Below are 72089 nucleotides of genomic sequence, written 5' to 3'. Positions count from 1 at the left end.
TGAAACCATTTCATGCACTTTATTTACTTATTATGCATTTATTATGTGAAGAATGATCTTGAAAGGATGTCACAAACTATAGTCTTCAGCACTTTGCTCAAACCTGTGAGCCAATAATTGTCAGCACTTTAAGCACTACCTGGTTGTTCCTTTTTTTTAAGTTTAGCAAGGTACTAGCCTAACCATTGGTAGCAATTTGCTGTTCAGTGTCTTCCCCAAAGACATTTTAACATATGGCCTTCAGCACTTCAGCTGGTTGTCTCTTAGGAGAACCTACATGTACTCATATAGCATGTGTGAGTTGTGTTTGTTTCCATGAAGAGATTTGCAAAAATGCTACAAGGGTGCTTTCACTCCTACCTTGTTGGGTCTGGAAAATAGCAGGTGTGAAAGGTGCCTCGGACCATGGTCCAGACCAAAGAACCAACATGAAACAACAGAAAAAAGAGGTGGTCTCGGTCATACTGAACTATGGTTGTATTCATTTGCAATGCAAAAACACTTTTGGATGGTTCAAACTTTCAAATCAGTTACAGAAAGTTGAAGCAGGCTTGTCACTGATTAAACTACAAACATAAATAAATAAATGAAAGGATGAATTAATGAATAAATAGATAGATATATAAATAAATAAATAACCTGAAAAGAAGTAAAAGTGAGCCATGGTAACACATGGGGAGAGGAGGAAATAAAATATTTAACAGTAATGTGGTCTGACGATGAAATCAAAAGTCAATTTGAACAAAAACACATATGATAAAGTAGCTGTGGCAGCAGTTTATAACTATGTGATGCCCTACAAAAAAACTGTATGTCTAGAAAACAACTGGTGCCAAATATGATGACAGGATGTAGGTATGTCATGTAAAGTTCATTGGTGCACTCACAAGATTACAATATGAAACCAAAACTAACCAAATCAAATGAATAATGAACAAAAACATGAACTCTCAGGTGTGAAAACTGTATCAGCTATGACGTTGCAGTGTGTAATATTCCTCTGGTTTCGGTCAGCACATGTGCTGCTGTATGAGAAAGATCTTCAGGTGGTCTAATTGAAGCTTATTTGAAGCATTTCTAAGGTAGCTGACTGTGAGATGAAAACAAAGGATTAACAGCCAGAGTTAGTCATACTGGTGCCATGTTGCCATGAACATCTGAGTCTAACCCTAACCCTGTTTACTTAAACATTCTTTCTTGTTTAGCAATAAGAATCAAAGGTGTAATTCTGTCTTCTTGTGTGTGTGTGTGTCTGTGTGTTTTTGTACTTTATGATTGGAGCAAAATAAACCACTCCATTAAAGCAAAGGCCTTTTCTTCGAAAACAGACCAATACTTATTTTTTCATGGAGGTGAAACAACAACCAACAGATTGTGTGAGCAAAATTCTGAGAGAATGACTAAAACATCTCACTTCAAAAGCAAGTGAATTAGGCTGAAAAGAACATGTGAGCATTAAGTGAGCCGCTCAGGAAATCAAAGCGGTGCTCGTTTCTTCTCATTAGCTTCTCAGATTCCTGTGACGGAGTTACCTGTACATCACAGAGACTGCAGCGGACCGAGAATGAGTGAGACGCCAATTTGTCTTGACATGTTAAGTTGTGACTCGATCAGATTACGAAACGCTGCACCATTAATGGATGGGCTGAGCGTTTGTCTTTCTGCACTGAAGGCCGAACCAGATTTAGTTACCAACAGAAGTCTCTGACCTTGCCAGTGTCCATCATGCAGTGAAATATTGACAGAACCACTGCAAGATTTCAGTCAAACATCAGTTGACATTTTGCTGAGGAATCACCCAGTCTCACCCTTGACATGGACGATGGTGTGAGCTAACTGTTAACTCAGTCACAGTAACTTCTGCAGCCTCTCTCTTTTTTCTCTTTTACTTTCCCCCAGGATTTCGTGTGCACTGTTTTATTAATAAATACGTTACAATATAAAATAATTTTAAAAGTATTGAAGAGGGAAATAAAGCTATCTGAGCTAACAATCTAGCAAGCTAACAATCAATCAATTTCTTTAGCTGTCTAGTTTAGTTAATGGGTTCACACAGCTTACTCATTAGATAAATTTGTGCCAATAAGTCTTGTCTCCCAAGTACCTGCAAACCACTGTTCTGTTGAAGGTTAAATAAAAGTGAATGGTTCAATATAGGTAATAAGCTGTGATAGATTTTTTTTTTTTTTTTTGGAGACTATCTATGATATCTATGATATCTATGATAACACCAGGTGTAAATGAGGTTCACATCTTCACCACGAAATGTAGACGTTTCCCTTGTTAGGACAAGGTTTTTGTCCAGAGATGGAAGTTGAGTCCTCACAATGTGACTGTGTTAACAGATGGCACTCCAGGCTCTGAACAGTCAAAGTCTGATGTGGAGCTGATGAATCAGCATTTTTACTCAACAAACCTTTCCTAGAATAAACACAGACAGAATTACACATTAAATTTAACATGTTTTTGTCCTTTTATTCCTAATTGCTCCTAGGGTTGACAGTACCCACATGGCTAATATATGCATTTAGTGTGTTACTGCCAGCTGTCCCTTTACGTCAGGCATCCAGCCACCCTGTGATAGTGTTGCCCCCAGTGCCCTGTTCCAGTTGTGAGAAAATCTGTTGCCTGAAGCTCGTCAAGGGCATTACTGCTCCCTGCCACACAACTCCACTTTCCTCTTTACACTTAACTTGCTTCACAAATGCCACAAGTACAAACATTAGCAGCAACATAAATGTAAGTTCCCTGCATCTGATGCTGCTGCTCAGCAAGAAAATAATCTTGTCTGCACAATAATCCAAAAACAACACGGTGGCTGGGATGAAATATTTTCCATGATGAACTGAAATTTTATTACAAATACTCAGAACAAAACTAATTATAATGATTACATGAATATGTCACCTTGTTTATCTGATTGCTGTGCAGGCCCTTCAGTAAAATCAATTTTCATGGTTTAAATTGAATCTCTTAATTAAGAGAGGTTCTTTCTGTGTTTCAGCACCCATTAAACTGCATTGATTGATGTCTGGTTTAGCGATCAGCGCAGGGAAACAGCAGCAAGACAGCTAATATTGTATGAAAAATGTAGACTGGAGCAGACAAAGTGAAACGCAAAATGAAGTTCTGCCAGGGGTAATGTTATTAAATTATGTCTGAGTGAGTGTGTGTGCACCTGTGCGTGTCTGTACCTGTGTGTGGTTGTATTTGTGCATACCCATACCATGTCTGACATGTTCAGTTATAATGATCTTAGCACTGCATCTGGTACATTTACTGCTTGATATTATTTCATGAACAACAGAGATCTTGCAGCAACTTAAAGCTGTAAGAGCATTGTGTCAGAATAAAGCAATTGGAAATGACGATGTGCTGCCACACAGAGAAGCATCTTGTCTTGTGAAACTGTAAAGTCATTCTGGTTACGTAGGTTAATCATAGAAACTGGGAGGAATTCTCCACAGAGGAAGTGATGATTTCTCTGGAATTTGGGGGCTGTAATGCAATTTCAGACCACTCCAAATAGCAGTGGGAGGAAATTGTTTGAACCTGTTAGCTTGTTTACGACCTGTATGTTGCTCCATTCTTTTTTTCCAGTGTTTCAACCTTCTAAGCTTTGAAGAATTACTTTGGTGAATACATTTTTAACAGAACTGATAGAACTGATGGCCACAGCTATGAAAATAAACCCTGTGATAAACTGTAGTTTCCTTTTAAGGCTAATACAACGGGTGTATATTTAGCTAGGCTAGCACGGTGGCTACAGGGATGGCAATGTTTGTCCAGACTGAGATATCTCTATTTCTATCTCTATCCATCTACTGTACAGACATTTGTTGCTTTCAAGGAATATATACCAGTGACTAATATATTTCATCGTCCTGTGACCTTTCCTCTAGCACCATCAGGCCAAAACTAAAGTCATTCCTTCTAGCCGAAGTTGTACTCTGTGTTCAGCATTAATTGTGTCATGTTAACACACTAATGTACGTACTATGTAAGGTATTTTTTTTCTACATTTAGTATATATAGCCCTCAATCACATGAAAAACCATGAAAAAGAATACATCTAATCTGATTTGGCAACCCATCCATCAGATCAGACTTAAAAAGTTTGTCCAGACACAAATCTTGCCTGAACAACACCAGCATAACATTAGCATGTATCAACTCTGAAAGATGAGTTATTGCACAGCTGCACAACAAGTTGTGTGTTGGAAACAAAGCAGTTGTCCTTGAATTATTCATGAGATATAATAAGAGGATAGTTGCTATACAGAGTGTTTGTCGATGAGAATAGGACTCAGGAAAGATGAGCGAACTGTATTGTATAAGGTGAACATCTTTCAGTGAGATGGAAATTGGCAGTTAAGGAGTGAGGGAAGCGTGTTTCTATGTTGCAGACAGAGCTAAAGCCTTTCAGAGTGGGGAAAGATTTTCTGAGGAAAAGCGAGACCTCGGCTCCGGTTTGCTTCAGGGAACCTGTTTGTAGCATAATGTTATTCTGGCCCATGGACACGTTGAATTCTACCACAACAAAAGGAGACTCCTTCGAGGAGGAGGAGAGAGAAGGCTTTCAAACAGCATATATTAAACATCTTCTTTTGCTGCTTACACCTTCTGTGTTGCTAGTCCTTTGAGTTTGTCTAATGTCCACAGGCTACGGCACTAACAAGGCTCCCTGCCATGGTCTCTGGTCACACTGTATTTACCTCACTGTCACTGTGGCCAGAGTGTAAATACATCATTTACAAAGAAGCAGCCCGAACTACGCCTGAACTATGAGTCTCTATTGAGTCACACTTTTTCAGAAATTTACAGCAGATATTTTGGAATACTCAAGTTCAGCCACAAACAAAGCTGTCGTAGTTTTATAAAGAGAAAAAAAGAATCAAATATCACAGCTACTCACATGAATTTCATGTCAACAATTCAGTCTGAACTAAAGCTTATTGAGGCATTATTTTACTTATTAAAAGTCAGTGTACCATTAATGTGATATTGTTAGTTTAAGCTAGAATTGTTGCATAATGTTGCTTTAAGTCTGTTTCTATCACACATTGTTGCATTTTGCTTTTTTGTAAAACATTTTCTGTGATATTTTGTGATGTTTTTCAAATTTCAAGAATTTCCACATTTAATGGTCAAATTGAAATTACACATAAAAACAGCCAAATGGAAATGCACCTATAGGCAGCAGTGGGCATCAGTGTGCTACTTTTTTGTTGCCCACTGCAACAAAAATAAATATAATTGAATATGAAATTTCTTCATTGTAACAAAACTTTTAAATAACTTATAAAACAACATGGTCCAATCCAAACCACCGTAGTCTGTGAGATAACAATGTAATAATATCTGGAAACCCTAATGCCTAATTGCCTGTCAGTAAACATATAGGCAGGTTAGCTTGATAACTGTACCACACACTTTTAGCTAAATATGACATTCAAACACAACCTTCAGACTGTGACATAACTCTGCTGGCTGCTATGACCCAATCTAATGATCAAATATGAAGGGATTAGCTAGTGGCTCTAAATGACATTTGAGTAGATTAATTTATGCCTGTAAATCAAAATATATTTTTGTTAAATGTTTTACAGGATACAAAGTTTGGTTTTGGTTTGGTTTGGTTGGCTTTACATACCAAGATAAAACAGAAGAGTTGCTGTAAAGTGTAGAAACTAATTTTACTAAGTTTAAGTTGAGGTTTTAGGCTTTGAGTTTTAAAATAACAGAGTATGATTTTGGGTTGTATCATTCAACAGAGTTTAAGATTAACACTGTGGGATCCTCCTTTAGGCAAATGCTTTTTAAGACTGACAGAAAGGAGTAATGCATGCAGTGCTATAGCTATTTTACACTCACAAATTAGCAGGTACACAACCAAATATCACCTTTATTCCCATTTCAGTGAGTTCTTCTTATATTTGGTCTTGTACTTGATAATGTTATTTGCTGATTTTTTATGTGGTTGACACTAACTGTACTCTATGCGTCTCTTTGTTGATCAGGGCTGGAGAAATTTTCTTTACCCACATTATCCCTATAAACTGATGTACCTTCAATGTATATGATTCAACAAACAGATCTTTAGTGTCAAACTATTTTTAAATGTTCTGTGAGCACTGTTTTTATCCCCTAATCTGCATTCTAACACATGTTCTGCTGCAACAGACTGCAGGTGAATACAAAGTTTTACAGTTTCCCACCTCCACTAAACTCCACAGTTGGACTCTCTGAGCTGAGCAGAGTGGGAGCAGGTCTGCAGGGAGGCCATGTTACCATCAGGCAAGCTAATGGGTGAGGAAGAGCACGTCAGATCCATAAAAGGCAGAGGTCCGGAGTAAGAGTTGGTTCTCTTCCCAGAGAGTAAACTTGAGGAGGGGAAGTCATTGATGCTACCTGACCTCCTGAAGCAGCATGCTCGCTCTGCCATTAGGACCCATGTTACTAGAAGTAGCTGGAAGATTCCGCGCAGCAGCAGAGAAAGTGCTCTATCTGTGAAGTAATTTGGGGAACACGCTGAAAGTGATTCATTTTTATGCTCTATTGTTCTTTATATAATGAGCTGAGAGGTGTTCATTACAGTGAAATGGCTTCTACTTCTGCCAATTAGGGGTAGATGATTAGCAAAGAGATATGCTGAAATTGCAAATCCAATTCTCTTTGAGACAGGAATTGTATTGATGGTTCTGCCCTCCTCACTAAATGAGTCCTGTACCAACATTTGTCCTTAATGTCATTTTTCCCAGAGGCTAAGCTAAACTGCCCTCCTTGAAGCTTCAACATTGTGGTTCTTTCTCCACTCTGGACTGCTAACTTGACACCTGGCCCAGCTTAATATTCCTACAAAATACAGTCATACTGGACTATTCCATGCCTCATAATTTACATCCAGTGCCAATGTTCAATGCTATTGCAAGAAATGGCATGCAGCAGCTCAGAATTTTGCAGTCACAAATCTGCAATTGTTCTTTTGTGTTTATTTTTTAAAGGTGCTATATGTAAGTTATGTTATTGCTACATAGCTAATGTTAGCTTTAACAGCTCTCTATTTACCAGTCTAGAAGAAATGTGGAGAGTTCAGCCAAGAGCTGTCTCCAGCAGTGGAAAGCATTGCCAGTGTTAATTGTTGTAGCTAGCCCTGGCCCATACTATCTTGTAATACCACTTGGTAGTGAGAAACTATAGCATCCTGTCTAACCTCAGTCCAACATGAGACTTGTAAATGTAATGATGGCTAAGTAAAAAACTTGCATATAGCACCTATAATCCATACACACAATCTTTCCCTTTGGAAAAACAAGGTCAAAAATAACCTTGCATTAAAACTTTCAAGAGAGATTTCAGTAATTCTTCAAACTGGAGGCAGGATGTTAGAAAATGTGACCAGTCAGGAACGCTTAAAAAAAAAAAAAAAAAAAAAATTCACCACTGATTGTTGCAAGACAACAGAATATCAAGCATGTGATGAATCACAACCTCAGAGGTCTATTAGTATCTAGTGCAGTTTCATTTCATAGAGTGAGAGAAAGGCAGTGTTTGTTTGTCCACAGTCTGACTGGGTGCCCAGACAGATGACCTTTTTACCTCATGTCATGGCATGAAAGATGCAACCTGCTGCTGTATGAATTCTGGCTAACCTTGCCCTGTATACAGGATGTGCCTAAGTATAGCCTCCTGCAGTGTGATAGGCCAGGAGGTGGACTGCTTGTCAAAAAAAGATGACTCTGTGATTAAAGCATCCCTGGGTCCTGCTTAAACCTGTGTTTGCATTTCAGGAGGACACGTAGGGAAACATCAGTAAAAAAAAACAACTTTCCGAATTCATGCAAAGAGTGTACAGTCAGGAATCACTATATGATGATGTGAAGTGACGTTAAGTGAGGCTGGATGGGTTTTAGCAAGCTGAGAGGTGGAAAGAAGCGATATGGAAAGGGGCTGGAGACGTGCTGGCACCTGAGCCTGAAGTGAACTCTTCCTGTGGATTCAAACTTCCTGTAGCGATGCTCCTGCAGGGCAGACGACTATAATTATATGAGAGACAGATCAGAATTCAGCTAAGATCTGTGCCTGCTTCAGCCTTCAATATTTGTACATCTGCCCCCAATTAATATTTTGAATAATTGCATTAATTCACATGCAAAGGACACATTGTGAGTCAAGGTTTTGCTGGATCACAGTGTCTTTTTGTGGTTATGTAAAAGAGTTGAGTAATAAATTATAGCAGAAAAAGACATTGCAAGGTGTTTGTGCAGGACTGCTGGTGAGAGAGAGATGAGTAGGAAACGTCAGAGAAACTGCTGTGACTTGCAGCATATTAGTTTGGACGTCAGCAGTTTGATTGTAATTAAATACCAAAAACTGGTGCCCTACTTTTTGCCCAACTTTGGCAGCTGAGTAAATTATCTCTGTGCAGTCGCGTTGAAGGACATGATTAATGACATCAACAGAAGAAATGCAGAAAAAAAAAAGTCTGTGTCATCTATTGTTTTAGTTTGTTTGTTGATTCCGCCACCGTCTCTGTATGTGAGACACGTGTTTTTTTTTTGTTTTGTTTTTTTTTTAAACACCATTCGTGATTTATCTCCCAGTGGTGTGTCTTTTGCATGATGGTCTGAAATTAATTTCAGGGAAGGGTTTTCAGGAAAATGCCACAGCAGCCAGTCACTATCTGGTCTTTGTGGATCAGACAGTGAAATACTGGAATAACACAACCTGAAAACAAGAAAATTCCAAGGATAGTTATGATTACTTAATTGTTTGTTTTCCTATAGTTGCTTCCTGACGTATTTAGCCTCTTTCCCTTTTGTTTCATCATAGTTGAGAGTTGTCTACAAATCGGACTCAGTAAATGTTAAATTAAATAAACAAACAAACCTCTGTGATTCAGTGTCAATTGATAATGAATTTCCACTGCCAAATCTGCAGACGTCGTTCTGTTTTCTGATGTTCTGATGTCAGCAGATACTGTAGCTTTATGCTTAATGGGGTGTTTGCAGCGTCCATGCTGTTTCTGGTCTTATTTGTTATGCTGTTTGCTCTCTACAGTTCCTGATGTGTGTCCCACCAGCTTCTGCCTGTCCCAGTTTACTGTCTCCTTCAATATTATGATTGTTTTATTATATTGTCAGCAAGTATCTTTGTCTTGTCTCCCTGATTTTTTCTGAGACATTTTGCCTTTAACTACGCCGTCATTGCATAAGCTAATTAATGAACTCTGCTGCTTGCTCTTCTGTTGTTACAGGCAAGCTTCTACTTGCGTTTTTATTCAGATATAAGGTAACAAGCTTTACTTAAAGCTGCTATATTTAATATTTTTAAATTAATAATAGATCAAATGACAGAGAATTATCACCCAACTCTGCAGTTGCCCTAGGCTCTATGGAGTGTTTCAGAGTCTTTCAGCGGATTGTTTTGGTTTTCTGGTGTGCTCCACTATGTAACAGCAGACAGACAAAGGCTACCTGTGTTCACCAACATAGCGGGTTGAGGTGGTGCTTCTTTAAACTGCAACTTAAACTGATAATGCATCAGATTTTACTTGGTGATGATCATGTACTGTAACTGTAAAATGAATGAAGGTGGAGTTTGAAATGTAGTGAATGTAGTAGAAGTACCAGGTACATAAAAACTATCCTTAAGTCCTTGGGTAGTACATAGGTATTTCCATCACTATCTAAAATAAATGCAAAACTGTGGGACATAATGAAGTTTGGCACAAAACAGCTCTTTTTACACACTGAACAAAAACACATGAAAAACATTTCATCTGATTACAAAGAAATAAAAATAACCAGCTAGTTTTTGCAAAATGACCAGAGGTCAAACTCTTTTATAATCTTAATTTCTCACAGCAAGCCAACCCCACTGACTAACAGAAATGTCTCAGACTGATGTAAAGTCTGCCTTTTAGTTATTAAACACTGTAATTTCCCTATGAAGCAGAAAAAAACAACACATGCTGAGGACAGAACAAGGACACATTGCCAGGGAAAGATATTTTTTGCAACCCATAAACATAAATTTTGGCATTTCACTGGTAGATGCTGCCAGTCTTCTTGCCTATGGCCTTGTTTGTTTCTGGTTTTGTGTTTGTGTCTTGACTTTAATGTGGAAATTTCCTCAGGAACTTTGGATGGCAGACTCTTGTCTAAATCAATAAACCAGATCAACTTGATAAAGATTATAATCAATGAATGTAAGGGGCTGCTGCAGACAGTGACATGATGACTGATGATGATTGATTCCAAGGAGTTTATTTGCTTGTTTTTGAGCTTTTACACCCAAGGCTTATTTCATAGTCAGGCTGACAGTTCTGCAGCACAAGATCTGCCCATAACCCCCCAAAAAATCACCCTCAGCACTGACAAGAGTCCACAAATTTGGCCTCCCACTCACTGTCAGTGAAGCCAGAGAAAGTCTGTGTGTGATGACGGCACATTTTAGAGTCTCTTCATCTGAACTGAACTATCCTGAAATCAAATGAGAATCCTCCTTTAGGGTGGATGTTTGCTTTGAAAGCCACTGCTGTCCCCACAGAGACTTTCCAGACCTTGTGGAGTCATCGAATTTAGCATTTGGCACTGTATAATTTTCTTTTCCTAAATGATAGAGATTAAGAAGTGCAAAGACATTCTGTAAAGATGAAGACAAAAGACACCAAGCTGTTCTTTCCATCTCACACAAAAGCAAAATCACCTCAATAAAACTTGCTCTCTCCTCCTTTGAAGCCAGCCTCTATAAATAACTTCCCAGTGGTATTACATGGTGCGACTGCAGAGAAAACCGGGCTAAGAGTGCCCTCTACGTGCAGGCTGCAGCTTCGTGTCTGCAAATGTGGCATACAGTTATACAAAAAATAAAAAATAAAAAAATGCTCAAGATACACACTGAATGTACAGGAACAGGCATGTCTCCCAGATATTGAGCTGCAGCCACTTCTGCACAGGATGGGTTGGCTCAAATTCTGATCAGTAAAAGGTTTTCCCTTATATCTGCTTCTTAAGTAGCTGATATGCTATGTTTTTTTTTTTCCATATGGCTCAATATTAACAGCATCTCAGGTAAAAGTCAGAGGGAAAGCTTTACGTTCTTGGTGCCCCCTCTAAGTGCAGTGTCATCAGAAGTTAAGTGGGAAGGCAGGCCAGATCAAAGCAGCAAAGCAGATCTTCACTGTCTGACTTTATCTCTGCTAAAGCCCGAGAAACCCTGTCACAACCTCAGATGCTCAAAAACGATTTTCCTTCCGGACTCATTATTCCCTCCAGCGCCGGATGATGCTGCACACAGCAGTCACGCTTGTGTAACCCAAATCAAAGCTCTCCGTTTGAAGACTTGTTTAGCTAATAAGTCTATTACAGAGCTATGAAAACTGCAATTAGATGGAAAATCTGGAGTCAGTGTCAAAATACCCGTCTGATTTTCTCCAGTCAGATTACACAGAGGCAGGGCTTGCCACCTGCAGTGACTCATGCCGATGTGCTAAACGAATTAACTGTCATAACAAATAAAAATATAAATATCATGGGAAAACAGCTGCATCACCAAACACTCAGGTATGAGCATTATGTGAGAGAGTTAGCAGGATAGAGGACAGTTATATAATTGAATGTTTAAGCTTATATAAAGCCATTTTAATTAATAAAGTTATATTAAAACATGAGAAAAGTGCAGCAACTACAGAGGGGAGACTGTAGCAAAAACACACCAAAAAGAAGTGATTATTAACACAGTGAAGGCTGAAAGCTTTCAAAGCCATAACAGGAATTATCTTGTTAAAATTTCTGGAGAGCCTGCGTAGATAGAAATTGTAAGGATGTTTAAAATCGTCAGTCAAAAGAGTGACACTGACTTTTCTCTGTAGATTTAAATTGATTTGTCTGAAAAGGTTTTCCTTTCAAATTTCATTTTCATGCCAAAATAGGCACATATTAGAAGGAATGCACTGTTGAATGATTCCCAGTAAAAATAAGACTCATTGCCCCTGTAAGATCAGGATTATACCTTTTGAAGCATCTTCCTGACGCTGAGTTTCAGTGAGATCCAGTCAATAAGTGGCAGAATGCTCACAGAGGAACGAACAGCCAGTTCTTCACTCCACAACCTGGTGCTGGAGCAGACAGATGTGCTGATATGCCATCTATAGCCGCGGGCCTTTTCTGACTTCTAAAGGCTTCCGCTGTCAAAATGGGGCGCCTGGGAGTGCATGACACAAAAGTTAAATGAAGGTTAAATGGAAGCACTTCAAAGTGGGAGATCTCCACAGAAAAATAACGGCGGAAAGGTTAATGTGTGTCTTGTTGAGACACTAGAGCAGCTTGTAGCTTTTGGGCATGACGGTTTGAGGTCCAGTTTGGGTCAGAATGCCTCAGGGCTGGCGTTTATTGGTTTCGTTCGGACATTTGCTGTGCGCAGCGCGATAACAGGGTTTTAAAATGATGCTTGGAGAGCTGCTTTCTTCCAGGTCAGATTTTCCTCTGTTGTGGCTTCAGTACATATTCTGTAATATTAGAGGCAGATGATTTTGGTTTTGTATACGCTGGATATTTACCAATTTGTAAGATCTGCCTCTGATATGAAGGGAGCCCATCGGTGATTGCCAATACAAAGAAATGGCCCAGTGCAAAGCAATCGTACCTAATACGAAAACACCCTCAGTCACTGCACTTGGCCAAGAAATAGTTCAGACACAGTCAGGTTAGCTGTTTCCCTGTTTCCAATCCTAATGTTCAGTTAATCTAACTGCTGCTGGCTGCAGCCTCAAATTTAACAGACAGACAGGCGAGCAGTATTAATCCTCTCATTTTACTTTCAGCAAGAAGGCAAGTCGAGACATTTAGGGTAAAAGTCTGGTCAATTTGTTGATAGTATTTCAGTGTAGCAGCCACAACAGAGATGAGATGTGACAGAAACATCTAAAACAAAGCTTCAATTTTAACAATATTAAAGGCCAGGGAAGGTCTGAAAAGTTGTACAAAGTGTTGATGTTTGTACTCAGGAAGAGAAGTGCAAGAAGAAATTCAAGCACTAATCAACTTTCTTACCTTATGAGAGGGACCAAGCTGGAAGGCATGATGAATCACTGGTGGATTTTGAAAATAAGGGCTTTATTTACCCCAAAATAAAGCAAAAGCCAATTTAAAAAACAGGCAATAAAGCTCTGGGCCAATAAAAGAGGTCAACGGAACAGATGTAAATGCAGGCTATGCTGAAAAACACATGAAATGACCTAACAAAACTCAACTGACCTTTCAAACAAAGAACAATAGGGGACATATATACTGTCTGATCAGGCCAATTACACACACTAGGGACAACATAGAACACTAACACACTAACTAACTCTAGGAAAAACAAAACAGGACAGTTAGTCTGTAAATTGAAATAACAATCCTACTAATCAAAGTCAAAAGTATCCAAATACCAAACCTGTATCTAATGGAATACACAGCATATTTAAACTAAATAACCTAAGTCACCCCCCAGTGTGGTGGAAACTTGGTACAACCTGATTGGCACTTCCTGTATTTAGGCCCACTGCTTCTTGACAGATCTTGGCCAGATGTCCTCAGCAGTGGAGGCAAGCAACCTCCCCGCCCCAGGCACAGGCAAAACAGAAAGAGAACAACTTAGGATAAATTATCGTAACATAATGTTGAATATACAGAAATCAATTAAATGTGCAGACTTCTAACAAACACTAAATAAACCAAAAGTATGATGTATGAAATTATTATGTGTCATCATATGTGTTTGGAAATGCAGTATGGGTGTGAAACGATAAGGAACTGATCATTTACAGCAAACTGTGTCCTTAAGGGAATTCTAAAAGAATATGAACAGCAACAAAGATCTTTGCAAGAAGACTTAATTACCCATAGATAGATGAACATGAAACCATAGTTAGATCAACAATACCAAAAATATAGCACATGAGGAGGAGGCTGGGGAAGAGGACAGAGTTGTGTGTACAAGCAGAGTTATAGTTTAAAGTGTGAGGTGATAATGGCTGTACACCTGTATTAACATGACTGGATGTTACTGATCAGCTGATAACCACACAGCAGAGAATGGGCTAGTGATCCAGTGAATGAATGACATGAACGTCACAGTTAACTCCAATCAGCTAATGCAGGTGTGACTTCTGCCAGAACTAACGCTGTACTCCATTTATTTTATCTAACAGGCTGAGAAACTGTTCCATAGAATTACCCAGAAATGTTAATTTGAATGTGCAGTTCCTGGAAAACATGTTCACAAATTAATCATACAGAACCTAAAAGTGAGTGTTCGCCTGGGGCCATTCATGCATACATATTCAAGTTTATCCATGTGTAAAACATGAAATACATTAACATTGATAAACAATAAATACAATCAGTAGTTTTACTTTTCCTGATTATGGCATGAACATTTGCCTGCTGCTCCCATTCACATGCACTTTTATAGCAAGTGAGGTGGAGAAAAATCAAAAAATGGTCGACAAAAAATGAAAGTAAATAGTTCTGTTTTCATGTTAGGCAGCCCATGTGAAAGACAGAGAGTGAAGAGAGGAAATTAGAGGAATAAAAGGTAATGGGAGTAGGTAGATGTAATGCAATTATCAGCTCCGTGTCACATCAAACAAATTTTAACATCTCCACAGAGCCACCTGCATCCCTTCAGTATTTAACCTATTATCATAACATTGTTAGTGAAGTGTGGTTTGCCTGTATGTCAACGCGACAGATAATTGCTAAAACCACCAGGACGCAAAGGCAGCCAACCTTAAACTCCGTGGCTTTACAGGGAATAGAGTTTGACACTGTTTTGAAGGTCAATTTCTTCTGCATTCAAACCCCAACAGGTCCCCCCCTGGGCTGCCCCGTCCTGCTGAAACGCCTATCACAGGAAACTGGAGAGGCGTATTGTTCTCCTCTCTCCTGTTGACCCTTACCGCCCCATTAAAATCTAGCCTCAAACTCTGCCTGAGGGTCTCTAGCCATCATCGGCACGTGCAGCCTCGCCAAAGCGTTGCATACTAATGAGACAGAGGAAAAGGAGGGGTCGGAGGGGGAGGTGGTGGTTGGTAGTCTGGGTTTGCATTTCTAAAAATATGGGTTGGAATTGGTCACTGAGCGGAATTAATGACAGACTGGTGCTTGATTAGTGGAGTTGATGAAGGAAGAGTGTAATGAGAGCTGCTGGTCCCATCCAGGTGATCTTGTGTGCTAACTGTTCATGGACGCATACACAGAGATATCATTATTCTTTGTGCTGACTTGGTAAATGATTATTATCTCCACTATGGAGGTTCTGTTTTTATTTGTATGCCCCTCTGTCATCAGGATGAGACCAGAAATTTAATGGGTAGATTGGCCAGATTTATTCCTTGGTGATGAAACTGTTCTTGGCTACAATAGTCTAGAGTGTATAACTATTGTAATTATTAGAGTAGAGATGTATATATTTGGGTATGGCCTTTTGGTCTGCATTCTGTGTTAAATACCTCTGTGGGAGTTAAACATAATATTAACTGTAACCTTACTCTTAATTAAATCCATTATGTGTAGAATTGGAAAATGTCTAACTTTAGTCTTCCCCCGTGGCATAAAATTAAAGAAATGTATCGTTAAATCAAATAAATAAATCAATTTACAATAAAATGAAAGCTGCACTAATCAATATTTTCCTATTTACAGTGGCTCTAATGACTATGCTAATGGCTTCACTTGTGGTGATAAACCCAGCATTGAGTGTTTTAGTGTCTTTAAGCTCATTGTTTTGGTTTTACAGCTCAAAGGAGCTACTTTTGATTCACTCTCGACAGTCTTTTCAAACTCATTTCAAGATTCAGGAGGCAGCTGTTTTCAGTAAACCCACTGATGAACCCACTTGTACACTACTGGCCCAGCACCAAACAAACAACACGCATGTACAGTTAACGACAAGCTAGCTCCACTACACTGACTAGTAATATCATTTAACAGCTAAAGAGATACATATCTTTCTTAAGTTTTGGAAGTGACAAAAACAGAATTAAAAGAAAAGTGAATAACTGGACCCAAAAACAGAAAATCTAAATGAATGCTAAAATTGCTCTGTATGTGCTTGATGTGTAAATAAGCAACTGTTAACATATTAGCAATATCAACTTAGTTGACAAACCCACATATAACCAAAAGCATAACTGATTTAAAGTGATACTTGGGAAATTGGATGTTTTGCCTCTAGCTGATAAGCAGAATCAAGCAGGATATACTGAATGTTATACTGATTATCCTACTTGGCATGGCTAAAATGCATTAAATTAACTAGGAATTGCTGATCTATATTCTCATGTTGCCCTTCAATTGAAAATAATTTATTGATCAAACATGCTCAGTTTAGTAGACACGTCCCCTTGACCACAGTAAAAGTTGGACACCCCATATTATTATTTTATTCTTCAGGCATTTTACTCGTTTAATTTTTCACTTAATCTTGTCATCACACTGATATGAGGATGACTTTAAATAACAGAGTCATGTGGCAAAGACTTATTTGGATATATATTTATACTTTATTTATTTAGCTACTGTGATAGGTGATATCTTCATATTACAATTACAAAAACATAAATCAGTTTTCTATACCCACATGGTACTTTTCCCCACTCTGACATGACTGCAGCAGAGGTAGTGGACTGACACAATCTGAAAAATTGGTTTAATGCCATTCAGTATAGTTACCCTGATGAGAAAGCACACAGTATGTCTGCTACTGGAAGGACATAATGGACTGAGTTCACTGCCGAGACAAAATACAGTATAGAGGTCCAAACATGTAAACACAACTGTCCTCAGATGTGTTCACACACAAATATTTGCATCCTTGACTATGTGTACAAGGTCGTATTAACACAATACACAGTAAATATTGCCAAAGACTTAAGTAATACTCAGACTAGATTTGGTGCATCACATCTTTACAGCTCATTTGTTCAATGCGTTAACGTGGTGTAAAGATGCAGATAGGAGTGAATTTTGGATTTGTAGCTACATAAGTTGATTATTTATATATAAATGAAAGACTGCAATGATTTGTAAACATACAGACAATATGAGCAGGGACAAAAAAATGAACTTAAATATCTGAGCAACATCATGTTTACCGTGTTCACAAAAAGCTTTTAATAATGGCCAGTATAGCATAATAAGGCACAGTTAGCTTAACAGCCAGAGATGTTATTGACAGTCCCTCAGCCTCCCAGTAGCAAACCACCTTGTATACAGTCAACACCAACAAGAGCCGATCTTCTCATCACATCGATGAGAGGAAAAGGAAGTTTCATGTACAAACTGGAAGATTTCATTCTGCAGACTGGAATTTTGTTCTACTTTAAAACATTTTATGGAAGCAGAAATGATCCCATTGGCTCAGTGGGTAGAGATTTGCATTTGCTTATTTAAAATTAATGGTTTTCAAAAGGGAGTTTTGAATGTGAAAAACCTTAATTCAAAATAAACTTCCATTTTGGAAAATTCTGATATAAAGACATTCAGTTTCATCAAAGTACATTCGGGTTCAGAGGACTTAATTCAGTGTCAAAACAAGCTGAAATTCAGACCACAATTCAGATGAATTTCTCTGGTGGCTAGACACCTCATGTTTTATACTGAGTTTACAAAAACTATGTTTTCTTGGCTCTGCCCTGTAATGACTACCACGCTGATAATGTCTCCCTCATGACTGAATGTTTGAATGTCTTTTAAGTGCTAAGAAAACTCTAAAAAACAGAAATGGTGGCACATTGCCACATTTTCACTTGACATTTGCATGAATCTAACTCCAGACTGAGTGATATCTCTTCCAGTCTCTTACAAACTTTAAAGCCTTTTGTATTCTGCATATGAATTCAACATGTCATGAAAAAAAACAAAACCCAAAACAAACAAATGAACGATCAAAAAAACAAAAAACAATCAAGCTATACATTAATTAATTAAACATTTTCAGCCAGTTTCCTTTTAAAACAGTTAGTGTGTTTACAGAAATAATAATAATAATAATAATGAATTCATTCATTCATTTAAATTATCTTCTGCTAAATTTGGTCTTGAGCAAACCTCAAAATAAAGCTCTCTCTAAATATAGCTATACACCTAAAAAGAAAAGAAACACAAAACATGTGATGCCAAGCAATAGAATTAATAAGGCTATTGGTGTGTGTCAAATCCACTCTTTATCTCTATTAATCATACTAATTATATTATTTGGTTTCAGTGATTAGAATATATCTCCTTTTGTTCTTAGAATAAACATTTTGAGCCAAAATACTTCACTTTTTAACTTTTGGTCAAATACCCTCATGGCTTTGCAGGAGAATACCACAAAACATGTTATATGTTATGTTGTGTCTCCAATGGACCAAGCTTTTGACTTATGTCCCCTTAAAATTGAACAAATTTACTTATGATGCCTTACCACAGATACAGCATACAGATTCTGAAATTTGGATATAACTTTAGAGGCCTCAGGGGATAAACTATCCACTATTTCAAAACAGCAATTATAGAAAAATAATATTTTTGTGTTGCATTTTATGCCCTTGATTCTTTCCTGTTGTGAACCTTTAAGTTTACCCCACAACACTTTTTGGGGTCCTGACCCGGAGGTTGGGAACTGCTGCTTGGAACCATAACAGATGCTGCAGTTTTTTGCTGTCTGCTTCCTGGACTACTGCTGTTTTTTCTGCTCCATCTATAAAAGAAATGACCTGCTCTTTGTTTAAACTCAGTTCTTGTTACTGATTACATGGAACAACATGGATAATCCATAAACTGAAAAAAACTGCATGTTGAAATTTAGTGGTATTCCCCTTACTTCCATTGAACCATGACAGGGTTGTGTTTTTTTCTACTTGTATACTTTTATACCAAGAAAGTATATTCATACATGACAATACCCCCACCAAAATAAACAGAAAATAAAAAGTACAGATGGATTTACATTACCTTAATTCCTTGATTTAACTGCAGGTAAGGGCTTGACAAAAAGTAGTATTTGAAAACTAGTGTGTTCTCCTGTTGAAAGGGAAGCTTAGCTTTACCTTTTGGTCTAAGTAGTTTGAAACCAGCAGGGGGCAGTGTTATTTGGTAAAAAGTGATTGTACAACGGTCTGTTTCCCACATTGAGAAGCATCTTGTACAGTGAGCATAGTGAGTGAAAGCAGTCCCTCTTTCTGCTAATTAAGTGCAAGCAGGATAAGTCAACATTCATAAGGTTTTAGTGTTATTCATTAACCACAACTATGAGGAATGTACAGATTTGGTAATATAGGAAAAATACTAATATTGGCATGAAATGCTGGTGAACAAAGTACATTTGGGAGATTGAGTTTGAGTAGCTAAATGAACAGATTAGGTGAGTGTAGGTAACCTTAACACATGTGGCCTCATAAAGTAATGACAACCTGGGTTTTCTGCATGTTGTTGGGGCTGCTTTAAAACAGACTGGCTCATCTCCATATGGAAATATAAGTGAGACCAAGTCCAGGTCCAAAAGCAAGCTCACATCAAGTGCTTCATAAAACTAAGAACACAGTGTGCAACTCTTACAAAAGGAGCGTATTTACAGTAAAAAGCAGAGCAGTTTTTCTCATCAGTGTTCCACTGATACCCTCAGAATTCATCCAGACAAACACAAAAGCAGCTTATTGATCTCATTTCACCATAAACTACAGAGGATTTCCTCTGTGACTTGGTGCTTGGTTGTAATTAGTCTTGGATAAAGATGGTACATTGTTGAGAACCACTGCTACACAGCTGGACATCTATTTTCATGAGTCTGAAAGCACATTCAACTATTCAAAAGAGGAAAAAAAAGAGACAATGACATTGTTTTTTCTGTTCGTGATTGCTTTGAAAAACTACATTTGTTATTAAAATGTGTTTGGCTTTGTTAGGACATCTGAGACAGGACACCATTTGGTCAGCTTTTAGCTTCAGGTTTTGCCACAAAAACTGATCAACAACACAGCAGGGCGACATTTACAAAAATTAACACATGGAATGGATAGAATATTGAACAATATTGACATTTATAGCAACAGACAATTAAACTGTTCCACCATATGTTCACCCAGTTCATGTGAGTGTGCACAATACCATTGTAAATACAAGTAGACGTGATTAGCATTCATTAGTTAGTAATGTCAGTAGTATTCCTTCAGATGTTTTAACATACTGGCGTGAATGTTGTTAATTGAATTAGTAAATGGAGAGACTATACAGAACATCATTTCATTGCGTTAACATTTCAGTACAGACATGTTAGAAGACAAATGGAGCAGATTATATTGATTTCTTGTTAAGTTAATAACACCAAAAAAGTGGGTCACATTTAACACAAAGGTGTATCAGCTTCGTATAATACTATCAAGTATTCACTGTACAACTGTCCTGCATTCATTACATTACATTACCTTAAAAGCAATGTGTCATAGAAATACATTTCCCTGTATATCAGCATTTAAATATGAGAAGATATTGCTCATGGGCTTTATGTGTAGAAAAACCACTATTATGCAGATGGTTTTTGGTCATTAATACCTATTTAAGGCTTGCAGAGGAAATTACATTCAACCATAATTAAATTTATTGAATTGCAGCAGTTTTATAAAGATGTTTGGGGTGAAGTATGGCCATTTTTCTTCTAGTGCAACATACTGTGTATGAGGGTAATATAGAGCATGAGACAGCTTATAGAGAGCATTTTATGACTTGATCGAAAGTATTAAAGTGGGACATTCATGCAGGTTTTACTGCACAACGTTACAGCGCTCAGGCGGGTAGCATAATACGTGGACACCAATGTCACCAGCTGTGAACACACCTGTTCTTTATTTATGGAAGTTGGAATTTTAGGGTGCCCAATTGCCAAATGAAACACAGTGCAATAAGGATTTTGCATTCTTGCTCACACATATCACCTCATGAATCAACTATTTACAGCACAGTATTCACAGCACAAGCAACACAATCAACAAGTCATATTGAGCTTTTGCTCCCTTCAAAGCTGAGCAACCAGAGAAACTCTCTAACAATCTAGGCTCAACAGCAGCCAGCACTGAGCCAGATCACAGCTTCTACTGATTATGATTTCAGAAACATTAGGCTAAAATGGTAACTGTTGATTCCAAGCAAGCTTCAAAGTTGTTGGAGAACTCTGAAGATTCATTGCAAAAGACAATCCATTATTATGGCCACTGAAATTGTGTTCATTTTCTATGCTAACGAATCAGCACCTCTGATCTGACTGTACAGTACATTCTCTAACTGCCCACAATCTATGAAAAATGTAGCACATGTTGCTTGTGGTGTGATTGTTAGGAATCAACTGTTGTTCAAAACTTCACCAAGAACAGACACTGCTTGTCGTTGGCAAAACATCCAGTGACCTTTCAGTCACAGAAAGCTCTTTCTAACCACCACAAAATCTTTCATTGTGTCCTCTTAATTTAACTTTCATTTACCAAGACTTCAGTGTGCTGTGAAGAGATCTTATTTTGAAAATGTGAATTCAGCTTGCTGGTGCTGTTGGAACATTAGCAACACACTAACGCTGCATTCACGTCATATCGGAAGACACGGGAGGAAGAACAGAATGTCACTTGTTGCTACAGCTTGGACGTGTTTGGACAGACAGAGATTACTAAAAATCAACCATTAACAAACTGCATCAGATAATACTTTTCTTAAGCAGAGCTGATTGTCTGACTGTTACTGGTTTCCTAATTATTTTATCAGTGGATTTGCTGCCACTAGGTATCTATTGTGAGGATATTTGTCGCTAAATTGCAGTTTTGTATTCACACTAAATCCGATATGAGATGAACGTGGCAAAAAAGAAAATACAGTTAGTACTACGCCGTTTTCAACAAACATTTTCTGCCTCTTCACATGCCTATGGTATTTTACACTTTTCTCTCAGGTTAATGCTTCTGTTACAGTCACAGATGATACTCTCTGACAAAACAGATACTGCTACTCACAGCTTCCCACAGCACAGTCGTTGCTTTGGCAGTTAGTTTTACAGAAGTGCAGAGGACCCCAAATAGAGCCTGGTGGAACACCTAGAGGCACCTCTTGGTGAGCTCAGTTTGATCGTAGTTGAAATTGTTGTGAGGTTGAAGGTCAGCTGTTGGCAGACCAGAAGGATCTAGATGTTGGTTTCCCGCTGCATAGGTTCCTCATCTTTCTGATCTTTGTCAACCAGCTCCTCAGAGGCCGGGGCTTCCCTGTCAGCCTCTTTCTGATCCTGAGCTTGGTCTGGATCCTCTGTCTCAGTCCGTTTGTACATCTCTGCATGTTTGCGCTCGCGCTCTAAGAGTCTGTAGTTAATGAAGTTTCCAATGAAGAGCCAAATACTGGCTACAATCACGACAGCTCCACAGCAAAAATACATGTACTTGTAGTTTTTTGTGACATCGACCAGTTTCCCTGTAAGACAGCACAAAGTTTTAAACTGTTAAAAATATCTGCACAAAGTAACTTCACGTGAACTTAAGATATATTTTATAGATACTCAGTGGAATTGCCACAATCAGTTGATTTGTGTGGGTGACATAAATTTGTACAAATCTTTTGGGTTAAGTTCAGCTTTGGTGAACTGTTAACCAACAGCAAACTGTCTGAATGCTGACCTTTGGGGGAGTGAAGAGCTACAGAACCCAAATAGCTCATTTGTGTTGCAGTAGTCCACTTTTATTTACCTAATTTCCTCTGCTATAGTTCATACTGCTCACATGGTCTGCAGAATAGCTATGAGACAAGATTTGATATGAATGTGGTTCTTGAATAAACTGTATGAATGTATTGTCCCATTTGCAACCAATCTAAACATGCTGTGCCATTAGTAAGTAAGCTTTTGTGACCAATTTGTGCTACCATGTTCTCAACTGGCAATCGTGTTAGTGGTTAGCTGATGTTTATTTACTTCAAGTGGAAATCTCTTGAGATACATTATTTCATTTTTAATGAGACCTAGCCAAAACTGCAATGCAATATATCACTCACCAAGTTACTTAAGAGCAAATGGACATGTAATGTTATGTATATATGTATGTATGTAATGTAATGTAATCATTAATGTACAACAATCACATCTTAAATTGCAAAACATGACATAACTGATGGAAACAGCTAGAGGAGCTCAGACAGTTAAAATAATACATGTAAGAACAGAATATGCTCTCAGACAGACAGATCATACCTGCTAGTGGTGGACCAATGAGGACTGGACAGCACTCCACAATGGTGGTGAGTCCCACAGCACTGGAGAACCTCTGAGCCCCAACTAGGTCCATCAGTGTTTCAAACAACACTGAGCTGACCATGCCAAATGCAAAGCCAAAGAACACTGCATACACCACCAGACCGGTGTAGGTTTCCACCAAAGGGCAAAGGATGTGACATACCCCATTGTACAACACAGCAAAGCTGAAGAAGTACTGAATTTTGGGCCGAATCCAACGTGAGTTGGCCAGTAGCCCCATGGATGGCCTGGCAAACATGTCGACGAAAGCCAGGATTGAGAGCAGGAAGGCAGCTGAGTACTCATCCACTCCCATGTCCTTAGCATAGGCCGCAAGGAAAACAATGGGTGCAAAGAATCCCAGGAACATGATGACGTTGCCTGACAGGTAGATGAGAAAGCCACGATGTTTGAAGAGCGTCAAATCCAGGTACTTGTTAATTGTTTGCCAGGCAGTGGGCTTCTCTTTTGTTGTGGTGGCGATGACAGCCACTCTTCGTCCTTCTTGGCCTTGCTGGGTGCTGGTCCCAGAGGCCTCATGAGGGAACCAGCCACGCAGCAGTTCAGCAGCAGGCCGCCCAGGATGAGGAAGCTGCCTCTCCAGCCAAAGTGGTTGAAGAGGTACTGGTTGAGAGGAGCCAGGGTGCTGAGGAACACCGGACTGCCTGCCATTGCCAGACCGTTAGCGATGGGACGCTTCTTAAAGAAGTACTTGCCTATCATAGTCAGCGCTGGCTGCAGGTTGAAGGCTAGACCAAGTCCTATGAGGAGAGATGGCATAAGTAAAATAAAAAACCAAGTGAAAAACACCACCACATCAGAGGTGACAGAGTACCTCTGAGCTACTTAGAATCTAAGCTATACCCCAGATGCTTTAAAGTTTCTGAATGTTGTGATCCATTTCCCAATTATATATTGTGAGTCATAAAAATGCATTTTGCACACATCCCTCCTTTCAAATACAATGCCATAAAAGCTCCATAATCTGAAATCACCAAGAGCTGCCCACAGTATGGCCTATTAAAGAGCCTTTCTGATGAACAAAACACAGTTATGGGTTTTCTCTCTACATGTGGTATTGATTATTGAATTCATGTTAATGGCTGGCTGATTCTTGTAATGTATTGGTGTAGACTGAAATGTGCTAAAAGAATGCATGAAGCACAATTGGGGAAAATTTTAACTTTGATTTCAGGGGAACAGATCATTTTGGTAGAGGTAGGCTGTTGTTTGCCACTTGCCACTATGACTAAGTTGTGTTATGTTGGCACATAAAATTAAATAATAACTACAGCATAATAAAATTAAAGCAAAAGCTGAAATTGACTGAATAAACAATGCAAACGCTCTTCCTGCTAAGACAGTTTTATTTTTAACCCCCTGTTTAGAGGTACAGGATAATCACATAAACTGAAAGTGGATTTAGATGCACTTACCACCAATAACTCCTATGCAGATGTAAAGCTGCAACACGTTGTTGCAGAAAGAAGCTAAGATCATGCCAGAGGCACAGAGGCAGCCCCCCATCATAACGATAGGCCTGCAGCCATATGTGTTGACGAGTATGCTGCTGATGGGACCTGGAACAAATGGAAAACAAAAAAATAAATCAGCCCACACGTCACATGTTTACTGTACAGGATCACTGAAAGTGAGTGCATAATGATTTAATCTGGTTAGTGCTGCACGCCAGCGGGAAGCCTAGCGTCTATAAATAGCAGCAACTAGGCTATTTAAATTTTTTAACACGGCACTCCCATCATCTTGTGTCAAGTAAATCTAAGAGAAGGAAGAGACAGTGTACTAAATTAGAGAAGACCTCAATATAAAATCTCCTTTTATGTTCTATATAATGTTTTTCAAGATACAGTACAGTGTATATGTAAGTATGTCAAGCCATTAAATAATTAATTCTCTGCTCTGTTTTCAGCTGCTCAGTGTGCAACCTGCACCACAATACATTTCACTCACAAGTCCAAAAAAGCAAATGACAAAGCACTTTCTTATTTCTGAAATTTTTACAGTGATGTACAAGAATCACCTGGTATAAGCATGTGAGGTTTATATTTAGGCAACTGCAAAGGTGTGTTCCTGCCAATCTCTTTGCCACTGAAAGCCGGCAGTAAAAGTCTTAAATTGGGTTAATTATGTTGTAACCAAATCTCCAGTTTAACCATATTATCTAAATGACTTAATTAGAAGTTAAAACAAGGGTCAACGTTAATATTGTTGGTATCAGTCAGTAGTAGATGTCCATTAGGCCTTGCACTGACACTTCCTGTTGTGTATGCACACACTTTTACTAAGCTATGAAAAATGAATCCTTGAAATGTATGGCATGAATTGTAATTGTCATTAGGTGTGCATTTATTCACTTTAATTCAAAAAAAAAACAAAAAAAAAAACAACACTGACGTATTATCTTAAGATGATTCATTTTCTTATAGAGTTTTATGGCTTACGTGTTAACAAGGAGTTCCTTATTTAGCATCCAGCAAATACACAGCAACATCAGCATTTATTTGGAGTCATCTTCTCTGCCACCTGACAAATCTAAGTCCAAAAGTCACTCTCTCCTAAATGCTAGCACCGTCTGCCTGCTGTTTGGTCCTGGGAAGGTAACTTGGAGCAAGCTTATTTGAACGCATTACTCGGCAGCAGTTGCCAGCCACAACTGGAAATGAGGCTGATGAAACAAGTGATAGTGAACCAGAACACTTAAGCTGCAGGAGGAGAAGGAGCATTCTCATTCAAAATGACAATGCTGAGGGAAATTTCCTCTATACCAAGGACTAAAAATGTGTATTCTCCTTTACCATTTTTAAGATGAATCATAACTCTACCTAAAGAAAAGCTAATACTTTACTGAGGTGGACAAGGTTTTTATACCTGGGATCATTTAAATGTTTTAATTAGGGCTTGTTTCACTGAATGATTAAGTAAAATGGTGGACTCTGCATTTTACATGTTGCTGCTGTGTTACATTATATTCTATTGTGTACATTTTTCTACTTAAGAATTTCTTGGTATTTAACATCTTATGTAGAACATGGCTGCTTTAAAATGTTCAGAAATCTATCTTCTAATTGACACTGTCTCTTTTTCCTTTGCTGAATTTTAAGTACAGGAGGTGTAAAATTAATAGGGAGAGAGAAAAGTAATGAAAGATGTATTTTTTTGAAATAATGCTCTCATTACCAGCCAGAAGATGTATCATATTTCTGCCAGGCCCAGTGCAATTTAAAAAGCCACTATGGGCAAGGAGTCATCTGACTTAATTTGCGCTGCATGAATCTTTTTTCGACCTTGAGGAAAGTTCCCCTCATTTGCATCCGCAGCAGTGATCAGTATTCTCAGGGGCTCAGCGGGACCCGAATTGCTTGAGATGAGGAAGCCCCTGAGCCTGCACACTGCCTCCCTTGAAAAAGGCTTATCATCTCCTGGCCAGACGCAGCGTGGACTTCATTACACAGTGGACAAAACCCCAAACTAAATATAACCACCTAGATCCCAAAAGGGAATGACACATATAGAAATGTGTCTAACAGTTTTTTCTACAACCCTTTAATGTAAGCTGCAGCGAAGAGGCTGGTACAGCTCATGATGTGAGGATGCCGACTATCCATCACACTTCAAATGGGATAAAGAAATGGAAGTGAACAACTTTTAAAAGCTGTTCTGCTGCGAGAGGAGACAGACATGGTTTTCTGAAGTGACAGTGTGTCTGGGTGCTGACCCATTACACAGATATTTACACGGACATAATAAAGGGTAAACCAGCTTAAACCAACTTTGCTTATTTGATAAAAGTTTATCCATATTTTTGGGTCAACATGAAGCTTTGAGGTAAAGTTTAGAGCTGTGTAACATGGTGGGCTCAAGATTAAAGAACACACCAGTTTGAACTCCTTGGCTGAAAAGATAAACCTGGGTGGGGATAGTTACCACCACCACAACTGCTCTTGTGAAGCCACTCAGAGGCCAACAGATAAGAATGTGGTTGTGCAGGGTGGCCTCTGTGTAACAGAATTAATGTGAGCAAGACAATAAACGGCCTCCATCTTGCTAACTTTGCTCTCATGTTGTTTGAAAGGTAAGAATAAAAAACATTTAAGACAAGAGGAATGGAGGATAGAAGATAGAGTTTTAGGACACTTTATAGATAGCCACTGATAGGCCACATATATGTAGTGGCAACATTTTAACTATGGAAATAAGAATAAAAGAGTGTCTTTTTTTGTTTTTACCTCGTGATAAACCTCTAAACAGGTGGCTTATTAACTGTTCTGTCATCTACCGGTCTTTATGACTGACAGTGAATGTAACATGGGTGTGCACTGTTTCTGTGCTCCCTGTGCCAAGGTCAGCTCACTCTCTCTCTCTCTGGATTAGTGACACAGATTTTACACGGAGATGCAGCCTGCAGCTTAAACACGTCATCACAGAGCGACGCTCACTGTGCTTAGGGGGATGATGCATCCCTGCTCCACAGCTGCCTGATGTAATGATATGAAGGATTGCACTGTAGAGCTGAAATGTGCCAAACTCAGTTTTATGTTCACAGGAAAGATGCATACTATATTATTACAGTCATTACCTCCGTGTAAGCTTCCCCAAACTAATAGTACATGATAATATATGATAAAGAGATATACTTAGCATGGATTCTCTTTATCCCTAAAAAAGATGTCTGTTGGAAAACATGTTGTTTGCCAATTGATTTGCATGGCTTGTGAGTCAACTGACTATGTAAATCTTCAGAGAGGGTAGGGTTGTTTTCCTGCCAACATCCCACTTATTGGTGGGAACATACTCATTCAGGCAGGTAACATTGCATTCCACTGTGGCTGGAAATAAAACCACAGTGACATCAGGCTGCCTGATGAGCAACATTTTAGTTCAGTCGAGTTAAACTTTCTGTTGTTTGTTGACCTTACAGCTGTATTTCTGATGATTTTCCTATCATCACTTAAATTGAGGGATTACACACTCCTTCATGGACACTTGTTGCCTTATGTAGCTGTCTGTTACGCTATAAACAAACTGTCTACAACCTGGCAAGAAAAAGGTTGCCAGGTTGCAGACACAAAGTTTGAGATGGACTGGGACGATAAGTATAGGGTCATTTGTGTAATTTAGATTGATTAAATTATTATTTTTCTGGACGTCTGAAGCTGTTGCTCATTATCAGGCAGCCTCACAGTAATGACAGAGCTGTGTAAACACCAACATGCACACACACAGACGCAGCAGTGGGGAATTAGAAAGGTGTTAAACACTCAGACAGTGATTGCTTCATCAGCGTACGAGACAGAACAAGAGAGCAGGTGTTTAATGAATAGCTGATGAGTGCGATCAATATGAATGAATGAGTAACAAGAGCTGTTTGCTTGGTAACTGCGCATATTGATGCCGTCACTACAAGATAATGACCTACAGTCATTGTAAAACTAAAGCAGCAGCTGGTGATCAGTAAAGTCCTGTGATGTGGCAGACACACTTCATGGCAAGTGTTTTAGACTAGTGCTGAAATTATTTGTCAATTAATCAAATAACTCATCAACAATCAATCAAAAATAATCTGCAACTACTTTGTTAATCAAGTTGTTGTTTGTCATTTATTATGAAAAATTATGAAAAAGCCACATATTTGCAGATTTCAGCCTCTCAAAGGAGAAGATTTGCTTCTCCTCTTTATCATTTATAATTGCAAGCTAAATATATGGGGTCACCTCCAGTTCAGCTAAATTTTTGATAATTTATGTAACATAACTCATTGGCAGAGTAATAGATAATGAAAATAAATTACATGTTTTTAACATAACATTTTAAAGGTGCTATATTCTAGTTTTTTGCTATTGCTACATAGCTAGCTTTGTAGCTAACATTGCAAGTTCAGCATCAAACTTCCTTTGCTCGCCAAGAGCTATTTCTATCACTTCCACTAAAGTTAGCATGCTAACCAGCTAGCCCCGGCCCATTCCATCTCATAGTACCACTTTGTGATAGTGAGTCACTGAAGCGTCCAGTCTGCCCTCAGTCCAACATGAGAGAACGGAGAAGTAGCACTGCCCACAGTTTGTATTCTAACCAACACAACGATGGCTGAAGCTCTTGGTAAGTAAACAGCTCAATGGTAATATTGGCTATGTAGCAACAGCAAAAAGTTACATATAGTAGCTTTAATTTACAGTTGTGCACATTTGATTATGTTTAATTTAGCTTCATAACAAACCTGCTCTCTCTACATTGTATTACCGGTGATGTTGAGGTATCAGGTGCAACAGAGGATGTTCACCTGGACAGGCACCTGCAGCTATACTTCTGTGTAAGGCCTGGACCACTCATTCACATCAAACAGAAGAGTCACAGAAAGTGGTAAATTAACTCTATTTACCAGCACTTGCTACAGTAATTATTTCTCAAAGATACTGCCCACAATACAAATCCTAATTAATCCTTAATCTCATCTTAACTAAATATTTATAAAGAGCATAGTCTGACTGAAGCATTTACTAAATTCTTTGACTGTTCTTGGTGGCACTTCTGATATACAACAGAGGAAATGAGTTCTCCAGGCCTGCTGATGACCAGTGCAGATGGTGACAACAGCAGTGGATAGAGTGACAGGAGGATTACAGCGTGGACAGATGGCAGCCATGGCACTGCCAAGCAGAAGGTTGCAGGGCAGAAGCCAAAGTGGGGAATACAGCAGGTGACTGGAGCAATATGGTGGAGAATATGACCTGCTGAAAACACATTCTGACCCTTCAAAAAATCTATCGCTCTCTCTTCTCTATTTGATTTTTTTATGTGCAGTAAATTCAGCTTTAGCCTCTTTTTGACAATGAATTGTCATCTGTTGCTTTAGCTTGGCAGAACATAGTGGTTTTCTGGGTGTGTGGAGGTTCTGCATATGACACTGTGCCAGCATCCTGTGATGTTGTGGTCTCAAATCCAGGTCATGATCTGATGACACAACCTACTTACATCTCCATCCTGTGCTTGCCTATTGTATCTTCAAGCAGAAAAAAATAACTCTTTAAAAAATTAATGAAAATTTCTCAAAAAGCAGAAGCTAGTTAGCTAAAGACTCACCTGCAGCATACATGACTGCCAGCATGATGGAGGAGATCCATGCGATCTGACTGTAGGAGGCATCGAAGATGATTTGGATCTCTTTGAAGAAGACCGTGATGGCCTTGGGGAAGGCATATGAAAAGCCTATGGAGATGAAAGATGCAAGCACCACAGCCCACCCCCATCCGCCGTCTGGTGGTGGCACGGCAGGGGGACCTGTGGTTGGGGGCGGCATTGCTGGCCCACCTCAACACTGACTATTCACTGCAATGACAGACAAAAAAAAAAAAAAGACATTAAAACTTACAGCATGGAGAACCTAACAACAGTTACTGTGGCATTTTCCCCCTTGCATTTTCTTCTTTACATAATATATGACTTCATCTTGCCCTGTTATTGATTATTATTATTATTAGATCTAGGCAGATGCTTTCTTCTTTGGGGACTTAAAGGTTAGAAATAAATTAACCTGAACCGAGCTCCTTATAGGAAAATATCACAGACAATTACCAGCTGCTGCTCATATTGACAGTATACAGACGGCTGTGGGATTACAAAGGAAGTCAAAGGTTTTGTCCTTTACGTGTCATTTACATGAACAACTGCCTGCAGTAATGTGACACAAGAAGGAAAGGGACATACCGAAGTCTATATCCTGGAGAAGACATGTGCAAACACACACATGCACAGTTGTATTATTCATTCCAGAGGGCATGCACTCACTCTACCTGAGAGATCAGTGCTGACCCGCCCAGTATTCACCTTGCCCCCCCCTCAGGCAGTAATGGAAACAAGGTGGAGCCTGTCAACTCCTAGGAACATAGTGGCAGTTTAAAATCAGGTGCTGGTGTGTACAAAGCAAACACGCCCTGATTAGCTGTGACAAACCAAGAGCGCCAATCATCCACAACTGCACTTCACTCTGTTGACTTTTTACGAGCTAACTGACGTGAACAAAAACACACACACACACACACACACACACACGTATGCTTGACACACCATAGAGCAAAGAGGGCAGCTGTTATGTTTTAGCTCCGTCTAACCTCATTAGCTTCACCTCTTTAAATCAGCCAGGAAAAATTTACAGCTGTAAAATTAGCTTGTGATGCATACTGCGATGATGGCAGCCAGTTTAGTTTCACTGTGGAAGAATCAACATGTTTCACCATGTTTGCACTGCGGCATCACAAGTGAGCAATTACATGAAATTAATAAAGTTAGAAGTGGTTCACTGAACATGTCTGTGAAATAACTGACAGCCACTGACAAATAACACCAATGATTGCATCAGTTTTCAGTTTTCCCGTTCTCTTCTGTTAGGTAGATAACATCTTCCCCATGGCAGTTCATAACAGATTATCTTCTAGGCACTGTCACCTGCAGACATGCATACCTCAACCCTCTGCCATTCATCCGTTCCAACAAGTCTCTGGTCAGTTCTTACAGGCTTGTCTCTAACATTCCCACCAAAAGATACCCCTCCCTGAACCTCTCCCACCAAATGAAACATCTCAAACAAACCATAATTTCATTGGTTTACACTTGTACACTTTACAGTGATTGCCCCATGCTCTCTCCCAAGCAAACATTCTTATAAATGGTCAAAGGTTTTATTCGCCATTATAACCACTATATTTCCAGCGGAATGAAACCTGGTGCAGCATTTGGGATTTTGTTGGTGGAAGTCTATATTTTACAGCAGAAAATCAAATTTAAGAACATCAAAGCCTTAAGGGGGAGTGGGCACTTCAGTCTTCAGAGTGCCTGTAAATGACTCGTGAATATCAGCTACCAACATCAATAAACGATGTCGCTCTCTTTCCTTGTTAATGCTCTTGTCAGATCAGGTTACGAATGTGTAGAAACTCACACATACAGAGTTCTACTCTAAGTGTCAACAGGAAGTCATTAGTGTAATGACTCACTGCTGTCATTAAACACATTTGCCAAGTTTTCAAAAACATTAAGAAATTTGTCACTAGAGATTTGTCATAGGGGTTGAAGGAATATGGAAAATAAATAGTTGCTGCTGGTTTGTACAGAGGCTGGAGAGTGCCACCAAATTATTAACTTTTTCATGGGTTTGAAACATTACTTTTTACTTTACTTAATTTATCATACGTGTTAGCATTTAAATGATTCAATTAAAATTTTACATTCAATTTTGTGTGTTTATTAATGATTCCAATTATGAGTGCTTTTTAATTGTTTTATATTATGTTCTACATATTTCTATGTGCATATTAAGTTGTGATTCTATTAAAGTTATAGGGGAAACTTTCAGTCTCTGGAGAATATGTATCTTTTAAATAGTAATTGTATATAAAACTGTAATTTTCACAAAATATACTGACATTTTCTGTACTTTTAAGGAATAATTACTCAGGCCTTTCTTCAGACTATAATTGTGACAGAAGCAAGCTGTGACACAAGAGAGACAAAGCCTTGTACTCAACATGTTTGCATTCAGTTAGTCCATACCTGAACTTTCTGACGTTGGTTAGTTTCCAAATACTATACATAAATTAGCTTAGAGCCTGTGTATAACTTACAAAGCCATCAGGGTTTTATAATACCTACACATAATCCCATCCACTAATTTTTTATTTTTTTGTTAACTTTGTCAACTACTGTATGTAACCGCTTTCACATTACACAGTCAATTAATCATTCACACCTTGTGCAACAACTCTCATCAAATCTCTAATGACATCTAATATTTCAAAGAGGGAAAAAGAAAAAACATTTTTGGCATGTTTGTTTTCATAAAAAATAATTAAAAATGTGTCACTCATGCATCTATTAATTAATGAACGAACAAGGAACAGAAACGGGACAAAATGTGTTAAAACATGAGACAAACGTTTGAAAAAATGAACACAGTGATAAACAAAGTTTGACTGATTAAGGTCATGATTTATGTGGAATGAATTCCTAAAAAAACAATACTAGGTTTAACCAGAAACACAAGGAACATTTTAGCTGCTGAAGCATTAGAACATTGGTATTGGTAATGGTACCTGGTTTTAACTGGGTGGTGACTGAATACTAACAAAACATCTCTAGCTTGTACTAAAACTAGCCTGCTGAATGGAAATGTAATCCTCTGTGTATCACTCTTGCATTGCCTAATCAAAGTTAGAGATTATGCCTTTTTCCCAGATTCCATATAGTGGGCCTAATCCATGCTAATCAGATTACAGGCTGTCTGCAGCAGCACTCTGTGTAGATACTGGTTTTGATTGATTGAACGTGACGACAATACATGAACGAACCTCAGAACTCATAAGCAGCTTAAATTGATGGGTTGGAATATGAAGCTCCAAACAGATTGACCATAAAAGAGCAGCTAGGGGGTGAAAAAAGGGAAACATCCAGACAAGCTTGATGAATTTGGTTTATGGTCCACCATATAAGTACATAAGAAGTCAAGCAAAGCAAAGTCCCTTTGAGTGACTACAATGTCAACACTTCCCTCTTGATTTCAAAGCCTACCTCCTCATCACGTGCCAGCTCTGCTTTGTCCTTCACCTGACACCATTGAGAGCAGTTAAAAGGGGAGTGACTGACATGCGGCATTCACAGCCAGCAAGGTTCATTAAAACACTGGTAAGAATCACAGCTTTTGGCACCATGAAGTATGACGCAGATAGCAAGTAACAAGTAAGAACCAAGTCATCTGAACTAGTGACACTGAGATGCCTGAACATCTTTATCATATGTGGTTTGGTTTGTTGGATGCCACACCTCTGTCTACACTGACAGCTCCATAGCACAATTTTGGAAAAGTTAGGCAGTACAGGATTGTCAAGGTGTCTGGTAATAATTACATTTTATTGATCCCTGTAGAGAAATTCTTCCTCTTTTACGCCACAGAAAGAGGCTACAGATAAGTATGCCACATTCCCTTACTCCACCCCCAGTTGACCAGCAGCACTGGTGGGTATTTGGTGTGTCACTTTCTACCATAATAGGAATTACAGTTTTACTTAGCGCTCCATAGTTGTTGAGATTTTTCAGTCTGGACCAAAGTGGTGGATTGAAAGAACAGACACTGCCATCCATGTCAAAGACAGTCAAATCCCAAACTGCCTTTTTACTAAATGAAGCAGTGAAATATTTGCAAGTACAAAACAACTGCAGTTAAAAACACATGAACCATGGAGACACACATAGTTTGTTTTGGCCCCATTGTCCTCTGCATGTACTTGGAATGACCAGTTGCCTTCACCTTGGTGAGCCTATCCAAACAACAGAGCAGAGTAAGTGAGCAACAAGGAGAAGGCGGGAGGACAGGAACCAAAATAGTGTTTCTATAATCAAATCATCCAACTGGCACAAACTCATGAGACAGGGTTACACAACACTGGACTAAAAGAGAACAACTCAGTGTGTGTGTTTGTCCTCCAAAGACATCACTTAGTACCTTGGCAGAAAGCCTAAAAGAATGCATTCTTTGTAGCATGGACAGACATGGGATCTCAGGTTTAATTCACAACAGGGGCTAAGCTGAGACCCCAGTGTTGTATTTCAGGTAAGTTTCAGTCAAGGAGGCATAGATGGGTGTGGCTAGGTGAGAAGCTCGAGGCAAACACAACTCATGCACTTAGAGATGTTAAGTTACTGAAGCTTGGATTCGGGTTTGGTGTTTGAATTGACAAGCAACCACTAGGGAACAACACACACCAGCAGCGTATGAGATTTGTCAGAACACCCAAGTATACTGTTCTCCTTGTAAGCCCACATTTTCATTTTCATTTTTTTCATTTTACTGTTTCTTGTATGGTATGTAATGTGGCCTATCGAACAAAACTGACATCACTAAAACTGCATTAGATTATGTTTTGTAGCCAGCTGGGGGCAGCACAACAAGCTCTAAACACAATATTGACATATTATCATCCTATCTTATTGACATGGTGAACATTAGCACTTGTATATTTACACAGAGCAATATTAGCATTCATTTGTTGTTTTACTGGTTACCAGATAAATTCACTTCCCTTTTAGCTGTTTGTTCTCCACTGTTTCCTGAGGGAAATATCCAGTTTTTTTTAGCAGCTAAATGCTCTACTATGTTCACTGGCTAGTCACAAACTTTGTGTGTTGCTGGTGGGATAGTGTATAGTGATTTTACCAGAGGTTTATGCAAAACAGCAGACTGCATCTGGAAACAAGGACGAGAGCCGTGAGAGTGAATCTAAACAGAAAATTTGTAGACCACAAAATCAGAACAACAACCTGAAAGATGCTAAAATGCCTGGTAGATCTGAGGGGAACTGCAGATTCTCTGTGGGTTCATCATTACAAGTGACTAGGGGTGTAAAGATTCAATCAACGCACGATTCGGTACAAAGTCAATACAGGGCTCATGATTCAATACACAATACATCGAAGGATTTATTTACTCTCAGTGTAAACTGCAAAAATAAACTCACTTATCTCAAATTTCTTTTTGCCACAAAACCCAGTTTCTTACAGTGTTTTCCTTATTTTAATTAAATTCCAGTTCAAATCTTGAAGTTATTCTCTTACAGATGATGAGTCTGAAAAATATTAACTGTCAGAAGAAAACAATTATGCAAGAGGAAGTGATAGATTGATAGAGGGGTCAACTCATGACAGTCATTCATTCAGCTGATCAGTGGTCAGTGGGTAAGCAAGCTGTCTACAGATGTCCAGCTGAACAGAACCTAAAGCAGTCAGATGCTGTTACATCATCAGAGGCTGTATTAAGATGAGAAAGTTGCAGTTTAAATCTTTTCACTTTAAATCTTCTTTTACCAGTGTTATTTTGTATGGCACACAGAGCGATCACTCTCAGAAATGTAAAGGATTACTTCAGGACACAGAACACATAGCACACTACAGTTTTCAGCATCACAATGTGTATGGTCACATTTTCTGAATCGCAATGCATCGTGTCTTGTGTCTTACACCCCCACAAGTGACCCTCTTTTCATTACACACAGTAATTTGATCGACCTTTAACATAAAAATATTGACTACTGCAGCTTTAATTCTTAATATGTGGAGCAAATTTAATATGATGATAGGTTAGAAATCCTTGTGATGGAAGGATAACCAACTATTAATAGAGAAAATGGGACTTTTACACAGTTAGACTTTATGGAGCCAGCCTTTAGTGGCCATTGCTGCAGGAAGAAAAGAAGCAAAGGCACCACTCAGGAGAAGAAAAAATCCATTTCCCCACTAATTAAAGCTTTCTTTGACTTCTTATTTGCTAAGTGGAGTTACTTTTTTCTTCTCTAATAAGGAAAGGTACGGCAGTGGTCACTGAATGGTTTTTTAAAGTGGGTTTTTGTGAAGGCCTGCAGAACTTTAACTGTAATGAAGGACTTAATATCAAATATAAAAATATTAAATATAGGGTCTGCCTCTCAAATGTAACATTTTTAAGACCTTGAAAGGCAGAAATATTTAATATTTCCAGTTAAATGTCACGTAGATAAACTGGTGCTGTAAGCCCTGTCAGACTCTTTACAAAAGGAAACTTGACCTCTACAGTCAGCGGACTGCCAGCATGACCCTCACCACACTTGCCCCCACCCCTCCACCCTGGTCTCATGGGATTTACAGTTATGGCAACGCAAGATTAGCTCTAAGGTAACCTCCAAGTAACACCACTCACTTTGTTTTTAAATAGTTCATCATTAACCCAATCAGCAACACTTTAAATGATGAATGAACCACACATTTCATACTTGTTATCAACACGGCATCTAATCTCAATACAGTGATCCTGTAAACACACTTGCCCTTGGTCTTGAGCTACCAACAAACAAGATAAATACCACAGAAACAATGGCTCCCCCTCAAAGCTGCTTTCTGATCAAAAAGGTCACCAGGCAGGGGTCTTCCCATAACATGCAACAAGACTGTAATACACTTTTTACTCGATTGTCTGCCTATGTACTTTGAAGCCCTTGAGCTGGGGATTCCTGGGAAGGGGCCCTGATTAAAAAACTTTTAAGTGGTTCAATACATTTCCGTCAACACAGCTCTGGCCACTAAAACAGAATGGAAATACTTCTCCCGACCTGCAGCTCTGAATCATTGTATTACATGAAATCAAAGAATCAATCAACGTGTCACTTGCACAGAGATACACCCATGTGGACACAATAATATGCTGAGAAGTCCATCCACTTCACTTTTCCATGTGGGCTGCCAACACCCACATTCAGCACCCAATCCAAAGCTCTAGTTCTGCTCCACACCTCTGAACACGTCATGAAGGTCAGAGGCATGGATTCTTGTTACATTTTTGTGTTACCATTTCGACCTTGTAGCTTTCAGGCAAAAGCATGCATACTTGCTCAAACATGCATCTAGCACACATCCAGCTACAGCCAGATTATATTGATACATGCAGAACAAAATGAGTGACATTTGACTTAGAGTTTTAGCTTGACAGATTTACAAATGCTCTTATGTGTGGCAACTTAAAAACAATACATGAATGAATGTAATTAAAAATTATTTTTTAAATGGAAGTGAAAGTGGGTCTGCTTATGTCAGCATCAGTATTCAATCTGAGAAATCTGTTACATTTTACACAACACGAAGAGGGTGCTGTCCCACAACTGTGGACAACTGTTCTGGATGTTCAAGAGATATCCAATCATCTCAAGCTTAAGCTCATTTATTATGGTTGTAAAGATAAGGAATAAAAGCCTTGAACAACTAATTTGAATGTTTCGTTTCTTGTAGTTTACAGATAATCTAGTGTTTAACAGTACATGATCTCATTGTGGAGTACACGCCTTGTTCTGCATCAGGCGGTGTTGTTTGCACATAGCAGGCTTGTGTCCACAACAAACTTCCCCAATGGAACATGGAAAGAGGTCCTGATCTTGAAATCCGATCTAAACCTGATGTATTCATATCCACAAGGTACACTGGAGCAAAACCCTATCTGTCAGCTGCCAGTGTCGCACATATAGTAGAGTACAACCTTAACAACAAAATGTTACAATAACAAAAATATCAACCATTAACACCTGAGTGATGATACCAGTATGTTGGTGAGAGAACCAAAGAAACTTTTGGTTACAAACTACAAGCCAGACCAAGCCACACTATACCAGACTGAATCAAAACAGGGAAAAATGCAGACTGTTTCTCCTTTCAGAAAAGAGGCAGGAAATTAAGGACTTGGAGTCACCAACTGTAACTGACTGACTTTTTCCAGAAGGTACCATAGATGTCCAAATTTAAATTATAAAATTCCTGTAGTTCCAAAGGATCCTTCTCCAGTATGTTCTCAACAACAACAAAACTTTTTTTTAGGATGTGTTCTCTGTCATCTTCTAGTAACAAGCAGCCTCCTACCAGATAACTGTCTTGATACAAGGCTGATACACACTGTGCTACAGTGTTGTTTTAACCAAATAGTTGGACATGTTGACAAATATGCTACTTTGTTTTTCTTGTTGAGAGATAAAAAAATCGATACAACTCTCATGGTTGTACATTAAATACCAGCCCACTACTACCAGGAAACAGTTAGCTTAGCTCCAGGAAGTGACTGACAAACCCCCCTATAAAAGACTTTTTTTTTTTTTTACACTTCAGTTTGTGTACAGATCAAACAAAAGAGACATAGCATGTTAATTTCTGAGCTTTAGTGGTGCTGGAGTGCCCCCCTTTCTAGCTGCCATGGTTAGCTTCGTATTTTTTCACACAGACATGAGAGTGGTATCATTCTTCTCATCAAACTCTCAGCAGGAAAGCAAATAATAATATTTCCCCAAATATCAGCTGAGACTTATTTTCAGAGGAGAAATAAAGTATCTTCCAAAATGCTAAAGGCTAATGCTAATATGCCTTTAAAGAAAATGTTAATTTAAGGCACAGAAATAATACAATCATCCTATTACTAATGACAAGTTGAATTCATAAAAAAATAAAACAAACCCTGACTCAATTCAGTGTACTCAAAGAGGTTTTGCTGAATCAGCCTCACTTGGTTTAGTGTGACCACAGTTAGCTAATATTAGCTAACATTAATAAGAAAGCCCTCATACTTCATCTCCTCTACATCTTGCACTATATTTTTTAATATTTCCCCTACTATTATGTTGTAATTGTTACTTTTGGCCACAGTGGCCTCTTGTAAAGTTACATAGACTTGTTTGAAGTATTGTGATGCTCTGCCACAGCAAACTAGTTTCAAGGCAGGCAAATAAAAACTGCTGGTTTATTTCAACTTCAGCATCTGATTCAGTGCCAGATTTCAGGTCTTAATGGTGTTTAACTATTCGACTGAAATGAAAAAAGTCCAGTGTTATACTTTCCAAAGGAAACCAGCACAATGTGGCATCTGAAGTTATTTTTACAGCTCAGCAGCTGACCAGGAGTCAGATATCCCCAACTTGTGCCAAACCGCTTTAGGAATAAAAAAAAAAAAATCTCCTCATCACATCCTTGGCTAATAATAGACTCAATGTGCTGTGTAATTCTGAGAAAACCTTTACAAGTTGGACCTCCATCAGGAAAACTGGAGCTGAAATGGTGATGCAACAGCAGAGTGATTCTTCAGCACTGCAGCCTGATCATATGATGCTGCTGATGTAAGGATAGGGACCGGATGAAGCCAGTCTTAATACCCAAGGCCTACGTGGGCTAAATCGGGCGCTCAGAGTGAGAGTAATTATTAAAAACAATTTATATTTTAAGCAACTGATTTTCCTCCAGGAACTGATCGCATGACAGCGAGGGCAGGGATTTCCACCTCTCTGCAAAGGCTCCTGAACGCATCGTAAAATGAATTCAAACCTCTTAAATTGAGGAACACTCTCACCGCCTTGAGCCTCCCTCCTGACACATTTCTCATTCATCGCAGCACATGCCCATCTCTGCAAACCGCGGCGTCCCGAAAAACGCCGAGAGCTCGGTTAATCCTCTTGATCAGCTGCAGCGGCGGCTCGTCTTTCAGTGCCGTCAGCGATAAACATGCATTAAATGTTACTTTACCTTTTGGAGGAGGGGGGGTGAAGGTGTGTGTGCGTCCTGTGCAGAATGATCGGGCTCCGTGACCTTGGTGCGGAGAGATGCCCGTGTCTGTCTGTGTCGTGGACGGCTCTGTGTTTTAAATTTCCTGAGTGAGCCGCTGCCTGACGTGGAGCTGCTGAGTGGCTGCAGAGGGCGGCGCTGCCTGCCTCCGTTTCTATTTTAGACCAGAGCGGCTCCACAGGATTGACCCAGTCCTTCTTCAGTAGTCGTTACTCGTTACATTCCCCGTCCCCTCACACTGCTCCTGGGTATTGTAGTATTTCTCCTCACTTGCAAGCAAGAAAAACGCCGCCATACTTACTCGTTTGCTGTTTAAATTGCCAGAAAAGTGTAAAAATGTTGCAGATGATCACATTAGACAAAAAAAAAATAACAAATGATCACAGTTAAGAAGCTGGAAATATATTCTTTTTTGTATCATTTTTCATTCAGAATATTACCACTAACACTAGTAATAATAAGAAGATGATTTACCGGAAAATGTCATGTAAAGAGTGAGAAATGTAAGGAATTCAAATTAATATTGAATAGCTCTAAAACTCAGATTGCTATTCTCAGAGGCAGAAATAAAAAAAAGTATTAAAAGTAAACTTAATGTTATTTATCACTGTAATATTCTAAATGCTACTAGGCCTTCTACTAACAATAATAGAAAAAGATGTGTTTCAGTTTAACTGAAAGCAGCTGAAGTGGTATTTAAAGAGTGAGAGAGGTGAGGTGTAAGTTTTAGAATGAGCCAGCAGTTGTCGGTTAAAATATTTGAAGATAAATCTGCTTACTAGAAGTCCAATGAAAAGACTGAAAGAAGCTGAATTTCCATTTTAATTGCACCACTGAAATTGATAAAAGATGGATAAAATCAAAGCAATGAAAGCAGTTGAAATGTAAGTTCATGTGTCACCACTGAAAGTAGTTAAAAGTGAGTGAGCAGTTGAAATGGTTGTTAAAATAGTTCCAGGTCAATTTTCTATTGATTGATTAATTGACTAAGTTTTTTTTTCCTTCTTTTCCTTTTCTTTATTTTCTGTTATACTATTCACACTGAAAGCAGTTGAAATGTCAGTTGATGTTTAACCTGTAAAAGCAGTTGAACTGTCATTTAAATGATAAGAGACGAAAGCTTTGTGATTTGTGTTACTGGGCTATACTGTGTAAACACACTGACCCGAAAGCAGCTGAAATGTGAGTTAAAGCAGAGGAGGTGAAAGCAGTTCAAGTCATGCTAGTTGCAGATTGATTTTCAACCCACTTCCTCAGAAAGACATAAATCTGATACGTGTGGATTCAGATGCAGTCGTTTATGTTCTTTGCGTGCACAAAGCTGCTGGCATCATCAGCAGCGAATTCAATCTGGGTCATTTGAGCTCAATCCATGGGATTAATGTGAAAACGTCACAGCGAAGCTTGTGCATGTGGTGACAGTGACTTACCAAATGTAAAGAAATTTGAGAACAAATGAACAGCGGGAGATGAAGTCACCAACAAGGTTATGATGTCATTAGGGATTTCTTTTCCATGAAACTATTATCAAGATTAAATGTATAATCCGTCTGTCAGAAGTCACCAGAAATAGGTTTTCTAAAGCTCCTGCTCTGAAGGACACTGCTGCATCAGTCAGTCTTTGCTCCAACATTGATTCTGGTGACTCATGTTAATGATAACAATGTTAATTCATTCAGGAGGATTTGCAAGATAATCAACCAGAAAAAACACTGAGTCATTTTACAATTTCCTTTGTGAGTCATCTTTAATTCAATGCTTTAGCTGACTGTATGTGTAAGCCAGGATCAGGAACAAAAACTGACAAGCAGCAGAAAAAAACATTATATAATCTGTCTCTCCTTTGCTAAATTTTTAAAAGTTGGTTTGTATCGGCTCGGTAGCTTCAAGTCAGAATTTTATTCCACTCTCTGCAGCCTCAGCAGGGGTGTGTCTGTGGCATTTTTCTTTTGCTAGTTAAGGACAAATGAATAAAAAGTGCTGAATTCAAACATCAGTTTAAACATCATTTATGGCCTCTTGCCTGTTTGTATTTGAATCACATTGATCTCTCTTTCACCTATAATACTGTGTCTTGGGGTCTTTTTGGGTATGTCCTTGTTATTTAGCGAATTACATCATCTCAATTGGACTATTGCACCAAACTAAAGGATGAATCCTCAGTTTCCTGGGGTCAGAAGATGCTGGCTGTTAGCTTGCCCTAGAAGTTGATCATTAATTTTTTATTCCTAAATTGCATCAACAGTGAAGTTGCTGAGTATAACTTGGGAGTGATGCTCTCTCTTCTTTCTTAGTGTCAGAAGTATTGGCCATTACATTTTGATGTAACCTACCTGAAATATTAATACACAGGGAGTCCTGGTCGAACTGTGACACAGAGAAATAATGTTTTACCTGTTCTGTACATTTATTCTGGTCCAAAAAAGTGTAAATTTTGAAAAACCTTTAGATTTGTGCACTGTCACATTTTCCAAATTAGAGGAAAAAACAACTCATAGAAGATACACTGGCAGAGAGTGGGCTGAAATAGTGATGAGTTTGAGTATTAAGACCCAACTATGGTCGGTAATAATTCAGATCTTGCCAAACATGCCAGCACTGCCAATGTTCTGTTTTTCCCCCAGTGATCAACTGATAAAATGAAAATACTAATAATAGGATTTCATTTGATATTGAACAGGCTGGAGAACCTCCATGGACATTTGATTTCAGTCTAAACTTGAGTGTCAAATGTTGATGTAAATGTTGTTTTGAGGCTTTTCCACCCACACCTAGAAGAATCAAATATCTATGGGCAACACATTTCATCTTGACATAAATGATGAGTCAGTTCTTTTTACTGATGCAACTGCAGTTTTGACAGAGATCACTTGGCTTTTCTAGAGTGTTGTAATCTCCCTTATCTGATGCAGAGTGCTCAGTAATTTAATCTGCTATAAACTCCTCAACACCTCTGTGGCAGTAATTATAAATCAGAATAACCTACGTAAACATTTTCATTCTTTTCTATTTGAAGGTGTGCATTATTTTGTCTATTCCACTACATGAATGCCAGTGTCTCATTTGCCTTTTGGTCAAAATTAAAGTAAAGGCACCGTGCATGGAGAGTCTACATGTGTGTAAAGACTGACAATAGTGCCATTGATACTAATGCTAAGCAGTTTTCTCCAGTAAAGAGCAGGTAAAAAGCTTTTCATTTTCCCCTCCAATTAACTAATAAACCATTCTGATTAATTATATAAATAAACGACATTAATGTATTCAGTTATATTTGTGACTGAAACTTTGTCAGCTTTCGGGTTCCATATACGTAAACATAGTCATTTTTTAATAAGCTCATATGGCACTGTAAAAAAGTACATACAGTAGTTTAAAGACAGAAAACGCAGGTACTTACCCCTCTTTGTATTTTAGTTGTCTAGGTTTACATTATAATCTCAACAAAACTATGTGACGTAGTCTGTGAGAATTCACATGACCCTCACTGTTTGAAACGGTGCACAATAACCTTTCAGGTTGTAGATAAAAACACAAATATGGGAGCTCAGGTTATGGAAGTATGGTGCTCCCAAAATCCAAACAGAAACTTCAGACAAGCTCACACTGTTGAGGTGGAGGTGAGGCTCACTGGGGGAGCCAAGAAAAATATGTTTTTGTCTCACAACAGGGAGCATTTGGATGAACATGATCCACAAGCTAAAATAAAGAATATTGTTATCTAAACATTTGTATTGTTTTAACAATATTTGTGTTACTTTTGTCACACAATCTCTCTGTCTCTTCTTACAGAGACCATTAGAAAATTCTGTGGATATTATTAAAACTGCTAAATAAAGATCGGTGCATATTTTATCACTGAATGTTTTGATTTGATGATGCCAACTTTGATGCAGCATTTTCATAGAGCATCTGCTGTGTTTCTAATTAATGCTCATTATTTTGCTAGGTTTGAATATCCAAACATTATCAGCTGTTTGGTTGAGCTTTACCACATATGGACAGTCCAATTTACCACAAAGTTAGTTCCTCCCATGAACACAAGGAGCTTCCACTCCTCTCTGAGTCAGGCAAGATTCATAATGAGACTTGTTCTGCCATTAAAACACAACCCTATAGGTTGTTTGTGCATTTTTTGTATATGTTGAAGTGGCAAAGCTCCATAGAAGATGAGAGAAAATGGAGGAAATCAAATGCAAAACAACACTCTGTGGTTCACATTCAGATTCTTGCCCATAGTTACGTTTAGGCAAAACAACAAAATCACTTTTGGTTGAGGTCAGAAAAAGGTTGTGATTTTGGCTTTTGTAAGTAAACCCATTATGTCTGAAGTCACTGTGAACTTTCTCTGTATTAAACCAAACCACAACATTTCTCTAACCTTAGCCCAGTGCTGTGAGCACCTAAACATAACCATAAAAAGATTTAATAACATTGTAGTCACTACAAGATATTGTACTGCAAGGTCAGATATGTTAGCAAAAAACAAATGCAGTGTCTGAACATTTTACCAATACATGATATATGGTCCTTTAGGTTTAGCACCAGTTACACTTTACACTCACTATGTTAACCAGTGCACTACACCAAAATGTTCAATTAAGAGTCAAATATTTGGTTGTTAAAATTAGTTTGATCTTAATTATGAATAATCAAACTTTAATAGTTGTACATCTATGCTTGCAGATTATTATAGTTTCATTCCACTTCAGACCATTTGATCTTAAGCCATTTGATCTGGGACATAAATTTAAACAGGTATAATTCATTATAGTCTATAGTGAAGCCTGGCCAGATTTTTTTTTTAAATTGAACACTTAATGCAAATGATTACAATTAATTTCTGAACTACTGCTGCCAGATATAGACTGAGCAGGTCTTCTGTTAGCTGTGATGAGAATGTAAAATAGAATATCAGATATATTTATGCATTATGCATTTCGCATCTTTAAATGATTAAAAAACTACAACTCATTTGTTTGAAGCATACAGTAGTCCATTAATCATTTGCAAAATGTTATTGGTCTGGCGTTTGGTTTCTGCCATGTTTTTGCATTAAGTCGATTTAATTTAAAATGATTTTTAAATAAATTTTTATTGAATTAAATTCAATTCAAATTTAAAATGGTAAAGGGAAGAATGTGCTCATGAAGCATCAGTGAGGAGAATGAGGAGACAAAGACTCTTCCTACGAGACAGATGTTCTCACACTGTTGCTGACAATTATATTGCTCATAGCTATAAACTCATCAATACCCCTTCCTTTACCCCAAAGGAACTAAGCTACTGCAAAAAGATGCAAACACATGACTGACTGAGGAGCTACTGGTGGACATGATATATCCCACCAGCAGAGGGCGGTGTGCTAAATTACTCCACAAGGTCACATGAACAAAGACTGTTGGTGTCCTAAATTAACTTGGAGGAATGGAGGATTTATTCAGGTCCATTCAGGACTTGTTCTTCTTTGAGTCTCATCAACCGTCATCTCTCTCATCCACTCTGCTTGAAGATGTATCATTAAATGTTATATTTAAAAGCATTTCTATTTATTCACCATGTCTCAGCTTCAAGTGGTGTTTTTTCAGCTGGACCACCGCGAATTTTACCCAGTGTAAGTTTACCCAGTGGGTCTTAAGAGAGATTAATTCAGCCCAGCAGTACGGAATCCTTCCCTGAGGACAGAACATGAATATCAGATTCAACTTAGGCTCCAAGGGTTTCAGAGTCAAAAAGGGACTGAGGGAATTATAAAATGCTGGTTTTCAGTTATCAGCAATCAAGGTACAGAAAATAAACACATAATGGGATTGACCCATGCAATGTACAGCTGAACTGAATATACAAAATCTTAAGATCTCTTATAAAGACTGATATGGTAAATAAAAGGAAAATCCTTCTTTATTGATTCCCATTATAGAATATATAGTGCAAAAGTCCATAATACATTGTATATTTAATGTGTGTAAGTACATAATACAGTAGATGCACACTGCACTGTGCTGTCACAGCATTCAATTCATGTTGATAGTGGAGACCCACAGTAGAGGTGTTTCTGCTGCATCACTATAAATATAAATCTTTGCCAGCCGTTAATAGTGCCCAACATTTTGAGTGCATCCTGTGAAGAACATTGGATTTATTAGTGTAAAAAGCACATTAAATATTGTGTTTATTTGATTTAACACTATGTTAAAACCATTAGAAGCATTTATTGTGATTTCAATAGATTCCTAAATGTAAACCACTGTAGTTTTAAAGTGCTGAAACAAATCAGAAATCAGAATCAGAAAATACATGATGCTGTCAAACAGTGTGGAAAAAATGACTTAAATCCAGATTTTAAAAAGAGGAGATTTAGATTTTAGAAAAGCAGACAAGTCATAGAAGAATTTTGCAGCTCTGAGACAATAAAGATATCGACTGACATGCACAAATGAAGTCCACTCATTTGGATGTCCAGAAAATTCCTCTACGCTATTTTGACCCCTAGAGGTCACTGTACACCAGAAATCTCCTTCACACAATAGGAGAAGAGCAGCTCTACACTCACATCATCTCATCACCTCTCACACCATCATTTCTCCTCTCTCTGCCGGGTGGTGTTTGAGTTTGCAGCCCGTGTTCCTGATTTAAAGCTGTATTAAAACCACACTTGGCTGTGTGAGTGATGAGACCACCGAAGGAAGAGGCTCTGTCCACACCTTGATGTTTACCTTTCCTGTCAGCTTGTTTCCACAAAGGCAGAGAGGAGCCTTGAGTGTTTGGGGTCAGAGAGGGACTGTCAGCCGGAGGGAGGGCTGCATTCTCACCTCAATGCCTCTCTCTGGGATGGGGGATGGAGTGAGGTGAAGGGGTAAGGAGACATCCAATGGCTGTATCCAAAGACACCTTCCACCTGCTGTACCATGCTGCCTTTCACATTCATACACAAGTTTAACAAGTCATTCAGTCTGACAGTCATTCTCACAGGAGAACCATTCAGCCAGCAGGATGTAACAGTTTTTGATGAATTCTTTTCTAAATGTGTAAAAAAATCATTCTTGACCTCAACCTGGAACGCTTTAAAGCTTCTATAATTACATAACGGCTACGTTTAAAATCAACAGTGAATAACTTGACTACTTCCACTGTATGTGAAAGGCATTGTCTGTATTGATGTAACCACAATTATCCCACGATTGCAGTTCCCCTCAGCTCTATGGAGCTTTGTAGTGCCTTTCAGCTCATTGTTTTGACTTGAAATATATGCTTGCTAGCGCTATTTCCAGACATTACAGGCAGCTGCTTTCACCCAAAAAGCTCAAAAAACAACTGTATTCTACCTGCCCAGTGCTAGTTAGCAAGTAGCCAGTAAACATAGGGGAGCATTTAGCTGCTAAAGAGTCAGATGTTTTCCCTGGGAGTTGGTGAAGAACAAAATCCGAGATAACAGTAGAGTGAACTATAAACTTGCATTCATCAAGTGACCAGAAAAATGACTCTAAATGAAAGCTAATATTGCTCTCTATCCACTAGATGTGTTACACAGGACATTGTCGACAGCTAATATTTTCATCATAATGTGAAAATTGAGTTTATAGATAGTTTCCAATGCCCCAAAGTGAAAACAGTAGAAAGACTAGTGTTTTCTAACCAGAGGTACCCCAGGGGCTACTTTTGAAATTGTTGGGGTGTGAGATTGTGGAGTTAGCTGATTTGAAAAAATAAGAAAAGAAAGGAAAGAAAAACAATGAACATATAGTGTATCCACATATTTGTATTAACATTAAGTGTGACTGCAAATTGATGTAAGACACAAATTTAAATTACAGGACTGGGTTGACATTTTGGGAGATATGCTTATTTCCACCACCCTCATTGATCCCATAGGTAAGATCCATACCACTCATACCACGAGCAGCTTGTTAACTTAGCTTAGCATGAAGACAGAAACAGCTAACCTGGCTCTGCCCAAAGGTAAAAAAATCTGCCTTCTAGCACCTCCACAGCTCTCTAATTTCCTCATTTGTAACAAAAACTAGAGTGTAGAAATGAATGTTGTGGTTTTATGGGGGATAGTGTGTGCTGAACCAGGTCTTGGCCAGGCCCATTCACTTACCACAATCTCCTTGGGATGCCTGGCAACCTCATGGTGACTCCAGAAAGTCACTGAAGCAGACTGTGGAGTTTAAAGCTAAAAGCATTTAATTAAGTTAAGTTGCAATTCTGCCATTTTTCCACAGTAAACATGTTAAATTTGATTTTGTCTGGTGTATAGTACCAGGTTTAAAGTTTATACTTGCTGCAGAAACTAATTTTGGCAGCATATATGGACAATTAAAAGTGCTGTACAGGCTTCATGCAGCAGTATACAAAGACCATCTGTGATTGGTCTGAAGTATCATGTGAACGGATTCCCTTCTTTCCATTATGTTCCCTGCTGTTGCTGTCATAGTTATTTGAATGTCAAAGAAAAATGTTTATTTCTTGTTTTTTAAGGTGGCTGACCAGGTATCTCCTCCCTCTCTGGACACAAAAAGCTCAAGCCGGGCCTGACTATCATGCATCATTAGTCACCAAACAAACAATAGGCCAGAATGGAGCAACAGAGGAGGGGGAGGGAGCCCACTCAGGAGGTGAGCAGCAGGAGGTTTGTGGGGGATAATAGTTGGGTAGGGGGCTGGGTTAAGTCATCAGAGTTCCTGGGGTGCTGTGAAGGTGATCTGTCCTCCTCCTGCTCTCCACATTGCTGAGCACACACTGCCAATAATCAGCCTGTCCTGACAATTGAAGGGGAGTTACCCAATCACAACTGATAATCTCAACCAATTGTTGTTTGTGTTGTGTTTTTTAAGTTTAAAAGTTAAAATTACAGGTGAGTTTAGGGCCAGACAAAACTCCATGCTCATGTGCAGCAGACAACAAATTAAAGCCTTAGATGATGAAGCCTATAGATGATTGTACATAGATGTTACAACAGGATGCCTATAGTACTATTAATCTCCTCATACAGTCTTTGGTCATGTTCTAACTAAAAAGTCATGTCCCTGGCAGGCTCTCTCCTAGTTATCACCCATCAGATATGTTCATGTCCTCTAGTCTATTAGTAGAATTAGTAGCCTATTAACAGCAGCATTGTTTTCAGCAATGACCTATTTTTAACCCATCACTGAGCTGACCGCTACCCACACATTGAAATGCAAATCTATCAAAATCACATGAACACATAATCTCAGTACAATCAGAACAAACATACCAAAGCTGACTTTATTAATAGGATCCAATTAGCTATTTTGACCCAAGGCTGTTGATGAACAAGCGATGGGTCATGTATGTGAGAAAAATGGAGAATTGCTTAAGGTGTCCATGTTAAATTTGGATGTACTCTAAATAAGTTTTTAAGATGAAATTTGTAAATGCATACAACTTAAACAGAAATATATGTAAATGAGAGCAACTATATTTAGAATTTTGCTTCATTAAAACACAGTATAGGTGACTGCAGAGGGCAAGAGAATGCTGAACAGAGGAGTTACAGGTGGGCCGAGTGAGAGTGCTAGATTTCTGCGTTTTCATGTTGTTCAGGTGTTTCACACAAAAACAGGGTTTTAAAATTTAGATGGCATTAGTTGTAGTCGCAGTACAGTTTCTGCAAAACTTTACTGATTTGTTTGAGTCTGTGATGTGAATGGAGTTTGATCTAATGTAAATATGCTGATGTATCCATCCAGCCACCCCCTGCTTTATTCCTTCCAACTGTTTGAACAGCTGGGATTTCTTTATCACTGCTGTGGACCCACCGCTGATTTTTCCTGGTGGGAGGGGTAAGTGAGGTGAGTATGTGAAGGTGGGGGGTCCCGGGGTTGGAGACTCCCAGCAGGAAGGAGGTCTGGTGTGACTAGACTACCACCTTGTTTGGCAGAGCTGCTAGACTCATGACAAACAGATTTCTAGTATGATTATAGAACATTTATGTCCCCACCTCACGAGATTATGCCTTCAGGAGTTTGAATATCATGGTGCTAATAGAGCAGAAATACCTGAGATATAAAAGGTAAAAATACGCCACAAAAATCCCAATGAGATTCCAGGTACACAAAAGCCTGTCCTTTAACCAGAGGACCTGCTTAAGTGTCCTTGAACAAGACAAAGAAACACTATTGATGCAGCTGGGCCATTGAAGGATTCAGGTCCTGGCCTTTCAGAAGCCTCTTTTATACATCCTGTTCAAGACGGGAATGCTGTGCCTTTATTCTGCCTCACTGTTCTGTATGAGGGTATGTAGATTTAAAAATCTCCATCATGATGAGCGTTTTAGCTCTGTTTCAGAATAATCTCCGTCCATACTAACACGCCTGGAAAAGAATTGGGGAAGTATGTGTCAAGAAAAGACCCTGTAGGGAAGTGAAAGTGCCCGTCATCATTTCCAAAAGTCTTAAGTTTACTTCTGTCATCACTTTCCTGTGTATAGCACCATGAAAGCACCAGTGCAAAACCATTCATATTTTCAAAAAGAGACTGTCTGAAAGTATGTGTCTTTCCCCCATATACTTCCCCATCTGTACAATTCATTGTGTCTCATCTCTGTCTGTTCAGTGTGTCTACCCATGTGTATCAACATGTGAACATGCATATGCACTAATTAAGTTGAGCATCAGAGAATGTTGTGAAGTAAATGTCAGTAGTGGAAAGTGTAAAAGGTTGATTAAGAAGTTAAATTGGATATTGAACTGACTAGTCTGCATTTTAGTCAGTAAGTCTGCGTGCAGCAGGGTTATTATTGGAAAAAAAGCCTGCCAGTCTAATAAGAGCAAACAAATACAGGACAATTGGGTTACAAATGAGAAGCAATTCCACCTCAGGGTGAAAGATAATTACAATCAATACTCTAACCTCAGGCTAAAGTCCTATATACTCTGACCTTGAACCCACATTAAATGCATCTATGCTGTGTTTGCTGGTGTTTTTTTCCCACTGATATCAGTAATGATTTCTATATTAAGAGTAAAATTTCCCTTCACACTGGTGTCAAGAACAAGATCGTCCTGGATTAGGAACCTGCCCAAAGGCAGAGCTGTTAAGAAAAAAAGTGGGTTTCTTCTGTTCAGCTTTCAGGCAGTGGGATAGGGGGTTGAGGGGCTGAGGTGGGGTGAAGTTATGGGGTGAAAGGACGCATGTTGACAAATCATATGGCCATCAGTCTGGACCACCACACTCCATGCCAAAGTCAGTCGTCCCATTAATTATATGAGGCAGGCATCCTAACCGAGCTCCACACACTGCCTCATTTGTCCCCGCTGACCGGTTCACACAGCAGACATTTTGTTTTTGGGCTCTGAGACTTGTAATTGGCAGTGGCCACACAACACAGACCTTAACACTGGCCACTTTGGAGCCTCTCAGCCACCCGTCAACATCAACCTCACACAGGCACGGCTTTGACAACACACACACTGTTCTGATGTTTAAATGCTCCTGTGTTGGGTAGTTGAGAAGCTGAATATGGCTCGACACCTGGAATGAGCCTTAACACAGCGAGGACCAAAGATCCTCTCCTCTTCAGACATGATGCACATGTACTTAACGTAATAACCTGAAATGTTTTCATGCAAATAAACATCTGACTCCTGTAAAATAACAATGATATCCAGTCTTTTCCAGTTCATTAAAGCTGATCGGTATCCAGTTGTTCTTTACTCCTACACAGAAATTGATGTGTTTAAATGCTGATGGGACAGCTATGTTTTGGTCTCCTTTTACTTCTGTGGGACATACAGTATGTAGGCCTTTTGCTGCATAAAACAAATAAAAAAAATACCCCTGAATGCTGAGAGGCATCTTTTGAGACCCTCCCCCTTTTTTTCTCAAAAATCTCATGCACACACACACACACACACACACACACACACACACACACACACACATATATAAAATTCAGTCAGTATATAATGACGTGGGTATGTCATACTATTTGTGTAATGACGTCATATATGTTGAAATTAGTGTGTGACGTCATCTTGGAACATGATCATTTTAAAGTTTTAGCTGCTCTCCATTGAAAACAGTTGAAAACAATGGAGTTGGGTGATAACTCTTTGTGGGTTCATTACTACGAATGACCTCTTTCATTTTGATAAGTAATTTTATCCATTGCTCATGTAAACATAGTACATAGTGCACCCTTAACATGAGCATTAACTAATGAGCTATCTAAACTAATACTTGATCAACAGAAAATCCAACAGATGCTATAACCCTGCCCACACTATTAGATTGACAGTTGCAATAAACACTACAGCAGAGAGTTTCATATCACAATCAACCTCTGAATCAACAATCTCAAAATTGAAAAAGAATGACAGTTTTAATCGGAGTCATAAAATGTTGTCTATTGTGCACTATTCTGCTCTGTTACAAAAGTAATATCCCTTGAAAACATACATGCACACACAGACATACCTTGCCTATCACTTCGCCCCTCTACTGTATATTGTTACTGGCACAGAGTAGTACCTGGAGCTAAGCATGCTGGGTAGGCATTTTTTAGCACAGTTGCTATTCTGAGTATAATGTCTGGCGGCCAGCCACGCGCAGCATTAGCAGCTCGGCAAGCTCGCTGCCAACATCTGTACGTGCTTTATAGAGACTGCAGAGGCTCTGGCACCGTTACCCAACTGACAGACCGACTTGCAGCTCCGCATACCTCCACACTATCCTCCAGACTGTGTGTGTGTGTGGGGGGGGGGGGCGAAGAGAGGGGTACGGGAGATGTTTCACAGCCAGAAAAACATCTATCATGCAGGCGCCGCTGTGACCAAACAAATCAGCGGCGGCTAGAAAATATGATTTCACCAGGAGAGGAATGTGAGAGCTAAGGCAAGGCAAGGCTAGTGTACAGTGCAAGAAAGATGGGATGGGATCAGTGCCTTCATGTGTGCGGATGATTCTATGGGCTTACAGCCTTTAGGTACTGGGGGATCTGGACTGAAATCCTCTACTATGCCCTTTTGTGAGTGGTTTCAGTTTGCTGAGGACTTTCAAGGATGTGTGAAGGAAGTGAAAAGTAATAAACAAGTTGATTCACACTGATAAAAAAGTGAAATTATCTGAATCTATCGGCAGCTTTTTTACTTCAAGAAGTAAGATTTTTCTCCCTGGGCTGAAATGACTCCTCTTAGAGGGAGGTGTTGTTGCTGTCTGGTGTTGGTTTCCACCGTGAGGCCTCAGCAGAGGAGGCCATGAGGAAGCAATCAGCCCATCGATGAGTCGGCCTGTTGGGACACTGTGATCCCCCCCTCTGCTCTCCCAAAATCCTGCCGGAGTCTGAGGGGATATAATCAATCACTGCAGACAGGCAAAACAGACATGCCATTCCTGCCCCAGATTTCTGCTGCTAAGTTTGTGTTATTGTTTGTTTTTTCCCCACTGAGAAGTCAGTGCACTGAGGTGCTGAAAAACTGCTTAATGAAAAGTGAGTTATTATCTGTGGTGTTGATCAGCTGAGTGTAGTGGGACATTTTCCTCTATGGTTAGTTATTCAGCTGCAGAGAGAGAACTAAATTTCATTATCTCTCAGCGAGTGTACAGTTGGAATCATGCCACATGGCTCCTATGTTAAACTGAGGAATTTGCTCAAATTAAACTGTTCCTCACAAAAAATACACTTAAAATGATGATGTAACAAACTATAACAGCAGTAAGTGGAAGTAAAGTTTTCATTCATTTTCAGGAGAACAACATTAAATCACCTTCCTGTGCATCCTGTCCCAGTATAGAGTCAATACACTGTTCAATGGCCCATTTTCTCTCTGGCACAATCCAATTTATTGACAACTTTTAATTACTGATGACTGAAGACAGGAGCAACAGGAAGATGTTGCATGCTGCGTTTTGCCATTTAGAAAACACTTAAAAAGCTTTTAAATTAAAATAAAATTGAATACACAAAAACATCTAATTGCAATGTGATATTGAAGCACATATATTGATTAAGCATGTGCATGTGCAATGTGTTGATTAAATGAGCCCGGTGGTCTGAGCATGTGGGGGTTTCTTCTGTCACATTGGCCCCTTTTCGAATACAAATGAGTCACCACCTGACCAAAGGACGAGTCTCACACCTTTGGGCAGTTGTTACAGGGGCAATAAACCATTCACAAGATACCCCTCGGAAAACAATAGAACTGCTTATCACCAATCACCTGCATTGTAAGGTCAAACTGCATTACACCAAAACAATTCAGTCTTCTAATGTGTATTTGCTCAGATTGTCTGGTACTGATGGATAGAGCATGGTATAGATGTGTATTGTCAACACAGCAACGTCAAATGATCATATGCATTAATATTGTGCAGGTGAGGTGACTGTTAATAAGTCAAGCACTTTTAGTTTTTTTCTTTTGTTTTTGACACCTACTTTATGTCTCATCAAAATATGGTTTGTATCTTTTAAGCACAGCATATAGAATGACTCATTTGACATTTATTTTTCATTCACTTACTATCAAGATCAGCCTGACTTTCATCTGCATATCAACAGATTAATGAGCTTGTGTCCTCACAGAGAAGAGGAAGTGCCAGCGGACAGTGAAAGTATGACCTTGGTCAACAGGAAACTGTTGAACACTTTGTGCCTGAGGGGAACCTGACACATCTGCCAGGACATGAATATCCCATGAAAGGCCCTTTTAATGTGGAAATGAAAAAAGAGCACACACCTTTAAATTGCAAATGAGAAAATATCTTTTGGCTTTCAAGTGCAGGATGTCAATTAAAGCCTCTATCAGTGACTTTACCTTTAAGCTGAATGATGTCGTTCAGTGTCCTACAACAAGGTGAAATTTGGCACTCTGTCTAATTAGCACTATATTCATGAATTATGTTTCAACTGATTCCTGATGTTAGAAAAACATCATTTAAATTATTTTCAAAACAAAACAAAAAAACAAAAAACAAAACCATATTATCCTACCATTCTTTTATGAAATGTTAACAAAAACTTTGTTTCAGCCACTATCCAGATGGCAAAACATGTCTCATAGTTTTGTCTGTTTTCAACAAATTTGTGGGTTTATCAATGTCTGAAACACAAAAGTTATGGATTGGTCACAGTTGGGTTTAATTAACCAATGCGCCAGGCAGTGGATTCTTCTGTCTGTAAAAACAACCAACACAGACAAACAAAACCAGTGATGGAAGAAGTCCTCAGGGGGGATTGTAACTTTAAATATTAGTATTTAATACTTATATCACACCTTCAAAGTTTTTTCAGATTTTCTCATCATCCAGGATGATGTTTCCCTGACAACAGCAATATGGACAAGCTTATGTCATTTTTAACCTGAAATCTAAACCTGCAAGTTGCGACTTCAGCTGTCAACTAAATAGAGCGGTGTACACTTCCCACTGATATAGGCCTACAGTTGACTGAATATATGAACTATCTCAAAGTGTTAATACTCACATGCTCAAGTTCCAGTTCCTCTGTCCAAACTGTACTGTATTCTCACTAACATTATCCTGACCAATTGCAGGACTCAACAATATGGCAACGATATGGACTACATTTCCCAGACAACCCTTGTGGTCCCTCCCCCCACATACCTCTGGTGTGTGCTCACGCTGCGCTGTGGGGATCCTACAGAGCACAAGTTGCCCCAACAGCAGCAGCGCGGCGCACGGCAGTGAAAGTTTCTCCACAGGAATGGGCAAGTTTCAGAAGAACGTTTTTCTTTTACATCTTACACCTACGATCCTCAGAACAACACGGGATTGGATATAAGGATCTGTGGTGATAAACCGCTCCAGATTTGGGATTTTTTTGGGTGATTTCTCACTTTGGATTTTGGTTGCGCTTCAGCCCGAAGATAAAACTTACCAGGGGTGTTCTCTTGTGTGGCCAAGAGAAAATGTGTTCCTCTACGCGGCCCCACGGTTTTGCAAGGTTTGCCGTGGTTTTTCTGCTGTTTTTGACCCTACAGCGTGGATCTGGTGTTAACACAAGAACGTGCCCCCCTCCCTGCGCGTGTTTTGGGGAGCTTGTAGACTGCAGTCGACTGAAAAGGGGCCAAATTCCAGATACGATCCCGGAATGGACAGTTCAACTGTGAGTCCAGTTAAAGAGCCTATGTGTACCTTATTACTGTGTCATATAATGCCAATCATTTGTGAGAAAACACTTGATCGACTTTTCTGTGAATTGATTGAAATTGGCACATCTGCTTCATCTGATGTTAAACAATGGCGAGAAAGGTCACCTCAGGAGTATCAGAAGTGGCTGAAAACTTTATCTCGCCTCACTTATCTCTCTTAACACCCAGTCATTTATCTAGTTATGTGTCTTGAGAGGTTTGATTTATTCTATTGGTCCTTGCAGCAGCCTGATTCTGAAGGCCAGCAGGGAAGCACAAGCAGACTTTCAGTGTGTTTTTACACATCAATGTGCTATTGTCAGCTCCTCCAAACCTCTTTATTAAAGTGTAAATAGTTGTGAACAAATGCCCCCAGTGCAGCTATTCCACTGAAATTAGGCTTTGTGGTGTATCGTTGTAGGGTAAAAGTGGTTGTAGCAACAGTAATGGTGCTAGTGCAGTAATAACAGCACTATTAGTGGTTTGTAAACTCCAGTTTCCTACCAGGTTTCCCATAGTATATACAGTTGCAATTAGAAGTTACCCCTAATGTTTAGAATGGTTTGACAGTATAGCCACATTTGCAGTTGCAGTGATTGAAGTTGGTGCGTTTTAGTGTCAGTTCAGTCTTCAGATTTCAGTTTCACAGACCCCGAGGCCTTCAAAGCCATAAAAGCATAAATCAGATGCAGTCTGTTTGCAGCACTGGACTGTTTCCTAAAGTAATATCTCCATTACTCTCCTGTTTGCCTACTGGCTCCATGAGTTGAAACGGGGCTGAGCTCGGCCTGAAGCCTGCTGGAGCTAAAATACCAAACACAACTTTAATGGCATGTTCCTCAGTGTGTTCTACTTTACAGATAATTATTCTTACTGGAATTTTATTGCCCTGTGTTAAGTTGGAGTACTTGATTTTTATTGTCCTGTGTTAGGCTATAGTGCTTGATGCAGTGCCTGGTTGTAGCTGTTGCCCTGCTGTTGAATTTAGTTTTTCTCTTTCTAAAATGTGCAGCTCTGGAAACTTAACGTTGCCAGAGAAAACAGACCCAGCCTGAGCCTCATAACCAAGCCTGGCCTTCCAAAGAAAATGAAAAAAAAAAAAGAAGTTCCACATGGGGGGAAAAATTCTTTTCACTCTGGCATGCTAATTTACGAGTGGCTCTCCAGCACATCTTAAACCCCTTAAACCACCCGACCCTTTGTTTTCCAGCACCCCATTATTTCTGCTGAATTAGCAACTCCAGAGCCAGCGATGGTACTGATTAAGGAGGAGCGTGTAGGATTAGTTTGAAACAAACTCACAGAGAGAAAACGGGGAGGGAGAAAGTCGGAGGAAGAAAAAAAAGAGGAACATGAAGGAGTAGGATTAAGCCATGAATATCGAAGAGGTTGTTGGAGGGAAACAGGCTAAAGATTTAATGCCTTCTCACTTTTAAGGGTTTAAGAATGAGGCATGGTAGTAGTTTTGGCTCATAAACAAAATGTGCATCAGGGGTAGAATACTATACCACTTAATATTTTAATGTGCAGAGAACTTTGAGTCACAGAATGACTTGGAACAATTGTTTTGGGGAGAGGCACATTTATTTGGCCAAGTAACATTAATGTTCAGTGTAAAAGACAGGGACTACAAGAAAAGGTAGATAATATTAGGAAACTTTGAGGTTTGTTTCATTGCGAATGATAATTTATTAGCAAGTTAGCTACTGATTTTAGGAATTAGCTTATTTTAAAATAGGATCATTAACTGCTCTGGAGGGGTGTACAGACAGAAGTTTTACAAACATTTTTAAAGGAATTACTTTGTTTTTCAAAGCTAAAGAACCACAACTATTTGACTAGGTAACACTAGTGTAAAATGAAAAAGACAAGAAAGCACAAAAGAGGCACATGATATCAGGAATTCTAGTGGTTTGCCTTATAGCCCATGCTAATTTGCAGTAGCTAGTTATTTGATGGTTTAACTAGTTAATTTCGCTAATAGCTGTAATACAGTTTACCACTCCTTCCTTTCAAAAACACAACCGCCATTAGTTAAAAATACTCAAATGCCACTTCCACTGTCTGTTATTTAGCATTTTGCGATTTGGCTAACTTACAGTCTTAAAAGAAATACATCTTTTGTTCCACCCATGAAGATAATATTTTTTTGCCTCTGAAACAAATTTATGGAACTTAGTTTGATATCTGCTGTAATGTCCCATTATTGTCATAATCTAGAGCATTAGTGACAGCTCTTGTAGCCTAAAGAGGAGCTCATTCATTCACTTCTCAGTCTCCGATAAGAATGTCATGCAGTATATTTTCACCAGACCAGCAGGTACAGGCTGAAGCCTGTATGCACCACTGTGTGTTATCTTGTACTGTTCAGAGCCTGCTTTGTGAGGGAAGTGGAAGTGTCAGGGCTACTCAGGGTTTATCTAGGGAGTATGATAGGACACCTTTCCCATATGGCCCCCAGCACTGGAACTACAACAACAACAACAGCACACAGCTGCATGGTTGGAAAGAAAAGGAGGGGGTTAGCTTTAGCGAGGGAAGTAAAACTCTGGTCGAGTGGTTCATGAAACTTTCCAACAAAGAACAAAACAGGCCCAAGAAAATTCGACAGGGGTGTTTCAGATGTATAAAAGGCGTCCCTCTCGCTTTTCCCGACATTGTGAATACATTACCAGTTGTTAGGTTCTTCCCCTCCTCCCAGAGCTCCTTGATGGATTCCAGATGAGGGAGGTAAGGAGGAGGAGGGGTAGGGGGTGTAAAAAAAGTGTCTGGCACCACAACGTTGATCGTGCGCAGCAGCGTCAATAACTCCACCACTTTATGGCGCACGAGGCCCCGCTTGCCAGACTCCTTGAGCTGGTTTTCAGGCTCCTTTTCAAAACAGGCAGCAAAAACAAGAGTCTTACCCCCAGTGCACCGCAGCCAAGACTGCTCAGTCAAGTTTGAGTCAGGCCCACATCCAGCAAGGTTTCAGACAAAATCAAGACATAGCCCAAAGCTAATCAAGTGCTATGCAAGACTAAAACAGGCAATAAACAACTTTTTGTGACACATCCCTCTAAATGTACAAATGTTGTTTAGAAAGATGTGCAAAATTGTCAAGTAGTTAATCAATATGCAGTACATACATGCATTGCTAAAGGTTTGAGGTCCTCTACATTCTTATGTGAAATACTCCAAAATGCATGATGTTTTAGGCAGAAATGAAATATAATATATATACAAATAATAACGTTAGATTTGGTTTTTAGGTTCGTAAATATTAAAGTCAAACTAGGAAAGTCCAGACACCAGAAAAGCCTGGACCAAGCCATGGCCAGTATTGAAACTCCAGCACTTTTATCGACTTCCTTCGCCAGGTTCCGGCCTCCTTTCAGCGCAAAAGAATCTCGCCCTGCAATAACTTATCAGCTTGTCTGTTTTGGCTTAGCTTCTTAGCAGAGGCCTGGATATGAAGCGAGTTGTTTTGGCATGGTCATTCTCTTCTGTGTTATAAAGTAGGGCTGGAAAGCCAACACCAGACCTTTAACTGAAAAAGCCTTTTTTGGGCTTGAATGTGGAAGAAGTTTGTTTTGGAACTTTTTCTGTTGCTTTCAGATGTTACTTGCGCAGAATCAGTTCAGTCTGAGATGGACTCCGATGTCTCTCCTTAAAGGACACTTATTTCTGAGAGAGTTTGTTCAAATTTAAGACACTAATGTTGGACTTCAAGTTGGCTTTAGGTGACTGTGTCTGGAACTGCATTTAGTTTTCTCTCGAGTTTTCTGTTTTTGAAAATATGTCAGGAATAAATCTCACCCTTGCTTATTTTTCAGACCATACCGTTTCATTTCATCACCATTGATCTTGCAACATTTCTCTAAACCTTGCAGTTTAATTACAGTGACTTTTCTTTGATCCACTTCCTCTGTTCTCAGTGTGAAAGCACAATAACACTGAGAATTTGTATGTAATTATGTTTGCTGTGTAGACCTAAATGGAAGACAACATTTGAGAAATATGGCCCATGGTGTATATTTTTCCCTTACTTTTTGTGGTTTTTTTTCTTTCACAGGGACCTGAGCCACAACAAATTGCAGGTGCTTGACAGCGCTTTGTTTTCCAAACTACAGCATCTAAGTGAAATGTAAGTCTGCCCTGTGTTCACGCTATAAAACAGGATCTTAAAAAAAGCTTCCATCACTGTCCTACATGTTGCAAACCTTTCTTCTAACTTCTACTTTTTCTCAATGTGTACAGAAAGCTGAACCACAATGAACTGGAGACAATACCTGATTTGGGCTCTTACGCTTCAAACATCACAACGCTCATTTTGTAAGTAAAACCCTTCTTAATTCTGTTTAACACCTCTCCTGACTCTCCTGAGAGTCTCGGCCTGGTCTGGATGGTAATCCTCAGCCAGGGTTGTCATTGCTGGTTAAAGTAGTGAGCTGGGAAGTGTTTCCTCCCCCTTCATTCCCTCCAGAGAGCAACCCTTTTGGCAGAGCCAGTTCCCAGACGGGACAGTCAGAGACATGGCAGCCAGCCCCAGACGGGTCACGTGTTCGAAGACAAATGCCATCAACAGAAATGGAAAAGTTTTTTTTGGTGGCTTTTGCTGCTCTTGGTGTATTTTTAACCTGGAGGCAGTGACGTGAGGCTGGAAAAGAAAGAAAATCTGTCATGTAAAATGACAAAAATCCAAATTTGGTGATTTTAATATTTTAGCTTCAGTGGAAGGATTACATGGTTCTGTGTGGCCCTTTATGGGGCTCAGAAATGAATGATGGTCAATCTGAATACAAGGCAGTTTCTCTTAACGCCTGAAAATTTGACAGTACTGTTGTCTATCACTTTAAAAAAGTCATTTGAAAGTACTTAAAATGAGTGACTGTTCTAATGCTGTGATTTTGATTTCATGCTGATAATAGAATAAAAAGCATGGGACCTGTCAAATTTCATCCCAATCAGTCTTCAACTAGTAGGTCTGTTGAAATATTGTTTTATAATACGTGCTTTCAGACCAACACCAGATATTAGTGTGTGAAACCTCAACAATTTTATTTGTTTTCTGTGGCATGTCTCTCCAACCTGAGCAATGTGAAGTTATTGTGGAAGAATGTATCTGTTTCCTGGCTAGATGAGGCGTATTCCTAGTCAAGCCCCAACACGACGCTTTGCGGCAGCCGAATTTGTTTGCACGTTTAGTGCAGAAGTGTCACCTCCAGCTATAAGTTTCAGCAGAGGAAGATATGTGGGATTGTCTTTTTTATTGAAGGGAACCTTTTTTACACCTTAGCATTTGTATTTCGCTGCATTATTTGAGGTGGATTTTTGTAAGTTTACCTGTTGAACAGGGCAACTCTGATTTGCCCATGAAAAAATAAAAAAGCCTTCATTATTTGTTCCACATACAAAAAAACACCTGGCGTGAATGGCTGCATTGTTCCTTTCATGGTTAAAAGGAGGTCATAGGCTCATCTTCCACAAATGCTATCTGTGCTGTCCAAATACCCCTGAGCAACTCTGGAGTAAAGTGCAGAGTTCCTGCACAGATTCACTTTTAAAATTCCAGACCTTCTCCAAACCATAATTTTTTTTATTTGATTAAAGGATGTTGTTCAGTTTGGTTTACCGAAAGTTGTGTCACCCATGTTAAACCTTAAATCATTCCAGATTGAATTTTAGTAAGTAGGGAACATGTAGTACAGAATAACATGAAACACTGAGGTAATGAACTACATTTATGAGGCCAAGTAACCAAAAGTACTGTATATAGTTTATAGTTTACTAATTTATGATTATGATTAGCTGCCTGATGTACCTGAGTTTTAATTAGCTAGAAGTTATAAGAGTTTGGTGCTCGGGGTCATTAAATAAGATGTCCATTAAGGGCATTAAATGATGTAACCTTTGCTGACCACAATTGACATCTGTGGGATGGTACATATTAAAATATAGTGTAACAAGAATACAAGTAGAGAAAAATAAAGTCACCAAAGTGGCTGAGTAATGTTAGTTACACAGAAATATCTACCTAAACTTTGCTAGCATTGGCAAACATAAGCTACCACTACCTTCATAAGTTAGTAGCAGCAGTACCGCTGAGTATACTAAACCAAGAGTGTGTTTTTTAGCTTATGAACTCACCTTTAATTGTCTCATTGTAATGTTTTCTGGAAACAGCCTCAAAAGTGAATATTACAAAGATTCATCAGAGGAACATTTCACCAGGTAACAGAAATCAGCGAAAAAGAGGTATATCACATTAGCAATCCTACTGATTCCCCTCATAGGTCAGGTTGAGTTTGTGTTATCCATGTTAAAACATACTCCAGATTGAAATTCTTTTTGGAATCAACAAATGTCACAATAAATTACAAACAGCTCTTTTTAAATTAAGTAAGAGGAAAAACTCTGTATTTTCTGTAAAGTCTTTTCTGTCCTTACAAGAATGAAGTGAACACTGACGTTTTTGAGTACAAATGATCACATTTTGCCATTAGACCGCTGTCAGCTGGTGAAGTCAATATTCCACTGCATTTCAAATTAGTAAAAAGCAATATGAAGAAAAAAGCACACACAGAAAGAGAAGAAGATGAGTCTGAAATTCACACTTGCTCTCACTCTCACTCACAGTGCTGGTGTTGGCTGTTGCCCTCTTACTTCAGATTAGGCGTCGTAGTGTGATTTTTCCCTCCGGTGGAACATTTTTCCAGAATTTCTCTCCCTCCTTCAGTTTCTCTGAGCTGGGAGGGTAGTAAAGAAAAAAAAGACCTCGGGGTATCGAATACCACTTATTCAAACAGCCAGTCAGACATAGCGGCAGCTCTCGCCGACTTCTTTGACCTCGCAGCTCGGAGTAAAAACAAACGGCAATAACCCTGCAGCTGGTAGTAATTGAGTCGTGATCATCTTAATTAATTGAACAATTTCCCAGGAATTTATGGAGGGGGTAAACCCCACCGCTGCTAAATCCCTCTGCCTGTGTTCAGGGGGGTTCAACAAATGACCTGGAGATTCCAGGTCTGATTAGGTATATAAGGAGGTGAACCTCGTGGTATGTCTGCAGAAATGGAAACCCTGTTGAAGATGAGAGTTACAAACCAAAACAGTAGCGATTATCGTAATAATCCTTGACTTTTTAAAATAATAAATATGTGCCCAGTTGGGATTTAACTAGGGCTGAAACTAATGAATATTGTTATTATCTATAGTTTGTTTTTGATTAACCCATTTATTTTTTAGTCTGTTTCACACTTTTGAGGAATCCAAGGTGATTTCTTTGCATTCTTTGTTTGTTCAACCAACAATATAGAACCCAAAGGTAGTTAGTTAACAATAATGTACAAAAGAGAAAACCAGCAAATCCTCACATTTTAGAACCTTGAACTAGCAAACATTTTGTATTTTTGCTTAATATATTATTAAAGAAAAGCCTAGTGTTCAGTTGATCCCTTAATTGGCCAGTTGTTTCAGCACTAGACTGAAGCTTATGTCAGTTTAAACTCAAATTTAAGCTTAAAGTTTAAGTCCCGCCCATATTGTTTGATTGACAGGTGGTCTCTGAGAGCTGCAGTACAGAAATGCCATAGTAAAGACTAACACTAACAGAAAAACAATGAGCAAGTGCATTTTTGAGCTTAAACGACATGCATAATTGAGTTTTTTATTAATTTAGGCGAACAGAAATACTCTGATTTATCAAGCCTGTTATAGCTCCTCTCTCATTGTACATAACGGTCCTTCAGTTCACATTAATACGATCTATGCTTTTCTCCACTTCAACGGGCAGCCAACGTGTTAAGATGATCAACCATTTGAGTGAGATATGTGCAGGGTTTAATATGGCGTCTCAACAGCAAAGCAGCCCTGGTTTTCATTACAGGCGCCACTGCAGAGAGGGGGAGTCATCAGATGGCTTCTCAAAACTCTGTTCTTTTTCCAATAGGAAATACCACACACACACACACATGCAGCACCACACATATCCACACACACACACACACACACACACACACACACTCTACAAGCAAGACAGTTTTATAAAAAGCAACTTTCCATTTAAAGAACTTCCCCCATTAAAAGAATTAGTCGCTGTTCGTTGGACAACAACAACAACAACAACAAAACAGTGTCGTCCTGGATCTCAGGATTTTACATAACAACATAACTTTTCAGTGTCTAAATGTGGTCAGTTTGATGGTGGTTGAGGCCAAAAATATTGCAGAGTTTTCTCAAGACTGCTGGCACATATGTGCTTGTGTGAAAGCCTCATCATGTTGGTGTAATAGGCCCGTATTAAAAAAGGATTTATCCATATTTATTACACTCACATTTTATACACTGGAGGTTTTAGAAGATTTTGAAAACAAAACAACCAACAAAAAAGAGTGTTTGCTGACTTTGTCTGCATAGGAAACACTTTTTATGGAATTACATTGGTTCAACAGCATTCATTTAGTGTCTGTCTGCTACTTGCCTCACTTCCATAATGAGCACATATTTTATCAGTGCCTCAGGCTGTTATTGACACACGCTTGGCCCTCTATTGACTTCCACTAACAGCAGCAGCAAAGCCCTGCAACCACAGCTGTAATGGGGCTATAATCACGTTATCTGATAGCAAACTGGATGAACAAATTTGAAGTGTGCGTAATTAAAGCATACAATGGTGGGTTTGTTTGTGTGTGGAGAAGATAGAGGAGCACTCACTGAGTGGCAGTGCAGATGTTGAAATGACAGGGGGAAAGCTTTTGCAATTGTCTGCCCATGCAGTTACAGATAGTTTATGGATGATATTTCCCATTTCAAAATAACATTAATAAATCTGGACTGACAGTGGAATGATTACATGGCCAGAGTTCTGACACCCTTCGGGGTCCACCTCCTCGTTCTCAGGCAGGAAGTGTGCACCGACCCCTCTCTGTGGCTCTACTTTCCCCCTGAGAGAAACTGGAAAGACTGGTTCTCTCTCATCGGGCGGGCCTCCCTCTCTCAGCGACCAGTCAGGGGAACATGAAAACTGAGATACAGGTGGTGTGCAGCGCTTTTGTTTGGGACCTGGGGGCCATGGTGCGTGGAAAGCCCTCTGCAAATCCCCAAACAAAAGAGCTGCCTGTGCCATTTTTATTGCAGACAATGAGCCAATGTATTTCTTAACAATTTATGAGTATTTGTGACGTTTTAGGCCGTTAGAAACAAGTGTAAGCCATGGCATATTTTCACATCCATGAAGAAAAGAACATTTTTACATAAACAACTGAAGGTTCACGCTAACTTTGGCCTTATCGTTAAACAGTAATGATTTGGTTATATTCAAATTAATTTGGCTGTTTCAATGCACCATAAAATCTCAAATTCATGTTATCTGGGGGATGTTTGACACTTGTTGGAGCTTCTGCCCCCACCCCCACACTGCCAGCCCCCCAGTCTACTGTCTGTCCCTGGCACAGCACCAAGTTTGACTCAAGTCCACAGAGACATGCTCTGGCGGGTTTTACTCCTGAGTTGCCCCATCACCCTGCCAAACTTTGTGGGCCGCCACCCATCTTGGATCTGTGTTGACTGAATCTTCTCCTCTGTGTTTGAATCAGAACATTGCCTAAATGTGCTGCAAATTCTGGTTAGAGAACCCTGTTTCTATGGATAAAATATGCACAAGCCGACAACACATGTAAAAAGAAAAATGGGTCAGAGTTGTCTCTGTGTTTTGAATAGGTGAGACATCTCAATTTCACGGCACTGTGGTGCCAGGCTGTCTCTCAGCTTCACGTGGACGTAGGGATTATAAAATCTGAGATTGAGATTAGACCAAATAGCAGAGTTGGTGAGTGTCGATACCTTGCTGGGTGTGAACAGACAGGTTGTAATACCTGGTTTGCTTTGTGAGTGTTAAAATACTTTTCATGCCCTTACAAAACAGTTCTTACCAAGAAAGCCATCCTAAGGATTAAATCATCTTTTGCTCGAGACAATTTGCTGGAGGCATTTTCATGGTGTTCAGGATTAAAGCTGCAACTAACAATTCTTTTCATTATCACTTACACTGCTTTTTTCCTAGTTTGACCTATAAAATATCAGAGGTTCTTAGAGTGTTTTGTCCAATAAAACCCAAATATTATTGATTTATTATTATCTAAGGCAAAGGAATACAACAAATCTTACAATTAATCAGTTATCAAAATAGTTGATGGTTCATTTTTGTTGACCATCTAATTGCTTAAGATCTGTTCATGACAGCTGCCACTCTCATGAGGCATTCTTCAGTGTGGGTCAGTTGACTGACAGATTCCAACAATTAAATATTAATGACACCACGTCCCAAATTAAACTTACGTTATAAAACTGTTCATGGTGTTTTTTCCAGCGCTGTTGGAAAACGAATCAGAAAAACTAACATCTCTCTGGTCAGTAAGGTGTATCTGGAGGGGGGACTGTAACCATCGGCATGAATACTGAAAACGAGGTCTGTAGTCTGGTGTATTGGAGGGAATTCCTGCCCCCCCCCCACCCACACACACTCTCTCCCTACTGCCGAGTCTCATGCACAAAGAGGGCACTGTACAGACTGTTTATAACTAAGCAGCCCCTGCACTGCAATTTAGGAGGCGTGCAGCTCAGGAAATTGCTGGCCTCTGCCGAGGCATGCTTTCACTGAGGGAATGGTATTCATCAGCCAAGTAATTGGCAGGTTACTTTTTTAAATACCTTGTTAGTAATTACCTTATAAACAAAATAACACATCTCTAAACCGAAAGGTTGTTTGGACTTGGTGTGAAGAGCAGCAGCATTGATCATACTGAATAATTTGTGAAATATGCTTGCTGCATCAGCAAAAAAGAGAGGAAAAAAAACGATGACAGTTTCACATTGGGTGGTAAGTTTTCGCTTTACAAGCTCGTACGAGTTTGTCATTTTTTAATACCACAGGCTAATTGAGGGACTCGACTGTTTGCGTATATGGAAACATGAAACTGGTATGCACCACTAGTCAAATACACAGTATTTTTGTCATTTATTGGAGCGATGGTGTCTGTATTTTCAGAGCAAACAACAGGATCACCAGGATTTCTGTAGAGCAGCTCAGACCCTTCCTCGCTCTGGAAACGCTCGACCTCAGCAACAACAACATTGTGGATATAAAGGCCAACTCCTTCCCCGCTCTGCCCCTCAAGAACCTGTGAGTGTCAACATCTCTGTTTGTGCCTGATGTTTGTGCATTTTTAACTGTTTAATTTAATCTAAATCAGATTGCCAATATAGATCATAGCATTTTGTAGTAAAATCTGTTATTCCTGGAAAGTATGTTGTGTCCAAAAATGAAGTTGTGTCTTTACATTTTAAAACTAACCTTACACTTGAATCTTTCTGTCTCAGGTTCCTCAACAACAATCGGATCTCATCACTGGAGCCGGGCTGTTTCACAAACCTGTCCAGCAGTCTGCAGGTTCTCCGGCTCAACCGCAACCGCCTCTCAACCATCCCAGCCAAGATCTTCCAGCTGCCCAACCTCCAGCATCTGTAAGCCTGCAAAAAATACCAGGCATTTGCAACATCACTTCAAAACTGAATTGTTCAAACCCTACAGTTCACTTTGAGTTGCTGTGATGCTGAGTGTGCTATGTGTGTGTTTCAGAGAGTTGAGCAGGAACCGGGTTCGTAGGGTAGAGGGCCTGACGTTCCATGGTCTGCACGCCCTTCGCTCCCTCAAGATGCAGAGAAACAGCCTCAGTCGCCTGATGGACGGAGCCTTCTGGGGCCTCAGCAACATGGAAGTTCTGTAAGGAACTTTACAAGTGCTTTGCAGCAAGTTTTGTTCGTCCAAATGTAGTGTGAAGTCTTATTTTGTGTGTGTGTGTGTGTGGGCCTGCAGGCAGCTGGACTACAACAACCTGACGGAGGTGAGTAAGGGCTGGCTGTACGGCCTGCTGACTCTGCAGCAGCTCCACCTCGGCCACAATGCCATCAGCAGGATCCGACCTGACGCCTGGGAGTTCTGCCAGAAACTCAGTGAGCTGTGAGTCCACCACCCGCCCCCCACCCCCTTCTACACTCTTTTTTTTCCCTCCCTCACGTTATTCTCTCCTCACTTTCCATTCACATTCTGAACTCCCAACACTTCTCTGTGTCACCCTCTCCTTCTCTCTGGCACTCCAGCCTGCCCTTCCTCACACTCCAGTTCCTCCTGTCGCCAATCCCCACGTACACACACACACACACACACACACACACACACACACACAGACAAAGCAGTGTCTCTTATGCTCTGCCAGTCAGTGCCAACATTAAAGTGTTGCCAAAATATTACACACCCCTTTGCCTCTTTTCTGCTCTGCTGTCTTTTGAGCTAAAATATCGGCCTCTGGAAGTCCCACTTATTTTTCCTCTTGGAAATTTGTTCCATTAGTTGCAGTTTCTTTCCTTGTGAGATACTACATCACCCTCAGACTTCAGACTCAATTTCCCACCCATCAGCACGCATTCCTGGAAGCAGATTAAATTTCCTTTGTTGTGGTTGTTGTTTACAGCAGCGGTCAGTTCAGTGTTTGCAGCGTCTGGAGCGTTTTTTCACAGATGGGTTTTGTTCACCCCCCCCCACCCCACCCCCCGTCTCTCTCGCTCTTATCACATGAACCTGAGAGTAAACAAGCCGCCTGTCAGCTGGGAACGTGCCCAGCTATCTGATGTGTTCTCATCTGAGTTTACTTTAAAAACTGCTCTGAATTGTTTGTTTCACGATTTCTCAAACACGTGTAAAAAGAAAGGTTATCTTAAAGTGAAATCACAGTCACAGGTTACAGACAGTTTTTCTTCTTCTCTTTCTTCGAAATGAATGTGTTGTTTCTGCAAAGAACACTCCTCACTTTAGGAGTCATACAGAGACAAGACAGTGTAGTGTTCTGGAGGTGTGAAATGTGGCAAACTATGTGACGTCTAAACAGGATACTGCAGGAAGAAGTCTGAAGTGTTATGGGAAGGTGGTAATTGTGTTTGTTTGTGTGGTCTCCAGGCTTTTTCGGGCACTATTCTCATGTTGTTGTTTTTTCTGTATCTGTCCTACAGCAACCTCTCTTCCAACCATCTGTCCAGACTGGAGGAGTCCAGCTTCGTAGGCCTCAGCCTGCTGGACGAGCTCCACATTGGAAACAACCGTGTGAGCTTCATTGCAGACGGAGCTTTCCGTGGCCTCTCCAACCTGCAGATGCTGTAAGTTGAACTCAGTGCTGTTCATATCATTAGAAAACTGTTCGCGCTTCAGTATTTTTTCTAACTATAATAAAAGCTGACCAAAACAGAAAACAAAACCATACTAAACTTAGTGTCTGACTAAGTCTGTAAAAATTTGTGCCATTTACAATTGGAGAAAACTTGAAGAAGAACAAAGCTTTAGGCTGCTTGTCTGAGCCTTTGGGACAGAATGCTTTTTGTTGTCAGTGTTCAAACTAACAATAATATCAGATGTACCTACAAATCCATTAGTACTCCGTAGACTGCTCAGTTGTCCCTCCCACCCTCTTTAAAGCCACCTTCACCATCTATCTCCTGCCTGGGTGGAAATATCCTGCCTGATTTGTTTTGGGGATGTGAGATAGATTAGTGTGTTGAGGTCTCTCCACACACATAAAAAAAACCTCTGCAAAGCACAACTCCGACCTCAACAATCCCCCACCCCCACCTCTCCCCTTCCTCCACCCAATGCCCCCCTCCTCCTACACCCACATTCACCCATCCCCCCTTTCCCACAGAGAGGCTTCGTAACATTTCCCTTGGTTGGGATTGTTTTAACTGGAACCAAATGTGAGCTGTGCTGCTGAGGTCACCGTAGGGCAGGTGTGCAGCTAGGTGGACATGGGTTGCTTCAGGGCTTCAAACCCTCTGCCCATATACACACACACACACACACACACACACACACACACACACACCCTTCTTCAATCTCAATCAGCCATAACCAGGCATGCCGAGAGGAAAATAACTGTTTGAAAGCATTAGAGCAGCTGAGAGATCAAAGGAGGCAATTTCTCTGGGACATTCTTGGCTTTTTTATTCTAACACTGTATATTTAGTTGTTTGGATAGCAGGATAAATGTCTCCACATTTTTTCTAGCAGCCACAGTTTGAGTTTGATAGCGAAAAATGTTCAGTGAAGATCAACAGTCATCATCAGGATTTGGTGTTGTTCCCTAAAATCAAAGAGCAAGGGCTTTGTTTGTAGGCCCACTATTTTTCCCTGATGATCAAAGATCATACAGGCAGAAATCTATTAGAGAAAAGGCAGAGAGACCAATTTCTTTTCTCACAGAAGTTGAAACCAAGAGCTAGTTGTACCAGCTGTTTCTAAGTTTAAAATGAGCCTCAATATACGTCCATAGGAGATTATATAGGAGATTTTTGTGTCATTAAAAGAGTTCACAAACAAGTGCATACATAGAGATTAGTTTTTACTAAAATACATTAACTATCTGCCAGATGTAACTGTTAACATAGCTAATGGAATCAAGTTGCAAAAATCACGTTAGCTTGCTAGGAGATGATGCATTTAGATGAAGAGGGAAAGAGGTGATGGAATATGGTCATATATAGCTTGACACGCACACTTGAGAATGTAGTTCAACAATTATATTAACAGAGATTTTTCTCAAAAAACAGCATCAGACTGACTGACTAATGTGTATATGTAAATGGAGAAATATGTGTTTAATGGTAGTATTTCAACAGTTTAGAATGAGAGAGAAATATTTGATTATGCTAAACTGACATTACCATGACCTAACTGACTATTTGGTCATTTAGTTTAAAATTTTTGGCATAACATTTTGTAATTTGATGTCAACAGGTTTTTGTAACAGAAAAATAGCCGTCACCCAGAATCCATCTCTGGGCTCTGCTGAAAGGCTTCCTAGGGAAGCAGATTCATCAACAGATCTGTAGAATGTGTTAAATATCTCAGATTCATGATGTGTGTAATGGTGGATAGAGGATCTGTGGCAACATAAACTTTGAGGGTAACTCATACATGTTTGAATTGCATGCAGAGTATATTTATCCCCCCCAAATTAAGTTTAAAATGCAGCACACATGTTATATTGCAGTACTTCCTTGTAAAACTCTTTTTCCAATGCGACACAGAAAAGCCATCGCAGACTTTTAAAAGTGCCGCAAAGGCCAGGAAGGAACTTCCTGTTAGGCATGGAGCTGCTTTGAATATAATTTTAAAGTCTCAAACATTTTCCCCCTCACACGAAATGTAAAGCCGCATAAAGTTTTATTAACATCGCAAGCGCAGTTGTTTTCTGGGTGTGGATTTTTTACAATGTGGTCTGTCTTTGTTTCCTCTGAAAGGGATCTCCAAAATAATGAAATCTCCTGGACCATCGAGGACATGAATGGGCCTTTCTCAGCTTTGGACAAGCTGAAAAAACTGTGAGTTCATATCTACCATCGTTTGACTTAATAGAACACACGAACAAAATACGATCAATTAAAGTAATGTTTGAAATTGATCAGACGTTTGCTGCTTTCCCAGATTTCTGCAGGGGAACAAGATCCGCTCAGTGACCAAGAAGTCCTTCTCTGGCCTGGACGCGCTGC

At 39.4% G+C, this 72089-nt stretch overlaps 2 protein-coding genes across 2 annotated transcripts in view; one reads left to right on the top strand and one right to left on the bottom strand.

Moving 5' to 3' along the window:
• Window positions 1–16529: 16529 nt before the first annotated feature.
• LOC108901400 (monocarboxylate transporter 2) lies at window positions 16530–40595 on the bottom strand. Its single transcript, XM_018702871.2, is given in 6 exon segments — window positions 16530–22472; window positions 23245–23757; window positions 23760–24047; window positions 24723–24866; window positions 30385–30630; window positions 40369–40595. Coding segments are annotated over 5 exon segments (1443 nt in total). The 5' UTR covers window positions 30602–30630; window positions 40369–40595; the 3' UTR covers window positions 16530–22191.
• A 15433-nt stretch (window positions 40596–56028) lies between these two features.
• lrig3 (leucine-rich repeats and immunoglobulin-like domains 3) overlaps window positions 56029–72089 on the top strand; it is a 20488-nt gene continuing 4427 nt past the window's right edge. Inside the window, 10 exon segments of the mRNA XM_018702878.2 lie at window positions 56029–56491; window positions 60571–60642; window positions 60756–60830; window positions 67543–67677; window positions 67875–68018; window positions 68134–68277; window positions 68371–68514; window positions 69561–69704; window positions 71841–71921; window positions 72025–72089. The exon segment at window positions 72025–72089 is cut by the window's right edge and continues 7 nt beyond it. Coding sequence (XP_018558394.1) covers window positions 56295–56491; window positions 60571–60642; window positions 60756–60830; window positions 67543–67677; window positions 67875–68018; window positions 68134–68277; window positions 68371–68514; window positions 69561–69704; window positions 71841–71921; window positions 72025–72089 — 1201 coding nt within the window. The 5' untranslated portion in view covers window positions 56029–56294.

Source organism: Lates calcarifer, linkage group LG18 (genome assembly GCF_001640805.2).
Source record: "Lates calcarifer isolate ASB-BC8 linkage group LG18, TLL_Latcal_v3, whole genome shotgun sequence".
NCBI lineage: Eukaryota > Metazoa > Chordata > Actinopteri > Centropomidae > Lates > Lates calcarifer.
Note: the sequence above shows the minus strand (reverse complement) of the source record. Positions and strands in the feature narration are given on the sequence as shown.